The sequence below is a fragment of the Microcebus murinus genome, chromosome 11, assembly GCF_040939455.1.
Source record: "Microcebus murinus isolate Inina chromosome 11, M.murinus_Inina_mat1.0, whole genome shotgun sequence".
NCBI lineage: Eukaryota > Metazoa > Chordata > Mammalia > Primates > Cheirogaleidae > Microcebus > Microcebus murinus.
In genome coordinates this window covers 98,807,698-98,879,786 of record NC_134114.1, presented here as the reverse complement: position 1 = coordinate 98,879,786, position 72,089 = coordinate 98,807,698, and the positions used below count along the sequence as shown (strand labels likewise).

The following is a 72,089-nucleotide window of genomic DNA, read 5'->3' as shown; positions in this document are numbered from 1 at the left end:
TGTCGCAGCAGGGGAGGCAAAAGGAAGGGCAAAGAGAGAGAGCTTGGCTATGGTCTGCATCTTATTTTATAGGGCCTGGAAAGGGACCTCCCTCGTGGTTCAGAGGTCATCATGAAGCCACTTTGATTGGACAATTAGGAGACACATGACCTGAGCCTTAACTACGTACGCATGTGGGTTCTAGGTCACTTTCCGGACTTTATGGTGCCCATGCGGCTTGGCCGGTGGGCTAGAGAGTCCTCTGCATTCTTTTGCAGCTGGAGCACCAAGTTCTGATTGGCAGATTCATAGGGTGTTCCCTCCTCCCCCAGGTATGGAGAATCAGGGTTGGGCAGGACCAAGATGGGGGCAACAGCACCCACTTTTGTCCCTAGGAGGCCTGGAATCCCTTACTATCTACCTAACGAAATCACCTCTTAAAGGGCCCACTATTCAACACTGGTGCATTAGGGATGAAGTTTACAGCATAGGAACTTCGCAGTGTACATTTAAAGTATAGTCACCATCATCTCACTGACACTTGATTTAGGCTATTTTGACTTCCAAGACTCCAAGACTCCCTTAGACTAGCTTTTTTTTATTTTTCCGTTTCCTCCCCTGAAGTCCCATTGGCTTCAGAAGGCTAGCTTTTGTAATGGAGGTTTGCTGTAAGAATATGTGTGACAATCAAAGAGAGAGAATTTTGGCAGGAATCTCAGCTCAGTCTCATTGATACCGAATCCGAACAGTCCTGTGGGCCCCAGACAGCTCCGGTTCCCTCAGCAGCATTATCACCTCACAGCTATTCTGAGTAGGTTTGCTTCTCTTTGTGTCCATCTACTTCCATTCTTGTTGCCATCCACTTGATCCTTTTCATATTCCCAGGTCAAATTTCGGAGAGAAAGAGCATCTGATAGGTCTATATAACTACTGCCCTCCGAATTTGGACAGGCTTTTAACACAGCAAAGTGCTAGGCCCATCTGTGGATGGGCAGCACCTGTCAGTGCCCCTCCATGGTCCAGCTGGTCGTGGCCGCCGGGGAAGGGCGCCACGGTCCAGACTGCGCCTGGTCACAGCTGTGCTGTCAGCAAGGCTGTGGGCAAGACGCTCCCTGTGATTGTCAAGCCTGATACCGAAATTGCTTTCCACTAAGTCTCCTCTTTGTATTATTTCTAATCATATAAAGTATTTAAGTAAATGACATGAAGACTTTTAAAATCTGTTCTGCGGTTCACAGAGTTTTCTTTCCTTACATCTTTTTGTTCATTAATTCTTTGATGAGATTTTTCCTGTAGTATCACATGTAATAGTATATCCTCAAGGGAGCATTATAATAGAGCTATAAAGAATGAGAAATAACAGTGGAAAACTATTAATCCGTTATCCCAGAATGTGAGAATAGCATCTTAATCCCATATCTCATAGGGTGAGAAAAGATATGGGAGGGAAGTTCGGTTTTAGGTAAAACAACACTGACAGTCTCATAAATTCAACTGTCTGCTTCTATTTGCTCTCCTGGCAGAGCCAGAATATAATAATTGAAACCTTTTATTCTTCAAACATAACCTATATTTTCAGAAAAACTTGGATGGAGATTTGTTTTACCTTGGATCGTTTATGCATTCTTTCAATTTTTTTCTTCTTTTTTTCCTGCAAATAGAATACTATATATTAAGTTTCCATGGTCAGCTAGCCAAACACAAAATTTAAACAAACCTTACATTTATAAAAGATTCATATCTTAAGAATTGCTACCATTTATTAACTAAAAAAAAAATCCAGATTTTTTTTTAAGCAAAGGTTCCAGCTGTGCTTTTATTTGCTAGTTGCTGCCCTGAAATTCACGATGACCTATCTGGAATTTCAGAATTTCAGTCATCCATAAAACAGGGGTTCAGGATGTCTTGTCTCCTGAAACCAGTCACTAAACTATTATACTTTATTGACTTTCCTGCTCAAATTCTTCTTGTAATAAAGGAGTGTCCTGCTTTGGGGATTACCTTTCTATGCCACCCTTTTTATTTTCTGGGACTCTATAAAGCTTGCTCATTCTTTTCTGTCTATTGGTCTTGAATTTCTACAGGTTAGAGTCTGGGTGCTTTCCCTTTGAAACCTGTGATAACAATTTTATTTTTTAAAACTTCCTGTGTTTTCATTTAATATATGTCTTTTAACTTGCTGACGTGGGGTAAGATCCACTTGTTCATTCGATTGTTTCCCAGTGCGGAGGGGCCACGTGAAGAAGCAGTTCATGGTGCTAGAGAACTAGAAAACATATATGGGTTAAATTAATGTTCTTTTGATTGCCACAAGCCTATTTTGCAAATAAATTGTAGAACTGCATGTTTTAAAATTGAAAAATGCTAGAAAAAAGTGGCCTATTTTGACTCAGAGACATAATTGTCTGAAATTAGCCAGGAAAAAATTTTCAGAGTTGCATTAAATCCTACCAAAATGAAACTTCATCTCATCATGATCGTCTGAAGCCGGTGGCCATCTTGGTGCCTTCCTTCCTGTAAGAGGCCAGTAGAACAGAGACCGAGAACAGAACAGAGCCATGTGTCCATGAGACCAGCCAGAATCACAGACATGTAAACTTGAACAGAAATGAATGATCTTGGATATGTCTTTCTTAAATGACATCATATTGAGATTGTGCACCTATGAGAACATGCAGAATCTAGTCACTAGTGGTAACAAACCAGCTCTGGACGATATCTTTTCATCTGCTATTTGAAACATAAGGTGGAAACTTAATTTAATATTACCTGTAAAGCTGCAGAAAGAAACTCTCTCTTAGGAGGCATATTATGACCAGCAGCAAATTCCATGAAACTCTTTATAGGAGGTGCGGGCAGGGTGAACATCTGGCTTCCCTCTGTATCATCAAAAGGCCCTGGAATTGGACCCTTCGGGATTTATTTATTCATTTTTCCAGTCAACCATGAGATTAGAAATAGGGAGGTGAAAAAAGGGTGATAAAAATAATTTCAATATAATTAAAATTTATTTTTGGTGAGCATGAATATATTATGATGAAGTAAAAATAAGAAAAGAGAACAAGGAAGCAATACTGAATGCATAGAATGACAGTTAACAAGCTTTGTTTGTGCTGTCATACGATGAAGTGACCTCGTGGCCTTGATTTCTTTGGGCACATACATGAATAAGAACAGAATACAGAGGATCATTTTATTTACAAAGAATCGTGTTCTCCCCTCACATACACACCCTCCATGGCTGCGCCTGTTCCTAGCTACTCCTCGTTGGACCTGGAACTACTGGAACTCAAGAAAAGCTGAGCTTTTTAAATTGTAGAGAATTAATTGTATTGTTACCTTACATATGACATAGCTAAACTTTATTCCGTTCTGTGAATTCTCAAAGTTGGCATGTGGAATATACGTTATAGAGCAAGAGTGGGAGGCATTTCCTAGGCATCTCCTGTCTAAGTTGGCACTGTATAATTTAGCTTCAATTAACTTTAGGGGCTAACGGAATAGAAGAGGCAAGCTCTATAATTTCCCGTGCAGTTTCAAAATCCAGATCATGTACAGAAAACCTTTTGTCTCATAGTTTTGCTTCCTCCCAAACCTGACACGCTAGTCATTTTTTGTTGTTTTCTCCTCAACAATATTACGAATACCCAAGGCTTAAGAAAGAATCACCCTTGCTTTCCTGATGCTGCCAAAAGAGATAGCAGACAGGAATAACTTAGGCGAAGGGAACTCAGAATTGTGGGCCAGTGCAGAGTGGAAGGCGGTGAAAAACTTTTATCAGTTTAACTCTCTTTATTCTACAGAGGAGTGTGCGTTAAACATCTGCCATTTTAGGTTCATGGAAATATGTTTTTACCTTTTCAACAAAGTGTCTTTAGGACCTATAATTCAGACCTGAACACTAGAAAAATATAATAACAGCAGCACTAGCGCTCCTGTATTGAGTGTCCCCTCTGTCCATTAGGCTCTCCTCAGGACACTCATAACCCCGCCGTCTCTGCACTTGCCTCTTCACAGACGGGAAACGGACCCTGAGGAATCAAGGAACTTTCCCAGGATCACCAGCTTGTAACAGAGCTGAGGCCCATGTCTGCTCCACTACAAAGCTGAACTGGTCGTCTGTTTTTGCTTCAAAAAGCATTAGCATATGACATCAATAACCAAATAAGAGTAATTTACATTGGCGGTTAAGCCAATCTTGATGGAGCTAGGGGTAGAATTTCCATTCACTTTCAAACCATGAGGAATAATACTACCTTTATTTTCCTAATACAGACCTTGCAGGAGATTAGATTATATCCTTATTACTAGAGGTTAAACCTACTTTTAGGAAAGATGCAATTGACTCTTGAAAAACTCTAAAACATAGCAGGGAAACTTAAGCTTTGCTTCCAAAGACCCATTAAACTCTGCTTATACAATGTAGGTTTCAGTATTTGACATCCTTCTCTTTCCAATCTATCCCCAAAACTCTCCTTGACCCCAACCCTTCACCCTACCTCACCATATTTTACAAACAGTTTAGGCTTTTAGGCAAATTAAATTCCATTTAGATTCTGCAAAACTTTCATTATTTTATTGAGACCATTTTCTGTCCATAACAAGAATAAAACACCAGGAATTTAATTTCTGTTCAGTTTGGCTTACATGCAGGTTGGTGATAATTTCCTCCCCTCTTTTCATTGCTACTGAATGCAATGGGCTCTTACAGAGCCAGACTGGTGGGGCAGCATCAATTCCAATCTGAAACAGCTGCAGAACTGTTAGGAAAATTCTATTTCTAATGATTAATAGCAAATTTCCAAACGGACAGAAATCCCTGGGATTTCTTTGGATCCCCAAATTCTGCAATATTAGAATTTCATATTTTCTGCTCATAGTCTTCTATACATGTGTGTTGCATAACAATAAACCATGTTATCTTTTAACCTATGTTAAATCTTTCTATGACTTATAATTTATAAAGCTTTAGATGATAGGACTTTGACTTTTATTGGTAAAACTACACCTAAAATTATTGAGTAAAATTCTCAATGGCTAGAACCTTAATAGTCTATCATCCTCCAAATGAGCCTCTTGTTTCAGCCTGTCATTATACTAAAGAATCAAAAGGATTCTAGTAATATTAACTCTTCAAGAAAGGTAAGAATACCCTCTGTTTCTATTTTGATTTAATACATTTATAAAGAACCCTCTCCAATGACGTACCTATACTTGATTACCTTGATTACTAATACATGGGGATATTAAATAAAAAATTAACATTTAGATATATTGTGATACTGTCTGAGAGATAATTAAAATAAACCAAGCTATTTTTAACTCTATTTATCACAGGAATTTTATTGAACAGATTGTGCAAGAATGTTGTGCCTCTAAATTAACACATGAAGAATTTGAGACTTAGACAGTTTAAGTAATTTACCCAAGGACACAGAGCTACTAAATAACAGGCCCTGGACTTGAACTCTGGTCTGACTCTAAATCCATGAGTCAAGGCATGTACATACCTCATTATAACAGAAAGCAAAAAGCAAACCTAAGTGAAGCACACAAATCAGAGGTCACATTAGATTGGAGGGTCTACGGGACATAGTAGGTCGTGAGCTGGACCATGAAGAATGGAGAGGATTTTGAAGTTACAGGAGGAGTCTGTCTGGGACAATTCAAAGGAATGTTATAAAAATTGCACAAGATTTGGGAGATCATTGGGAACCACCAGTTCTTGCTCCTTGTTATACTCTGCCAGTAGAGGGTGCTAGAGGGAGACGGTGAGGCTGGAAGAAAGAGATGCAGTTTTTTCCTCGTTTGCTCTCTGTTCACCTCAGCAGAACCTCAGCAATGTTTCTTCAACATGGTCGCAGCAGTTGTTCCCAGAGGAACATCAAAATAATTTCAGTTTGTTGTTTTGCCACATTACCAGAACCAACCTCATCACACTCATTCAGAAGCACTAGCGGCAGCAGCCAGAATCCACTCTTCAGCGTCCGGCCCCAGCTCACAGAGCACCTCCTCTGCATTTCTAAGATAACAGCTTCTTCCTGTAGTTATTTCCTGCAGGATACCTTAATATTACTTTTTTTTCCTTTCCAGGTCTCCAGCATCTCCTTAATAAGTATATTGTATCCCTCTGTTAAAATAACTGATATGGTTTCTGTCTGCTGAATATACCCTGACTGCTACATGTCGTTCACGGACTAATGCCAAGCCAGTCACTGGTGAGAAGTATGGATTCACCGTAATGGGCTTGTCATTAATAAACATTCGACCCTGTACACAGAGAAAGGTCATGAAGTACGTATGTGGCCAGCATCTGATAGACATTGTGGGGGATGGCTCCGTTAGCAAAGAGGAAGAGGCAGGGGCGATTAGGAAGACAAGTAAGAGTGACAGGCACAGACACAGACAGCGAATGGGAAGTGGCAAGGTGAAGAAAGAAGCAAGAACATTCTAGGAAAGAAAAGGAGTTGGGTGTGGGTGGAGCTAGAATTGGAGAGTTTGAGATTTAGTCAAGAAACCGAGGGAGCATAGTGTGGCTGCAGTAAAAATGGGGCAGGGGAGACGAGATGAGACTAAAGAATCTAAAGAATTAGGGAGGAATGAGCTTAGGTGGTCTGCGGATTAGTCTCCAGAGCTTAGAAAACTGGTTGTGAAATTTATAGAAAAGGGATGCTGGAGGAAGAGGCAGTAACAGTAAGATTCACATGATGTTGCACATAATGGGTTTGGGCCACCTTCCTGCATGTAATTTTCAACTTCATATGAGAAATCTTGACTTAGGTCATCAATTTCAAGTCAATGAGGAAGGCACTAGAATAGAAATAATAAAGAGAAAAATGAAGGATGAACTTTGGAGAATACCTGTATTTTAAGTGTGTGAGAAAGGAAGTTGCACAGATAGCTAAATTGGAGATGAGACTGAATACTCCCAGGAATCACTGAGTCAAAGACAGACATCACCAGTGAACAGCTAAAGAGAAATGGAGGCAAATTAAATAGAATCAAGGAGGTTGGAAAATCATGACACTAGAGTGACAGACAGGTCACGAATCTGGATCCTGAGGTCCCTGATGATAACAACCATGGAAGGGATGAAGAAGAAGATTTAGAAGCAGTTATTTAAGTCATGGAGAAAGTGAGGAGAGCTCCACTGAGAATTAGAGATGACCACGATGAGAACATAAAGCAGACCGTATGAGGTCTGAAGGCTCTTTATTTGTACAATGATGGCCAATCAAAGAGCAACAAGGGATATGCAGTTTATCTCTCCTCCCCAAACACCTAGGGTGAACTGACCAACAGTTTAAAAGATCCCAGAGTTCACTGTGACACCCAAGCCTAAAGAGTAGGGAAGACTTCAGAATAGAAAGAATGGATGTTCAGGTGGGCACTGCTGCTGGGGATTTTACTGAGGGTTTTATACTTAGCTCGGTAGCACTTGCTTTAGTGTTTCTTCTTTTAGTATTCTTCTGGTTATTTATTGTGTGTGACAAAATGTCCCCCAAAAGTTGTGGTATAGCAACCTCCTTTTGATTTTATTTCATGGTTTGATGTGATAGAAATCTAAGCAGGTCTCCACTGCTGACTCTTGTGCTCCATGGGGCATCAGCTAACAGCAGGGCAGATCTGGAGAGTCTAAGATGACATTTCGGTGCAGATGGCTGGAAGTCTGGGCTCAGCCAGGCACCCCTTCTTCTCCTTTCCATCTCAGGCTCTCTCCATATGGTCTCTCCAGAGTAGTCGGTCTTCTAACATGATGGCCCAGGCATCCAAGATTGCATGTACCAAAAGTCAAGCAGAAACTGCAAGCCTTCCTATGACCTTGCCTTAGAATGGGGCTTCCACTTATTCTACTGGTTAAGTTGCTAAAGCCAGCCCAGAAATATAGGCAGTAGAACAATATACTCTAATTCTCAATGGAAGGAATAGCAAAAAAATCTGTGGCTGTCTTTAATCTGCCACACACAGGATAGATTTTTAATGCCTCACTCCTTTTAACCATGTAGCAAACCCTCACTGTGCAAGCAGATATTCTTATGGTTTGTGTGATTTATTTGGAAAGAAAGCAAGATAGTGTGAAACTAATATTAAGAGATCAAATTGGTATTGTTGGCTCTGTTATGAGCTGTATCACTTTGAGCAAATCACTTAACTTTCCTATGTCTTTCCCCTCATTTTTCAAAGACGTTTAATATATTGCCTCAGAATTTTTATAAGGATCATATGATCATCCACATAAGATGCCTTGAAGATGATGAACTCACATAAATACAAACTAAAATCATTATTTGCTGGTGTCATTGAAATCATAGGAATCCAGATGATTTAGTTTTGCAAAGATCTGGTTTCCTAAATCTGAATTAGGATGAGTCCTGGGACAACGGAGGGGCTGTCATCAAGGGTCCCAGATCTCTTAATGTTTTGCAGACACTTAGGGAGAGTTTTCTGGAGTCTGCAGACAAAACTTGCATACACAAAACCTTTGCTTCTCTGAAATTGCACATGAAATGAAAGAATTACATGTGGAAAGTATCTATATTTCATCTTTTCTCAAAAGAAGCCTAATGTATCTCTCCACGTGGATCAACTTTCTGAGAATTACAGAATGAAAACTTAGGCCCAAGCTCCATGTCAAGAAGAAATTTTATCAGTAGAAGTATTGAATCAATCAGTAACTCCCATTTAACAGAAAAATTAGCTTAAAATTGAATCACTTTAACAATAAAGATATTTGTGGTGATTACTCAAACATATGAAGTATCTAAAACAGGCAAACTCATACAAGCAAAGAATGGAATAGTAATTGCCAGGGCCTGGGGTCGGGGCACATGGGAGCTGCGAGAGAGAACTAAATTAAGTTAGTTCTGGAGATCTTATGTACAACCTCTTTCCTACAGATAACAATACTATATTGTATGTTTAAGAATTTGTTACCTCTCATATTATCCTGGATGGAGTTGGAGCCTATTCTTCGAAGTGAAGTATCACAAGAGCGGAAAAACAAGCACCACATGTGTGCACCACCAAATTGGCACTGATTGATCAACAGCTATTTGCACACATGGAAGTAACATTCACCATCTGTCAGGCAGGTGGGAGAGGGGCGGAGGAGAGGGTTAAATTCACACCTAAGGGGTGCGGCGCGCAGTTTCTGGGGGATGGGCACACTTGTCGTCTGACTCAGGTGGCGCAAAGGCAATAAATGTAGCCAAAGTGTTTGTGCCCCTGCAAAATAATAATAATAATAACAATAAGGAATTTGTTAAGAGAGTAGATCTCATATTAAGTGTTCTTAACTAAATAAGACAACAATAAATAAAGTGATAAGACATTATATAACACTTCTATTGAAGCTGATTTTCATTAATGGCTTAGATCTTGTCCTAGAAAGTTTAATTTCTGACACTTCAAAGAGCCTTATTTTATGAGTGTTTTGCTGACAAGGTACTCTCTTGGCATAGTGTAGATTCTGGATTATCATGTAGGAAGCTTGTGAAAGAGTCATAGGATGCAACCCTTGAGAGCCAGAATCGGAAGATCTTGGGAGGATCCCAGATACTGGCCTTTTCTACTGGACTGCCAGGTGACATTGATGCAGGGGTTCTCCCTGTAAAAATATTGACTGAATATGGGTGAGTGGAATGGCTCAGCCTTGGGTAAAAAGAAGACGCTAAAAATATAAAGTGATAATATCACAATGATCTTTTATATTTCTGCAAATATTAACTCCAGGCTAAGGGGTGTGACTCCCCCCTCCCCCAGTTATAAAGCATATCATGGGTTACTAGCAGGGACCTCTGAGTTCATTTAGTGCACACTTTCATTTTGCAGAGAGAACACCTGTCTCAATTCACACCCTTCCTCATGTTTCCAAAGTGCCCACCACCCTCCTCTGTCCCAGGACCTTGTGAACTGTGCAGTCGCCACTCAGAGCTGTTTGTCCCACTGTGCTGCAGTCGCCTCAGCAGGTGGACACTTCCTCCTTCACTGTCATTTTCCTAAGATCAGTTGTTGCCCCAGGTATTCAAAAGGTGTTTAACAGAAGATGGATGGACGGATGGGAAGAATTAAGACTGAAGACCGGAGAACTTAGGAAGCATCAGTGAGGATGGGAAGAGGCACTTTTGCCACATTCAGGCCAGCAGTGAAAGGCAAGAGGGACAGAGAACAGTCCCCGCTGAGGCGCGGGCCAGGCTCAGCATCGACGTGGAGGGAGAGGGCACGTTCAGAGGACAGGTCTGAGCACGGAAGGAGTTCATTGATGGCTAAAGCTTGTTTATATTCAGGAGGCCTGGATAAGAAATTTCGGGAGTTAGAAATGAATGGAAAATAAAGTTAGAAAAGGGGCTACGTGGGCTAGATGGATACATGGTCCCCGGATGTGCATTTCAGAGTTTCATGAAGTTTGACTTTTACGTTTTTGACAACTGTAACGTCTGTGAGAAACCAAAGTAAAGAAATCAATTCTCTAATTTGTTATCTTAATTTTTTTCCAATTCAATAATATGAAGGGTCAAAGTGATTAATTATTTATAAAACTGAATATATTGTCCGGTAGAAGGCTGGAATGTTCCAGGCGCCTCCTCCCTGTGCTCTCCTGCGCTGGCCGGGCACTGGCGAGTTTCCGCCAATTCTCCTTTCTCTGAGTGGCTAGTTTTTGTGGTTGTCAATAGTCAAATTATTCAAGTTCATAAAAGCAAAGTTTACAAGCTCTGTTCACATTTATTTCCATGTGCTTTGGGAATCCTCCCTGGCTAAGTAATAATGAAAACTAGAATTTATCTTAAGTCACAAACTTTCATATCATTTTGACCACACTAAAAGTTAGTAGTTTTCCTGTGTTGTAATCATAGGTTAATTGCCTCCTGATGATCTGCAAAACATTTTTTTTGGGGAGATTCAGTACCTATCTGAAGATGTTGGTATCTAGATCTGCCATTCCATTGCTAGCCAGGACGACCCTTGGACACATCTGCATCATCCGTGCACTTTAAACTGGTTCCTACTCGACCTGTAGTTGTATCTTATCAACCGACCAATGGAACGCTTTGAGTTACGGTTAAAACAGACAAATACGACTGCTTTAAATGATCAATTTGTTCAGAGTACTTTGTTCCTACAAAATATTTCACTTTAATCTCTGGAAAAATAGTGATTTAGTCCAGAAAGTTTTTTTTTTTTTTTTTTTTGGTTTTCAGTACATAACTGCCTTAAACGATGTGCTTGTGTTTTAAGCTATATTTATTGTAAGTGCTTAGTAACCCAAGCCACAAAATTGCAAAGACTTTATTCTTTTATTTTCCCAGTTTCTTTTTCCTCTTTTAGTGGTGCCAGCAACAAAAGGACATGTAACTTTATCCTTTCTGTTTGCTAATACTTTACCTTGTAGATCCTGGAATGACGAGTTCTCTTAATTGTTGTTATTTTTCACCAATCTGTTCCTTTTTGTGCTAACAAATGGCTAGTATGTGTTTCCAAATTATATTTTTAAATAAAGTTCCCTTCAGTTGTCAGAGGTTAAAAAAATACCCATGCCAAAATGTTTTAGCCTTTCATTTTTGCAAACAGGATTTGGTTTTGCAACTCCAGTAATGAGCCACCTCAAACTTTCCAGATTTTCTTTCCTATGATCTTTGTATGGAATATAAATCCTTTTATCCTATGAAAAATATTTAGGTCTTAATTACTTGATAGAAACAAAGAATAAGTCAATTAAAATTATATTTAACAATCTGAGTATACACAAAACCTTAAGATTAACAATAAAATAATAGTATAAAAAATAAATTGGAAATTACCAATACTGTGGAGAAAAAGACAGAAATCACTGACTCATAGAATTTGATGAGTTCTTAATAATTCAACATGAAACTGAACATTTGGATTTCTCCACTACTTTGTAATATAGATGGATCCGTGCTTTCTCTCTCTGTTCTTCTATACTTGTTTTTAGGGAAGCAAAGAATATTTTATCCAACTCATTAGAGCTACATTCCTTGGTCCATGATGAATAAGAAGAATGCTATTGTTCTACTAGCATTGACGAAAATTCCAGAAAATTTGCATGGTAATTCAACATAAGACAGCTACCACATATCAGAGAATTCAGAAGATGGAATATCCACATTTTTACATACAGAATATTTTCATGATATAAACCACCAAGTTTTTCCACTGCTTCTGCCCCTGTCCTCAGACCCGTTGCAGCTTGTGTGTGTTCTGATTAAGATGTAGCAGTGTGTCTTGTACACTCCACACTGCATTGTTAGACACGCACAGAGCAGAGCAGGCCTGTCACCATGCTTACTCTGCCGGGCGTGCTTTTACCCATAAAGCTTTCTCATGCATGTTGCTCCTACATCATCTCTAACTCATCTTAAATTTGTGCAATGAGATTTGTAGGTCTAAGTTACCCTGTTAACTATAAGCCTGACGTTATGGAATGCCAGCCAATCAATTTTGAACATTGATTCTATCATTTGATACACAACCCTGCTGTTTCACATCATCTACAACTTTATCAAGGTTATAATTGAACGTACTGAACACAGCAGGGCAAAACAAGTTAATTTCAATCAGCAATCTTTGCACGTCGCTCTCCAGCAAGTTATAAGTCCATCTAACTGCACTATTTTTCAGCTCAAATTTCTCCAATACTTAGAGAGTGCTTTGCTGAAATTAGGTAGCACTCTGTCTATACCATGGCCCTGCTCCACAATTCAAAAAAGAATGAATCCAAAACTGGTTTTGCTTTTTTGTTTTCATTAACCCAGAAATGACCACCTGTTTTTTGACCTTATACAAGCAATCTTTTAATAATCTGTTCTGGAATATTTTCCAAGACCAGTAACAAGTTTACAAAATTTACTTTCTTATGAATTTCGAAAACATTCTGTTCTTCAGGCATCTACAAGTTTCTTCATAACACTTTACAGATTAGCAAGCAGAGGCTCAACAATGACAAATACACAATCTCAGTGTTTCATGCTTTAATTTTTTTCCAACCTAGGAGACTGAAATGTACATAGATGATTCAAAGCAAACTGTTCTAAAAAAAAGAAGTATTATATTTACCAAATGAAAGAAAGAGACCTACACTTGAATCTAACTAAAATGAATTTGCTTTTAGGTGAACAAGTGAAAACAGTTTTCATTATAAAACTCTGCTAACAACATATTTTCTTCTACCTTCTTTTCTTCTCCCCCTGCCTGGACAACAAAACCTGCTTTGAGTCCAGGATCTGGTATCACCAGATATTTTAGTGTAACTTTAAGTCAATGTGCTCTCTTTCAAAGGAAGTATTTGTGTTTTAATCCTCATCTCTCTTATCTTCAAGTGTGGAATTTAAATCTAGGTCCTTTACTAAGGAAATTTCAAGTACCAGAGAACAGGCGGAGGGAATTTGGGTAAACGGGGAGGGGAGCGGGGCTCCTGGTTACACCTGAGGTCACAGCGCTTGAGCGCTACCTCTTCCTCAGACTCGTAACTGGAAACCAACCGGACCAAAAAAGAGCCAACAGTTCAGGAAAGACAATATTAATAGATTTGCCTTAAGCGTCAACCAAGTTTTGACCTCTTCATATCTGAAATATGTTTGAAAATAAATGCCTATATTTATCTTCAAAAACATAAATCTTAAATTTCTGTCCGTAATTCAGCACTTGGTGCTAAAAGGTTGAAAGGGAGACCCTAGAGATGAAAACTGAAAGTCACTGAAAGTTCAGTTTAGAACATTTCAGAGGCTGGGCTTCAGTTCTTGGATTGCTCCTCCTCACAAGGGTCTCCATGAATGGTGCCTTATTGGAGGCTTAACAAAAATTTTCAGGGACAACTTGAACATAATTCATATATAATAATAAATGTAATCAGCATAATATCCCCAAATAAATTGGACTTTTACTCCATCAAATAATTATCCATGGTAGTAAGTCTCCTGGAAGTTCTATTGTCTAATAGCTTGCTAATGCTATTCTTAAGTCAATTTTTATGCATAATTTTAGATGAAATCATTTCATTCTCAGGTCATTTCACTAGTAAAATGGGCCACGTGATATATTTTATTAACTGCTAGCTCAATGCCATTTATGTTTTAGGTCACACATGGATGGAAAAAGCCCTCCAAACTATCCAGGAGAATTATTTAATGCCCTGAGCAATGAACTATTCTGAGAGAGAATTGTGATAAAGAAAAGATAGGGTTAAATAGCATTAGTCATGGATCCAAAATTCATCCTCAAATTTTGGTGATTTCATTTGCAATTCCAGGAAGTTCGTTTAGTGTAAATCTTTTTTTCTTTTATTGCATCAGATACTTTTGAAAGCAAAAACACCACTGAGACATGACATAGAAAATTAATGACATCTCAACACACTCTTGACAAGTAAGAAAACAGATTTGAATAATCATCAGCTATTCCAATGCTGAATTTATTGTAAAAATTTTGATGCAACCATTTTTAGGTTAAAAAAATAAAGTTGACTTAATCTATTGGAATGTTGTCTTTGAACTTATAGTAGAAAGTATGTAGGCAGAATCACAAAATTCTGTATCTGCCTCTATCCTTTGTTTCTTTTCTTTTCTTTTTTTTTTTGAGACAGAGTCTCACTCTGTTGCCCACTCTGTTACTCACTCTAGAGTGCCGTGGTGTCAGCCTAGCTCACAGCAACCTCAAACTCCTGGGCTCAAGCAATCCTTCTGCCTCAGCCTCCCGAGTAGCTGGGACTAGAGGCATGTGCCACCATGCCCGGCTAATTTTTTCTGTATATTTTTAGTTGGCCAATTAATTTCTTTCTATTTTTAGTAGAGACAGGGTCTCGCTCTTGCTCAGGCTGGTCTCAAACTCCTGACCTTGACCAATCTGCCTGCCTCTGCCTCCCAGAGTGCTAGGATTACAGAAGTGAGCCACCGCCCTGCCTATCCCTTAGTTTTGAAGATAAAATAACTAAATAGATAATAATTATACCATATAGATTTGTAACATGATATGAATAAGAAATAAGTTTTTGTTTGTTTTTATGACAGCTTCAAAGTAAAATAAGTACTTGTTAATTCCAATACTATGGATGTCAAACATCCCAGATTGATTTTGAAAACAAGAACATTTGAAAGAACAGTTTTCCTAACTGAGCTCAGTTTAAAATTGGTAACCTAGAATCTTAGTAAAATATAACAAGTCCAGTCCAATTATTCCCTTAAAGTCCTATCAGACATGTCTTCTATTTAAGAAAACTATTTCAGCAAAAATTGCAGTGGGAAGGAGGTGAAAGAAAATTATTTTGGGGTGAGGTGGAGGGAAGTATTTCAGCAAATACTTCATTGGACCTTGCCAGCACAATTTTTAAAAAATCCTGGCAGATAAAAATAATTATTTCCATTGTATAAATAAGAAAATTAAACCTGAAAGTTGTTAAACAGGCTGTCCAATTACTACTCAACCAGTATGCAAATCAATTCTATTAATTCTAAAATTCATGCACTTTCTGCTGCACATAATGTTCAACAAGGGGAAAGATTAAGGTAAATTATCAATTATCAACTTTTATAAGTATTATACAGCATTACAATTATACTTTTGAAATCTACCATCATAGGAAACCTTTATGATAACCGTTCCAAAGAATAAGAAGAATTCTAATTGTAGCCATCTATGACTATTATTATATAAAAATGAAAAAAAGTTGATTTCATAAGGTGGTAGTAGAATTATAAAGAATTCTAAATATAGCTCTTATCATTGTTCTAAGGTATTTGTGAAAATATATAGTGAGAAAGGGGAGAATATCTGTTTCTTGAATATAGTCAAAATGAATGTTTTCAGATACATTTTTAAGTTAAGAATGCATTTTTACATAATGGATTCAAATATCTTATGTAATCCCCACAAATATATGAAGTGAGATTATTATTATCCACATTTTATAGCTGAGGAAACTGAAGAAGTATTAGAGTAAGTAAACTTGCCTCCAGTTAGCCAGTCACCCAGCTAATTACTGCTAATGGAGACTGGTATTAAATCCACAGCTCACATTTTTAGCCATAGGACCTATGCTGCTAGTATTTAGGAAAGACAAGATACATCAACAATGCTTACTTTATGGAAATGAAAACTGAGTAGTGACAGATTACATAAGTGACAAAATGGCAGGCTAATATAAAATACCAAGAAGTGGCTGGGCATGGTGGCTCATGCCTGTAATTCTTGCACTCTGGAGAGGTTGAGGTGGGAGGATAGCTTGAGGTCAGGAGTTTGAGACCAGCCTCAGCAAGAGAGAGACTCTATCTCTATTAAAAATAGAAATAAATTAGCCAGACAACTAAAAATAGAAAAAATTAGTCGAACATGGTGGTGCAGGACTGTAGTCCCAACTACTCGGGAGGCTGAAGCAGGAAGATCGCTTGAGCCCAGGAGTTTGACATTGCTGTGAGCTAGGCTGACACCATGGCACTCTAGCCCAGGCAAAAGAGCAAGATTCTGTCTCAAGAAAAAAAAATATCAAGAAGTAACAAAGACAGACCTAAAATAATAGACTAAATAAATAAATAAAGTCTTTGGGATAACTCCAAAAGGGTCACCAACACTAACATGGTACCACATCAAAGGATGAGTAGAAATCAACTTAAATATATCTTATTGAGGCTAATGAAAATAAATAAATTATAAATATATTGAGATTTACATATGTATATATATTTTATTTTTGTTTTTTACATAGGGTCTTACTCTGCTGCTTAGGCTGAAGTACTGTGATGTAATTATAGCTCACTGCAGCCTCAAACTCCTGGGTTCAGGTGATCCTGCTGCCTAAGTCTCCCAAGTTGTTGGGACTGCAGGCATGTGCCACCTCATCCAGTCAATTTTTTTTTGTTGTTTTAGAGACAGGGTCTTGTTATGCTGTCCAGGCTGGACTTGAGTGATCCTCCTGCCTTGGTCTTCCAAAATGCTGGGATTATAGATGTGAGTCACCACACCTGGCAAGATTTATAATTAAAGAATCAATTGAACAGTTATAGAAGCCAAGGAGAAAATATGGAATGGAATGAAAATTTTGTACATAGGAACAAGTGTAAGAGATGGTCTGATTAGACCAAAGAGAGGAGATACAATGTGTAAATAAGACAAAAGAATGGAGGAAAATTATGAACTTCCTATTTATATGTATTTTATAACTAAGTTGCATTGAATTGATTTTTGTCTTAGTAGGAATTTCTATATGCTTTGGTAACATCCTGTGGTAGAGGCCAGGAACTCACCTTCCAGTCATGCTTCGCCACCATCTAGGTAAACTCAGGCAATGACTCCGCCTCCCTGTCCTCAGCTTCCTAAATCTGTGGAGGAGGGCGTAGGGTCAGGAGACTGTCTAAACTCACCCTACGGTATAAGCGATTTCTAGACTGTATTGCACTAGTTCTGCTATTTGAGCATAGTGACAGAAGAAATATAAAAAAGAGATGAGCTATAATAACATTTATGGCAGTGGTCTAAATGAAATAACTATTTATAGCTAAATATAACTCTTTAAGTCTTTGTTCCTCCTAAGTATTTTTCAATTTTTTTTATTTATGGAAAATTGTTTTAATACACCCAACTTTAACTACACATCATAAATTTCAAGAACTGTACAGAGATAGAAAAGGCTTCAGAGGCAGGCAGAGTATCTTTGAATGTTTTGCCCTGACCCTTGTTAAGGGATTTACTTCATTTCAATGAGCCCTAGTGTCCTCGTCTGTGAGCTAGTATTATCTACTTCGAGGATTGTGATAAGAATTAATGAAATAAACAATGTCAATTAGTTAGTCCAGTGACTGCCACCTCATAGAGATTTTAATAAATGGTAGTTTTACCAGGGAGCTACACCACAGTGGGGTTAATGAGTAATGCTAGGCAGCCTTATCAGCTGAGTAGAAATCCGTGCAGATTTAAGACTTAGAGAAATAAACCAGGCAAAGTGTCCATTTTCCTGGCTTTATGGAGACAGACTACAAAGTGGAAGTATGCCAAAAACAGAAAAATCTAGAGAGAAGTAGATGACAGAATCACAAAGAAATCAACACAGGAGAATAAAGCTAAGAGGAAAACTATTTTGATTCTGATTCAAGTATGTGACTGACAAAGCTATGACCCTTCCCAGGCAAGGGAGACAGTGGTCTCTGAGTTTAAATGTGATCCCCAAAACATACTGACCTAGATTTTGGTTTTAGTGACTCTATTTATAGAGTCAATCGCAATTTTAAAACATGAAATATTTAGCAAAAACAGGAAAACTGTTGCAAATAATTTGTTCATTTTAACACATTAACTGCCATGTGAGTTGTATTTAACCCATGCAAGTTTTGAGCCCAGGGCCTCATGAAACGTATGTAACTCACACGTCTGTTTACTTTGGGAGTCGCATGAACTATTTTTTAAGTTGCATGTAACTCATGCAAAGAGAACAATAAAAAATAACAAATTTTTCCTTAAGTTAGAAAGGATCATTTTGTTTTTGAAGTTTTTATTATATTTTCAAAATAAAACACCAGTGGCCCCAGGGAAAAAAATTTTTTTCTAGTGTGGCAGTCAGTGTGTTAAATAAGAAATTTGCCTACACGCTCTTGCCACTGAGTAAAAGCAGACACCGAGGAGAAGGAAAGCCACTGGCTCCCCCGAAGTCTTTACCCATATCCCAGAGTGGCTGCTCTGTAGTGTCATCAGGGACACCTATAAAAACATCACTTTGTTCCTTAGGGACTAAAGCACTTAAGAATCAATGACCAACTCTACACAGGAAAGGCTCAATGTTGCGAAATATGCCCGTGTCAATGTTCACAGATCAATTGATATGGACCGTACTTTTCTCATCTCCCTGATTTGTTCTTGCTCTACTCTGCCTGAAGACCTCTGCTTTTCATAGTTTATAGAGTTTCCAACTTTCAGCTCCAATGACAACATCTTTATGAAGAGTTTTTCCTCTAAAACCATAATCCCCATGATTATTTTCCACCACTGGGGCCTCCCATGCCGTCGCTCACACTGCCCTTCCGACATATTTTGTTTTATATTACAGATTAGTTTTCAGCCTCTCTTTCTCTATCAGATTATAAACTCTTGGATCATCACCATCACTAAGTACACATTTTCCCATGTTGTAGGCATTAAGTATTAGTTGAGCAAATGCTATATTATATTACGAAATTTGTCAGTGGTGTCCTACTGTTTTAAATGCTAAAGAATGTGACCAAAGTTCATTAGCAGGACTTAATCCTGCTGTACCTCTCCCGAACAGTCTTGGGGATCAGTAATCAGTCCAGACATAGTAGCTACTAGGCCAGAAGACTGAGTCTCCAACATGAAGTTAGTTCCACAAGCTTCTTCCAGGCTGCGCAGCCTGTCTCCTCTCTGTGTGATCTTTACCACCTTCTCACCTGCTCAGTTTTAACAAGCTCGCCCATAATCAGGGTCACAAAAGCCAATACATTTAAGGAATGTCTGTTCATTAATTTCTTTATTTATTAACAATAAATACATTGGGTGTTTCCCAGAAGCCACTTATCAAGAATGGAGGACTAATAAACAGAACCCTCCCTTCAAGGGCCTCCTGGTGTGGGAGAAGGAACGTTGTTCCCGAGGTCAGGGACACGCCCATCTTTCTCCCTGCTGCGTCCTCACTGCTTGACACAGCTCCTGGCACGTGTGGGCACTCAGCAGCGTGTATTAAGCTAAAGCATTAATTACAAGGGGTATGTTATGCAGAGGCACGGGGACATTGGTTGGTAGCACACAGAAAGCAGGATTTGTTCTGCAGGAGGGAAGAGTGATAGGGGAGGACGACTTCGGAGAGGAGAGAGTATCATGGCCAAGTCTCCCACAGTGACTAGAAATGTATTAAACCACAAAAGGATAAAGCTGCCCAGGCTGAGGCAGGGCCCAAAAGGACCTGTGTGAGGACTTGCAAGTAGCTGGAGCCAAACACGGGAAAAGAAGATGGGAAGACAATGTGCCAAAGGAGGTGGCAATCCATGAATGCCAGGCACTAACGGAGTTTCATGAGTCTTCTGTTCTGTATGAAAGAATATGCCCCAGAAAATATTTGACAGGCACATGGTATGATAAGATTTGTGCTTCAAGAAGTACAACTGAGGCTGGACTCAGGGCTGTAATTTTAGCACTCTGGGAGGCGGAGACAGGAGGATTGCTTTAAGCCAGGAGTTCGACACCAGTCTGAGCAAGAGTGAGACCCTGTCTCTATCAAAAATAGAAAAATTACCCAAGTGTGGTGGCACATCTATAGTCTCTGCTACACAGGAGGCTGAGGCAGGTGGATTGCTTGAGCCCAGGAGTTTGAGGTTGCGGAGAGCTATGATGATGCCACTGCCTCCAACCTGGGCAACAGTGAGCCAAAAAGAAGTATAACTTGTTATTAATGTATAAAAAAGAATTGAAGAGAGAGGCCTGAAGCTAAGATGGGTTGGTACCATATGCTCACACAAAGTGGACCACTTTTTAACACCCACTTCCTCCTTATGACCAACTTATTTTCAGTAATAACCATAAAATGAGATAATAAGGATAATGGCCAGAAAATAAATGAAGCAATTAAGATTTTCTTTCCTAAAACTTTACAGTATAATTATGCCACTAAATATATTAAAATCAAAATCAATAAAACAGATATATAGATAGATAGATAGATAGATAGATAGATAGATAGATAGGTATAAACTTTTTTATATCTTTAATGTATTTTTGAAAAAAAGTAAAATCTTATATGTCCATGCTGGTCTGCCACAGTAATGAGTATTAACATTACAGTTTCTATTAACAGCCTTGATTTCTGCAACTTTATCAAAATCAATACTTTTTCAATACTTTTTTCATATCTGTCTTCATTCAGAGTTGATTGAGGAACCTGTTTTATTAATTTTATGTTTAAAATTTTCTTTCACATGAAGCAACTAGTATACTCCAGGTAGTTTCAAATAGTCTTAAACGTAAGGATAAGTTTGGTAGAGATACACAAAAGTCCTATTTCACAATATTTTCAGAAAACTCAAACACAAATAACTCCAAGTGGTCACAAATGGGACTAATTCAAATTCTGCTTTTTTATGTTTGTAGACCCTGAGTTATCATTCTTTCAAATCTACTATTTAATTGCAAGCTTATGTAATAGCACGGGATTGGGATACCTGAATCCAACCAGAACATGCTTGAATACTTGCAAGCTGTTTTGTACGTACTCTGGGAACAAAGTTTGAATCTGCATGTGTGTGGGGTGTGTGCTGCATAACTGGAAGTTCTCTGGCTTAATGACTATGTACAATACGGTGTTTATTAAAAGGTAAGTAACACAAACGTGCTAACTGGAAGCTACTATAAGTTGATGTAGCTGTTGAAACTCACCAGCAACAGCAGCTATTCTTTGGACCTTATCCCAATAAGGCCTTTATTTAGAAGAGAAGCATTTTATCACTGACATTGTTTAGGGCTATAACTGCTGAATATAATAACAAGCAAATTATCTTTTATTTATTTACCTTATTGATTTTAAATTCCATGTAATTTAAAATGCACTCTTTTATACCACTAAGGAGTTGATTTCTACTAGCCTGCCCTTGAATCCTACACTGAGAAGAGCGGGGAAAATGGCAACTGGCATTTCTTAAGCATTAACACTGCGCCAAACAGAATGTTAGATTCTCATGCAAGAATAACCTTTTGAAGAGACTATTATTTCTCTATTTTAAGATGAGTATTAGTATCAATTGCCAACTATTATTTCTCTATTTTAAGATGAGTATTAGTATCAATTGCCAACGATTACACAGCAAAGTAAGTGGTAAAATTGGAATTCAAACTGAGTTTTTTCTGTCTCCAAAGCGTATACTAATCTCCAGTCTACCACACTGGTTCTTACTGGAGAGGGTGGGAATTTAGATGAGGTGTAATTGAGCCTGAGTTTTGGCAGCATCAGGGAAATGGAGATAAAAACATGGTGGGAGGTGATATTACAAGACCAGATGGACTAAATCTGGCAACATATGGGATGTGGGAAAAAGACAGATGGTAAAAACCAAGTTTAACAGCCTGGGAAAGCACAGCCAGCCCGCCAACATCTAAGACACCAGTAACTAGCAGTGGCCAAAGTCTGACTGAAATTACAATGAGATGAAGAAAAATCTGTCTACTAGGACTCCTATTAGAGAAATACAAATGCAGAGTGAATAAGTTGATAAGCTGCTTAGGATTGATAAGTAACATTCTTTTGAAACAACAGATGATTACAAATTGACTTCTAAGAATGGGGAGTCCACTTAACCACAGAACTTTGCTAAGTAGGAAATGCAAGTTTGGAGGCAGAGTTGAATTGCTCAGGAGGGTGGAGAAGAGGCTAAAGGACTGTGATTTTCAGTGCCATGCATCATGCATGCCCTCTGTAGGCTCAGTCTCTCTTCTAAATAAAGAATAAAAAAATGCTTTTTCAAATATAATGGCTTGAAATATCACAAAATTACTAGCTTTCTAAGTGCACCCACATTGGGGTACTACTATAAAGGTAGTATTACTTGAAAAATAACTTAGATGATTGCTAGATAGATGGAACAAAGGAACAGGTTTGCAAGGGCCAATCTGCACAGTCACACATGTAGACTCACAAGCAATTTAGGGCCACTCTGTTCATGCTGTTTGTATTAATGGCATTTTCTCTGGTGACATCCTCCTCAGGATGGTTCCTTCTGATATTTATGTATCTTTTCTTATATGGATGAGATTCCATTTCCTTTCTTCTCATCTATTATTTCCACTGGCCTTTACTGATAAGCATAGAATAGGTTGTGTTTACCTGCCTATCAATCTTCTGGTTGTGTTCCCACGAACCCCCTGACCACCTGCAGGGAGGAAACTGCGCTGACAACAACTGCCACTAGGGGGCAGCAGGGAGCCATTTCCCAGCATACCTCAGAGCATCATTGATTTCATGGTCCCAGAACCGAACACTTTCATTGGCAACTATTATATTTATATCTTTTTTAAAAAACTACTTTTATATAGTCAATTCTTATATGATAGGTCTATTTGCCTGACTCTGAACTCTATATAAAGAAAAAAACAAATTTCGGAGCTGGAGAAAGATGGCGGACGAATAACACCGCCAGACAGAGTGTCTCTGCAGAAAAGACACATTCTAGCAGAAATTAGAGGAAAGAAGACGAGCATACAGCGGACGAGGGCCGGAAGGAGGGGTACCTGAGACCCCGGGAGACTCCACGGGAGGAGGCTGCGGAGGAGAACTGGAGGCTGAGACCACCGGAGCAGCCCAGAGACCAGTGGCAAGGGTAGGTGGATTTGCTGTTTCCCCTCCCCTGCATTTGGGACTGCTGGTGGGCTCCCCAGCGGGTGGAGAGACCTGTGGACATCAGCCCAGAGACCGCCGCCGCCAGCCAGCAGTGAGCCTGTAGCAGACGTGGCACCAGGTTCCCAACTTCATCCGGGCACCTACGTGTGCACAGACCCGAGCCGCGCGGCAGGCGCCATATTGCCTCCTCCTCCCCTCCGCCGACAATACCGGAGGCTGCCCAGAGAGACAATACAGCCACCAGCCAGAGGCACCTCCAGGGAACGGGACCTTCTCTTTTGGGACCCTACAGCTGACTCAGGGGAACTCAGACTGTGAGCTCCCTACCCGCCCGCCCTCCCAGGTGCTGCTGGCACGGTGTTCCTAGGAGAAAGGTGCCGACTCAGAGGCTGAGAGACATAGACGCAGCTTGGGCTCCCTGTGGGTGAATTGGGACCGGAAATCCTCTCCCTGGTGGGGATACAGTTTGAACTCTGGGACCCAGAGGTCGGACCTGCAGACCAGATCCCCTGCACCGAGGGCTAGCATTGCCCGGGGCACAGAAGGGTTATACGTGAACAGCCTACTGAGATGTGTGTGCCTCGAGGGGCAGACCGGCGTCCTAGAGGGCAACCCTCCTCCCAGGAGGAGGCCGTGCGCCCAACCCAGGTGGCATTCCTGTGCAGGGAACTTCCCCGCCAGCATCACAGTCCGGGGAGGCCTGGTGGCTTCTGATCTGGCCTGCTGGCAGAGGCCCAGGAATAGCTGCGGAGTTGGGGAGGGTGGAAAGAAGTAGGCCCGCTCCAGACTGCAGGTCTCAGACAGCCCCACCCCCACACCCAGACTTTCTGGCTGAGCGGGACCATTCCAGCCCCACCCTGACAGCTTTTCCTGGAAGCAGAGACCAGAACTTTGACCCCTGCTAACGGCCTGAGGGCAGGCTTACCCAACCCAGCTCCACCCAGAACAAGATCTGATAACAATACACAAAATCAACAGCACAGCCTGTTCCTCCAAGCAAACGCCACCTATTGACAGAGACGGCATCTTGCACAGCCTTTCCACGGCACCCACTGACTCAATATACAGGGAGTGGTCCAATTTCACCCACAGAAACCACCTAACACCTCAGAAACTAAACAAGGTGTGTGAATACCCAAACAATAACTTAAGGAAAGAAACAACAACTGATCAACATGGGAAGAAATCAGCGAAAGAACTCAGGAAATATGAAGAACCAAACGGAAAACACACCCCCAAAGAGGAGCACCAGCCCCCTAGAAACGGACACCAACCAAAATCAGGCAACCAATATGACAGAAGAGGAATTTCGTATGTGGATCATAAGAACACTCACCCAGTTGCAACAACAACTCAATAACCAACACAAAGAAACCACAAAAAGCCTCCAGGATATGGAAAAAGAAATAGACACAATGAAGAAAAGTTTAACCGAACTCCTGGAAATGAAGAATCAATTCAAGGAACTACAAAATACAGTGGAAAGTCTCAAGAACAGGGTAGATCAAACAGAAGAAAGAATCTCAGAGCTTGAAGATAACATCCTCCAATTAAATAAATCAGTCACAGAAATAGAGCAGAGAAACAAGAGAAAAGAGAAAAGCCTACAAGAGCCATGGGATTATGTGAAGAAACCTAATGTGAGGGTCATAGGGTTACCAGAAGGGGAAGAAGACAACACTCAAGGGTTGGAAAAGCTGTTTGAAGATATAATAGAGGAAAATTTCCCAGGCCTTGCTCAAAATCTTGATGTACAAGTTCAAGAAGCTCAGAGGACCCCTGAGAGATTCAATGCAAACAGGAAGACGTCACGACATGCAGTCATCAGACTGACCAAAGTATCAACTAAAGAGGCCCTTCTAAGAGCTGTAAGACAAAAGAAGCAAGTAACATACAAGTGAAAGACAATTCGAATAACACCAGACTTCTCTAATGAGACTTTACAAGCAAGGAGAGACTAGGGCCCCATTCTCACTCTTTTGAAACAAAACAATGCCCAGCCTAGAATCTTATTCTCTACAAAACTAAGCTTCATATATGAAGGAGAAATAAAAACATTCTGAGACAAGCAAAGGCTCAGAGAATTCACCAAGACAAGACCAGCCCTACAAGAAGTACTTAAAACAGCGTTACGCACGGAACATCATAATAATGACCCACGAATATAAAAACAACCAAAACCCAAAGACATTAAAGGCCAGATATTACAATGGCTCAAGACAGAAATCATAGCAACAACATCCAACCCAACAGAATGATCAGTAATCTATCTTACCTATCAGTTCTCTAAATAAATATGAATGGCTTAAACTCTCCACTCAAGAGACATAGGCTGGCTGAATGGATAAGAAAATACAGCCCAAGTCTATGCTGGCTTCAGGAAACACATCTAACCTGCATATAGACTAAAAATAAAAGGGTGGAGATCAATATTCCAAGCAAATAGAAGCCAAAAGAAGGCTGGTATGGCAGTTCTAACTTCAGACGATTTAGTTTTTAAACCAACAAAAGTAGTGAAAGACAAAGAGGGTCATTATATAATGGTGAAGGGCACAGTTCAACAAGAAGAGATAATAATTTCAAATATATATGCACCCAACTTAGGTGCACCCAGATTCATAAAGCAAACCTTACTGGAGCTAAGGAAATGGATTAATAGCAACTCCATAATCACCGGAGATTTCAACACCCCACTGACGGCACTAGAAAGATCCTCCAAACAGAAAATTAATAAAGAAATAATGGACTTAAACAAAACTCTAGAACAATTGGGTCTGACTGACATTTACAGAACATTCTACCCAAAATCCACTGAATATACGTTCTTCTCATCAGCTCATGAGACATTCTCTAAGATTGACCATATCCTAGGACACAAAGTAAATCTCAAGAAATTAAAAAAAATAGAAATCATACCATGTACGTTCTCAGATCACAGTGGAATAAAAGTAGAAATCAACCCTAACAGAAACTCACATTTCTACACAAAAACGTGGAAATTAAACAACCTCCTACTAAATGATTACTTCATAAATGAAGAAATCAACACAGAAATAAAAAAATTCTATGAAGAAAACGACAATGGAGAGACAAGTTTTCAACTCCTCTGGGACACAACTAAAGGAGTTCTGAGAGGAAAGTTTATCTCCATAAATGCCTATAACCAAAAGACAAGAAGATCACAAATAGACAATCTAATGAAACGACTCAAAGAGCTGGAAAAAGAAGAACAGACCAACCCCAAACCCAGCAGAAGAAGTGAAATCAACAAGATCAAATCAGAACTAAACGAAATTGAAAACAGGGAAGCTATTCAGGAGATTAACGAAACAAAAAGTTGGTTCCTTGAAAAAATAAAATTGACACACCATTGGCTAAGCTAACGAAAAGCAGAAAAGAGAAATCTCTAATAAGCTCCATCAGGAACAAAAAAGGAGATATCACAACTGATCCCAAAGAGATACAAGATACAATTTATGAATACTACAAAAATCTTTATGCACACAAACTGGAAAATATGGAGGAAATGGATAAAATTCTAGAAACACACAGTCTCCCCAGGCTCAAGCAGGAAGAAATAGATTCCCTGAACAGACCAATCTCAACAGCTGAAATATAAACAACAATTAAAAATCTCCCTAAAAAGAAAAGTCCCGGTCCAGATGGCTTCACACCTGAATTTTATCACACTTACAAAGAAGAACTAGTACCTATCTTGCAGAAACTATTCCACAACATCGAGAAGAACGGAAACCTCCCCGACACCTTTTATGAAGCGAATATTACTCTGATACCAAAACCAGGAAAGGATGCAACAAAAAAAGAACACTACAGACCAATATCCCTAATGAATATAGATGCAAAAATTTTCAACAAAATCTTAGCTAACCGAATCCAGATACTTATCAAAAAAATAATCCACCACGACCAAGTGGGCTTCATCCTAGGGATGCAGGGATGGTTCAACATACGTAAATCTATAAATGCAATTCACCACATAAACAGAAGCAAAAACAAAGACCACATGATTCTTTCAATAGATGCAGAAAAAGCTTTTGACAAAATTCAACACCCTTTCATGATACGAACACTTAAGAAAATAGGCATAGAAGGGACATACCTAAAAATGATACAAGCCATATATGACAGACCCATAGCCAACATCATACTGAATGGGGAAAAATTGAAATCATTCCCACTTAGAAGTGGAAGCAGACAAGGCTGCCCACTATCTCTACTTCTGTTCAACATAGTGCTGGAAGTCTTGGCTACAGCAATCAGACAGGAAAATTGAATAAAAGGTATCCAAATAGGGGCAGAAGAGATCAAACTTTCACTGTTTGCTGATGATATGATATTGTATCTAGAAAACCCCAAAGATTCAACCAAGAAACTCCTGGAACTGATCAATGAATTTAGTAAAGTCTTAGGATACAAAATCAATACACAGAAATCAGAGGCATTCATATACGCCCACAACAATCTAATTGAGAACCAAATCAAAGACTCAATTCCCTTCACAATAGCAACAAAGGAATTAAAGTACCTAGGAATATACTTAACCAAGGACATAAAAGACCTCTACAGGGAGAACTATGAAACACTGAGGAAGGAAATAGCAGAGGATGTAAACAGATGGAAATCCATACCATGCTCGTGGATCGGCAGACTCAATATCATCAAAATGTCTATACTACCCAAACTGATCTACAGATTCAATGCAATACCTATTAAAATCCCATCAGCATTCTTCACAGATATAGAAAAAATAATTTTACACTTCATATGGAACCAAAGAAGACCCCAAACATCAAGAGCAATTCCAGGCAACAAAAACAAAATGGGAGGCATTCATATGCCAGATATCAAACTATACTACAAAGCTGTAGTAATTAAATCAATATGATATTGGCACAAAAATAGGAATATTGACCAATGGAACAGATGTGAGAATCCTGATATAAAACCATCCTCATATAGCCATCTAATCTTTGACAAAGCAGACAAAAACATACACTGGGGAAAAGAATCCCTTTTTAAGAAATGGTGCTGGGAAAACTGGATAACCACCTGTAGAAGGCTAAAACAGGACCCACACCTTTCACCTCTCACAAAAACCAACTCACGCTGGATAACATACTTAAACCTAAGGTATGAAACTATTAGAACTCTAGAGGAAAAAGTTGGAAACACTCTCCTAGACATTGGCCTGGGCAAAGAGTTTATGAAGAAGTCCCCAAAGGCAATCACAGCAGCAACAAAAATAAATAAATGGGACATGATCAAACTACAAAGCTTCTGCACAGCCAAAGAAATAGTCATGAAAGTAAACAGACAACCTACAGAATGGGAGAAAATTTTTGCATCTTATGCATCCGATAAGGGACTGATAACTAGAATATACTTAGAACTCACGAAAATCAGGAATAAAAAATCAAATAACCCCATTAAAAAGTGGGCAAAGGACTTGAACAAAAACTTCTCTAAAGAAGACAGAAGAATGGCCAACAAACATATGAAAAAATGCTCAACATCTCTAATCATCAGGGAAATGCAAATCAAAACCACAATGAGATATCACCTAACTCCAGTGAGAATGGCCTTTATCAAAAAATCTCCAAACAATAAATGCTGGTGTGGTTGCGGAGAGAGAGGAAGACTCCTACACTGCTGGTGGGACTGCAAACTAGTTCAACCTCTGTGGAAAGCAATACGGAGATACCTTAAAGCGATACAAGTGAATCTGCCATTTGATCCAGCAATCCCATTACTGGGCATCTACCCAAAAGATCCAATGACACTCTACAAAAATGACACCTGCACTCGAATGTTTATAGCAGCACAATTCATAATTGCAAGGCTGCAGAAACAGCCCAAGTGCCCATCAATCCAAGAATGGATTAATAAAATGTGGTATATGTATACCATGGAGTACTATTCAGCTCTAAGAAACAATGGTAATATAGCACATCTTATATTTTCCTGGTTAGAGCTGGAACCCATACTACTAAGTGAAGTATCCCAAGAATGGAAAAACAAGCACCAGATATATTCTCCAGCAAACTGGTATTAACTGAGTAGCACCTAAGTGGACACATAGGTACTACAGTAATAGGGTATTGGGCAGGTGGGAGGGGGGAGGGGGGCGGGTATATACATATATAATGAGTGAGGTGTGCACCATCTGGGGGATGGTCATGATGGAGACTCAGACTTTTGGGGGGAGGGGGGATAGGGCATTTATTGAAACCTTAAAATCTGTACCCCCATAATATGCCGAAATAAAAAAAAAAGATAAAAAAATTTCTATTTCTACTCTACATATAAACTTAAACACTTTGTATCTTAGTCTTTAATAACATACCAAGGTGACTAGCTAGTTTATATCAATCATTTATAGGATTCGGAAAATCACTTAAATTGTGAAAGGTTTACGCTGTCCCATATCTTAAGTATCACATTCTACTTTTAGTGACTAATAGCTAACATTTACTGAGCTCTTATGTGCCACACACAGTTCTAGGCACTTTAAACACATTGATTCATTTAATCTTCAGAACTCTCTGAGGTAGCTTTGCTTTCGAACCCCTTTTCAGATGTGAAAACTAATTAAAGGACAAAATATTCCAAAAATCATACTATAACTAATAAGAGATGGTTGGATTTGAACTCAGGAAGTTTTGTTTGGCCCCAGATCCCATACCCTGAACTAACTCTCTTTTTACTTATAAAATATGAAGCAGGCCCTAAAAACAATTTAAAAATATAATTTAATAATTAAAATGTAATAAACTCCACTATCGCACCATAAAAGCTATGAATGTTAGGGTATGTGACAGGTCTGCCAAAATTACAAATTCTGAGATGATTCAGCAAGACTTATCCCTGAAATACAGAGCAAACTAGGACAGGAAGGAAAAAAAAAACAACTACTTTGAAAGGGTAAAGGGTTCCAGAAGGCTGTAATCGCAGGTTTGCAATCTGAGGCCACCATAAAGGAACAGCAGGTGGGAGGCCACCTTGCTCCTGCTGTGAGTGCACAAGTCTTTAGTTCAGAATTGTGTCAAACCACCCAGAAAGCTGTGTTTAAATTTTGTTACATTTCAGAATGGACATAGTATTTTTTTCTTTTTCCTGAAGCCAGAAACTAAAGATCAACTTAGAGCACTTGATTCAATAGCATCTATTTGAAAAGTTGGACGAGTTTTTGCTAAGAGGATTCAGTTGAGGTGTTTATTTTTTCATTATAAAATAAAAATTATCCATACCATTTAGCAGTAAAAAGCTTTGAACCCACCTCCCAAGTAAAACCACAACATTCTTCAATTCTGTTTTCTGGTAGGTAAATCACTCTGGCCTTAAGAAAAGAAAAAAAAAAAAAAGGAAAAAAGTATGTGTTTAATGTTGCCTCAATGTCCCAGCGCCAAATGCCCGCACTCACTTGAGAGAGATCGTTCAGTCCATCGTGTTCTTTGTTCATGTCTGTGAGTGTGACTTGTTTTTCGGAGGTGTAGAACAAAGTCTCCGGAGAGTATATAGTTTGTGCAATTATATGTTTCCAAGCAGGAAAGCGAACTTGAGGTTTGGAAGAACTAAATGAAAATGGTGTTGGCAATAATTTCCATGGCAAGTTGCTCCAATCTGAAAATGAGTATTCCATTTTTGCATATGCTATGTCCTTTAACCACCCTTTCTGAATCTGATTAATTCATGAAATTAAAAAGCTTCTGCACAGCCAAAGAAACAGTCAAGAGACCAAACAGACCACCCACAGAATGGGAGAAAATTTTTGCAAGCTACACATCTGATAAAGGGCTGATAACTAGAATCTATTTAGAACTCAGGAAAATCAGCAAGAAAAAATCAAACAACCCTATCAAAAAATGGGCAAAGGACATGAACAGAAACTTCTCAAAAGAAGACAGAATACTGGCCAACAAACATGAAAAAATGTTCAACATCTCTAATCATCAGGGAAATGCAAATCAAAACCACAATGATATATCACTTAACTCCAGTGAGAATGGTCTTTATCAAAAAGTCCCAAACAACAAATGCTGGCGTGGATGCGGAGAGAGAGGAACACTCCTACACTGCTGGTGGGACTGCAAACTAGTTCAACCTCTGTGGAAAGCCATATGGAGATACCTCAAAGCGATACAAGTAGATCTACCATTTGATCCAGCAATTCCACTATTGGGCATCTACCCAAAAGATCAAAAGTCACTTTATGAAAAAGACACCTGCACTCGAATGTTTATAGCAGCACAATTCACAATTGCAAAGTTGTGGAAACAACCCAAGTGCCCATCAATTCGTGAGTGGATTAATAAAATGTGGTATATGTATAGCATGGAATGCTACTCAGTTTTTAGAAACAATGGTGATATAGCACCTCTTGTATATTCCTGGATAGAGCTGGAACCCATTCTACTAAGTGAAGTATCTCAAGAATGGAAAAACCAGGGGGCCGGGTGTGGTGGCTCACGCCTGTAATCCTAGCTCTCTGGGAGGCTGAGGCGGGCGGATTGCTCGAGGTCAGGAGTTCGAAACCAGCCTGAGCAAGAGCGAGACCCCGTCTCTACTATAAATAGAAAGAAATTAATTGGCCAACTAATATATACAAAAAAAAAATTAGCCGGGCATGGTGGCGAATGCCTGTAGTCCCAGCTACTTGGGAGGCTGAGTCAGGAGGATTGCTTGAGCCAGGAGTTTGAGGTTGCTGTGAGCTAGGCTGACACCACGGCACTCACTCTAGCCTGGGCAACAAAGCGAGACTCTGTCTCAAAAAAAAAAAAAAAAAAAAAAAGAATGGAAAAACCAGCACCACATGTACTCACCAGCAAATTGGTATTAACGGATCAACACCTAAGTAGACATATAGGAGTAACACTTATTGGGTGTTGGGAGGGTGAGAGGGGGAAGGAGGGGATGGCTGTATACAACCAAACGAGTAAGATATGCAAGGTTTGGGGGATGGACACGCTTGAAGTTCTTACTTGAGGGAGAGGGGCATGGGCAATATAAGTAACCTTAACACTTGTACCCCCATAATATGCTAAAAAAAATTCATGCAAATCAATGAAAAACCAGGTTTTTCAGGATGTAGAATCAGAAATACTACTCAATATTTAACCTGCTGGAAAGAACACTGATTTTTGATAATTCTGCTCTTATGCAGCATCATTTCTATTAAATAGGAAAAACCTGAAAAAGGATAAAATGTTGAGGTCTCCCTATTTCTTCAAGAAATAACCTTCCTCCTGAAAGCCGACATTCTGTGCCCACTGGTTTCCACTGGGGACCGACTGAGCAGCAATACTGCACTTGCCTCCGCCATGGGCTGCTATAGGGTAGAGATGCCATGCCTCTCAATGGGATCAATTTTTTGTTTGTTTTTAAAAAGTGTTTATTTTGATAATAGCAAATAATGGCCTTCTTTCTACTTAATATTATTATTTCTGTTTAATACAAAGATAATATTTAGGTAACTTTAGGAGAAATTAACTTTAAAAGTACACTTTCTGATTAGCTTTTCCTTTAATAATGATCGGGACCCTTTTTATAGATTTGGTCCCATCATCTCCACTTTATATCTGTTTGTGAAATCATGAATTCTCTTGCTCATTCTGAATACTAAATCGATCCAATAGTTTCCTAGCTTCTCTCTAGCAAACCTAGTTTCTTATAATCCACAATATCAAGAATGCTCCTTTCTCCCATTTCTTGCCCCTGAGCATTTCTGACTGGCTTCACAAAGGGGATCACAGCACACTGTCCTTTCTGCCCCGGCTTGCCCAGAGCCCTAAATTTCAGTGAAAGACATTTGTTTTATAAGTGGAATTTTAAAGAATCCAAATCCTTATTCTTTCTGATTAAACATATTTCTACTCATATGCATTAAATATCTGCAAATGTCTGTGTGATTTTGTTAGAATAAAAACCATGGAAATTATCAATGTTATTAACATGAGACTCCCAGATATACTGTGAGATGAAAACAAAACTGAAAGCCCAAATTCCTTGAAAGAAAAGAATAGCTCCTTTGTATGTGTTAATTGTCAACTCACAAGAAAGGTCATAAATGAATCAACAGGCAATGTTTCAACTACGCAGAAACAAAGACTAGACAGAAAAAAACATAAGAATGTAATGATTCCTGTTAAAACATCTTATGTGAAAATACTGCCACCCACCATCATTTTTTTTCTTTTCTTTTCTTTTCTTTTGCTAACTACAGCATACTTTTTCAAAGAATTTTTGGCAACTCTACATGAAAATTATGTGAATTATTGTTGGATCAAAATTCCTTTGAAATAACTGCAGGTGTTCAAGATCCTGTCAGAGCAAATAAATTTTAAGTTCCCTGAAGACGCTGACACCAAGCCATTTCTCAGGCTCCTTTGAGGTGAAGCTCCTGTTGGGAGTGGCGTGGTTTAAATTGGAGACATACGGAGCTCTATCCACTGAAGGCAGGAGGAAGCCTGTCCTACTGGCACAGAATTAGAACCTGACTCCTGATTTAATTCAGTATTTGTGAGTCTTTTTTCTGCTATGTATTCTCTCCTTCATTTCTTCTTAATTCATAGTGAAATGCTTCAAAAGGGCATTTCATTGCTAGGTTGGGAACTATAGCTTCTTAGGAATGTAATTTAGTGTATGTGATGATGTTAATTATAATGTGATCTGCATTGGATAAATCATCTGTATTCACATTTATTTTCTTCAATGGTCCTCTTCAGGAAAAAGGTTTAAAGATATTATTTTTTAAATTAGTATAAGAAGTAAAATCTAGCAGATGCTTCTGCTTATTTAATGAATAAATGAATGTTATCTTGTATTTTAAGAAAAAAGGAAGGGAACTAAATATGTGTAGCAAATTACGAGTCACATGTTATAAGCATTTTACATGTCTCATTAAATTCTTACACAATAGAAAACAAATATTATTGTTCACATTTATTGATTAAGAAAATTGAGGGTCAAAAAACTTAAGTTATTCAATATCACACAAACAGTGACAAGAAAAGATTTTTCCAGCTCTACTCCTAATCATGACGATTTTCTTTCAATTTTATTCAGATTTCCAAAGGTTCTTTTTTAGGCTTTGATAATTGTCTCTACGGTATCTAGGTTGAATCATAATTACTAGTATGCAACTATTTTTGACTAATAAATATGTTATTCAAAGTAATGCTTATTTTCTATGTCATTTCCTATCTCATTATTTCTTTCCCTATTTTTTCATTTACTCTGATGTACTTCCAACTTTTTAAGTTTAAACATATAGTTTCTTGGTTTTTTTTTAGTTCTTTTTCTATTTTGCACATGAAGTTTATAAATTATAAGTATCTTGGCAATATACCAATAATTTTCACAAATGGTATTTCCATTATCATTTAGCTCCAAATATTTTCTGTTTTTAATTCCTTAACTCACGGGTTATTAAAAACTATGTTTTGAATTAACCAAATGTATTTAGGCATTTTTGTGGATTTCTGAAGTTGGGCTGTGGTCGAAAAGTGGTCTTTATGATACTAGTTTCTAAACATCATAAAATTTTCCTTATGAAACTAACATACAGTCAATTTTTATAAACATATAATATTTACTTAGGAGTAAAGTATATATACAGATTGTTAGCTACAAATTCCTGTTGTTAATTGTGTTGTTCTAATAGTCTATAACTTGGGTCTGCTTGATATTTAAAATATTGACAGACAAGTGTATTAAAAGGTCCCATTCTGATGGTGGAGTTGTGAATTTCTACTTGTAGTTAGTTAAGTCAATTTATCTTTCAATGTTTGGCACTATGTATATTAGACAGGGTTCTTTAGAAAAATAGAATCAATAAGATACATATATACATAAAATATACATATTTATATACAGAGAGAGAGAGAAATTTATTTTTAAAAATTGGCCCACACAATTTTGGGGTCTAATACGTCTAATTAGGGCAGCAGGTCAGCAGCCTACACATTTGAGTAAGAGTTGGCATGGCAGTCTTGAGTCCGCATTCCCCAGGATAGCTGGCTGGGAAGTTTAGCAAGGGTGTCCATGTTGCAGGCTTGAGAATTTCTTTTTCTTTAAGAAACCTCTGTGTTTGCTCTTAAGGCCTTCCTTCCACTGGTTGTTAGAGGTGTACCCACATTATGGAGGGTAATCTGCTTTATTTAGTCTACTGATTTAAATATTAATCACATCTTTAAAAACAGCTTCATGGCAATATCTAGACTGGTGTTTCATCCGACACTGGGCACCAGAGCCTAGCCAAGTTGACACATAAAATTAACCACCACACAATGCTGCTAAGCGACTACAATTTTTGAATTCATGGGGTTCCTATGAATTAATTTTTTAAGTATTAAGTGATGATTTTTATTGCTAATAATATACCCTTAATAAAATCTAAAGGTAATCAATATAATATTAGAAATTTAAAACACTTCCACCGAAATCAACTCACTCCTAACTTATTTTTGTCCATAATCTTATTTTTACCATTATCAGATAATCTCAAAATAGATATAATTATGGTTATTTTGTATAGTCATTTTTTAAAGTTTTTATCCACATATTTTTAGTTTATTTGTTCACTATAAATTTTTGAGTTTTGGACCTTCCTTCTGGGATTATTTCCCTTCTTTCCAAATTCACCGTTAGCAGTTATTTTAGTAAGTGCCCATGGGTTATGAGTCATTTCTTTTGTTTGTCTATTAATGGCTTTTTTCCAACATTCTTCTTTAATGATAATTTAGAGTAATATGAAGTCCTAGCTTGACAGTTGATCTCTAGTGTTTTCTATTCTCTATTGATAATTCTGCTATCACTGTAATTATGTGCAGATAATCTATTTCTTACTTTGGGTGCTTTTAAAACCTTTATTGTTTTCTATTTTACTATAATTTCACTATGCTGCATCTAAATATATATTATTTTTTATACCTGGAAATTCATTGTGCTTCTGGTGCTTCTTTATTTTACCAGTTTTGAAAAAGTCTCAGCTATTTTCTCTTCAAAATTGATTCTACTGTATTCTATTTTCTATAACTTCACATAAACAAATACTAAAACTTCTAATTCTCTTCTGCATATTGTACCACTCAGGCCGCGACGCCCGCCCGCCCGGCACGCACGGCGGGACGCCCCGCCCTCCCGGCACGCACGGGGGACGCCCCGCCCACCCGGCACGCACGGCGCGACGCCCGCCCACCCGGCACGCACGGCGGGACGCCCCGCCCTCCCGGCACGCACGGGGGACGCCCCGCCCACCCGGCACGCACGGCGCGCTCGGAGTCTGCGCTGCGCACGGCCCGCGGCGTTTGCTCTCGTGTGACGAGGACAGCTGGAAGCACTGAGAGCTCGCTTCACTTCACAGGCAGCTTTCCTTGTAACGTAAATCAGAACAGGTAACACACACATATATGTTTTCATTACGTTACTTTTAAATGTTCACAATTTTATTTTGATAAATGAAAAATTAGAAAAGTCACATCACGGCTGCCGGCTACGGTCGCTGTGCGCGCCCCTCTGTGGCCGTAGGCTGCGGTCGACGCTCGTGCGGAAGTGGTTAACTAACCTTTTATGTTTTTCATCTTTTTTCCTTCCACATAGCATTCTAGGTAATATCTTAAGCAGTAAGTTGCAGTTGAACAATTCTTTCTTCAGCTACGTCTACTCTATTTTACCTCTCCAAGAGTTCTGTTCTTATTTTTTTAATTTCATAGTTTTATTTTTATTGGTAGGAGTTCTATTTAGTTATTTTGCAAACCTGTACTTGGTGGGGGTTTTTCTGGTAATAATGCTAAGATTTTTATGCATTTTTCATATATTTAAACAATATAACTATTTTATATGAAATAATGTTGACATTCAATGTCCTTGTGGAACTAATTCTCCTATTTGTTGTTATTTTTGTTTTGTCTTAGTCTGTTCTAATTTTACTTTTCTTTATTGTGTTTTATAATTTTGCACTGTGAGCTCATGTTTGAACGTCTGGCCTTTTCCTGTGAAGACCATGCCAAGTCTGAGTCAAAGATTTTTGTTCGTTTCTGTCAGGTGTCCGTAGGAACTTGCTTTCCACTCTGGCCTCACTGAATAAATTTCTTGGCTTAGGATTTCTTTGACTATAAAATGGAATTATTTCAAATGCAATATCTGCTTAAGGCCATGTCTAGCTTTTTAAAAAAACTTTGTGGGACATTTTATTGATTTGTGCCCAGAGCCCAGGCTGAGATGGATTTTTCTTACCGTCTCCTTTTGCTGCCATGGATTTTCTTCCTAGTCCTCCATTTTACAGAGTGTGGACTTCTAACGGTCCTGACTTACACAGGAGTATTAATTCAAATTTCTCACTCTTCACAGGCTCAAGGCCATATCTCCTTTCTCCCATGTGACTAATGGGATCCAGAATCAGCAGAATTGCATTGCAAAATGAAAATGTGAAGCCTCTGGTTCAAAAAGCAGGAAAAAGTTGTCATGAAGTGACTAAAATATCAATTTTTTTTCCTTTCTTCCATAATCTCTCTCATGTCCTATGGTGTTTTTCTACTTAATCATGGATAGACTCACTGGGTGAATACAGACCCTCACAGTCACCCAAGAAGCCTGCCCTAAAGTGTGGTATACACAGTTCACCTGCTGCTAAGCTTTCCCTTCTGCCAGTCACCACACCAGTGTGCCATACGTGGCCAGGGTTGAGAAAGCTAATATCCTCTTCCCACCAACCCACCCACCCGACCCATAGCAGATGAGCAACCCCCAAGAGAACACAACTTGCAGGCTGAGACACTCTCAGTACCTAGATTAGGGGTGGGTTAGTGGGTGGGTTAGGGATAGGTTAGTGGTTTGTCCTTGTGTGAACCCATTGAACTCACTATCATGCTGCCAGTCCAGAGTAAGGACAGCCAGAACCCGCCCCCCACACACAGCCCAGGCCTCCCCCATGTCCATGCCTAGGCCCCCATTGTTGGCAGAGGGGAGCAGTGGTAGATGGAGTAGGTAGGGAAGAGAAGGCCTGGGTGCCTTGTAGTGGGCACTAGGTAGGAGTAGGAGGGCAAGGTTGAGTGAGGTCAAGGTGCAAGAGGTGGGGAAACTGGGCAGCTGAGAACTGCACAGTGTTTTCAGGCAGGTGGCAAGACATAGGACCAAGCCTGAGGTGAGAGTCCAAGTCCCCATCTCTTGCTATGTGGTCCCATTGAACTTCACTTATAAGCCACAAATGCTACGACACAATTATTAAGAATTCAAAAAGGCAACTATGCAGCATTAAACTCCAAGGCCCTTCTGACTATGACAGTACTGGTTGCCCTTATTCTCAGCTACTGTAAGATTAATTTTAGTTTTCAATTTGACTGGATTATGGGATATCTAGAGAGCTGATAAAGCATTACCTCTGGGTTTGTCTGTGAGGGTATCTCCAGAGGATGTTGGTGGCAAGTCCGGGTGCTGAGTGAGAAGATCTACCCCCATGTAGGCAGGCACCTTCTAGTCAGCTGGGTCCAGGATGTAACAAAAAAAGAAAAGGAAAGGCAATTTCTCTCTCTCTCTCCCTCTCTCCCTCTCTCTCCCTCTCTCTCCCTCTCTCTCCCTCTCTCTCCCTCTCTCTCCCTCTCTCTCCCTCTCTCTGTTTTAGAGCTTGGATACCCTTCTTCTCTTGCCCCTCAACATCAGAACTCCAGGTTCTCTGGTTTCTGACTGTGGGGCTTGTACCAGTGCCACCCGTCCCACACTAACTCCTACAACTTCTCAGACTGAAAGTTATGCTTTCACTTCTCCTGGTTCTGAGGCCTTTGGACTTGCTCTGAGCCACATGTGTGACAACCTCCCTGGATCTACAGCTTACAGAGGGCTTGCTATGGGACTTGTTAGCCTCCATAATCACATGAGCCAATTCCCCTAATAATCCTCCTCTTTTCTATCTATCAATATATGGTATTGGTTCTGTCTATCCGGGGAACCCTAACTAATACAGATTTTGGTAAGGAATGGTTCTAGAGGAACAGAATTTTAAAGAATGAGTTTTCCTGATTGGTTTGTGGGGTTTTGAAATTGGCTCCTTAATGTGATGAGAATTAAAAATACTAAGCTCTCTACACCCAGTAATATAGAGATCATGATAATCTGAGGCGTGACCTGTTTGTAGAGATATGAAAAATATCTGCATTGGATACTCCTGACCAACCACTTACAAGAGGCGAGGAACTTGGTGACTGGGTGTATGATATTTTCAAACATTTGTGGAAAACTAAGGACTATAATGACTTTGGTTGATTGCTCCTAATGTTGTCACAAGGCAGAGTGAAAAAAGAATGAATGTAAGGATTTGAAATCCTGCCTCCAGCTCCAGAGAGATAGCCTAAGAGCCTGCCTGTGTGTCCTGGAGAAGTTTCTTCCCTATGGGCCCTGAACTGAAATTGCTGAAAATTGAACACAAGCCTTCATCATGTACTTGGCTAAATTAAAAGGAAAGTTGAACTCTCAGGCTCACAGGGTGTCTACTGCCAAAGTGAGGGCATTGGTGGAAAAGAATGGGATCCTGTAAGCTGGGATGGGAACCTGTGGGAAAACTCTGATGAGGCTGGGAACATTGAGCTCCTGAATTCTGATAAATCTGTTTTTTTGCCAGGGATGTGGCCTCCTCACTCCTGCCAGTATCAGCCCTTCCACCTCTGTTGGAGGAGATCAGCACTGCATTGCTGAGGAAATGGCAGCGACCTCTCCTGAGGCAGTCGCCAGGCAAGACAATAGTGATTCTCCTCAGGACCCGCTCCACAGCCTTCTTGGCTTCTACACCTGGAACTTGGCTCCAGCCCCCCAGGGCTCTAGCAGTGAGCTACTAAGTGTGACCCAGGAGGAGGTACGCTTCACTCCAAAAAAACGACTTGAGTTTTCTAGTTCATACAAACAGAAATGTAGGGGACACATATTAAAGGTGTGAGATAATGGTAGAAAGAACATAAAGTTAGATCAGGCCAAATTTATTCACGTGGGCCCACTAAGCAGAGACTTTGCATTCATTATGGTAGCTAAGGGAGTTAGAAAAGGCACTAACTGTTTAAGATGGTCCACTGTGAGTGAGTCAAAGATGCTTCATCTCTCTTGGTTAAACATAGAGAAAATAATTCAAAGACTTAGGGAGGTTGGAATGCCAGAGTGGATTTGTCACTTCAAACCTACTCATGCACACTGAGAGGGTCTGGAAGAGGTACCATTCACCAGTACTTTCAGAAATAGACTAATGAGGGGAGTCCCAGCATCCTTGAAGAGCTCTGTGTTTGCCCTTCTCTGCAGGCCGGACCTTATAGCTGGAAGCACAGTCACTCAATTAAAAAACTTAAATGCAATGGGAATAATTAGATTCTAGGGTGGCAGGGGCCAAGTGGTGGCACATATCCACCAAAGGCAAGGTGGGCATAGGTACTGTAATAGACAGCAGAGGTAAAGCAATAATCACAATATTCTGACTCCTGTGGATCGGTGGTATTGCCTAATTAATCATGGTATTCCTAGAAGCGAAATTGATAAGAAGCCTACCAAATTCTTACTTGATGTGCATAAGCAAAAATCTTGCAGTTCAAGTAAACAACAGTATAAATAAATCAAATAATAAAAACAGAGAATCATAAGGGATATTAGTCTGTAGTTTTCTTTTTTTGTTGCATCCTTTCCTGGTTTTGGTACCAGGGTAATGTTCATTTCATAAAATGTGTTGGGGATGAGGCCATCCTTCTCAATGTTGTTTAATAATTTCTGCAGGATAGGCACCCGTTCTTCTTTGTAGGTGAGGTAAAATTCGGGTGTGAAACAATCTGGTCCAGGACTTCTCTTTTTAGGAAGGTTTTTTATTGCTGTTTCAATTTCAGTACTTGATATTGGTCTGTTCAGGACTTATATTTCTTCCTGGTTGACCCTATGGAGGCTGTGTGTTTCTACGAAATTATCCATCTCTTGCACATTTTCCAGTTTGTGTGCATAGAGGTTTTTGTAGTATTCATAAATTATATCTTGTATCTCCATGGCATCAGTTGTGATTTCTCCTTTATTGTTCCTGATGGAGCTTATTAGAGATTTTTCTTTTCTGCGTTTTGTTGGTCTAGCCAATGGTGTGTCAATTTTGTTTATTTTTTCACAGAACCAACTTTTTGTTTTATTAATCTTCCATGTAGTTTCCCTGTTGTCAATTTCATTTAGCTCTGATTTGATCTTAATGATTACACTTCTTCTGCTGGGTTTGGGGTTGGTCTGTTCTTCTGTTTCCAGCTCTTTGAGATGATTCATTAGGTTGTCTATGTGTATTCTTTTCGACTTTTGGATATAGGCATTTATGAAAATAAACTTTCCTCTCAGGACTGCTTTAGCTGTGTCCCACAGGTTTTGGTAACCTGTGTCACCTTTGTCATTTAGTTCAAAGAATCTTTTGATTTCCATCTTGATTTCCTCGTTTGTGAAGTGATCATTCAGCAGAAGGTTGTTTAGTTTCCATGACTTTGTATAAAAATGATAACTCATGTTAAGATTGATTTCTACATTTATTCCATTGTGGTCTGAAAAGATACATGGTATAGATGCAGAAATTCTAAACAAAATCCTAGCCAATCAAATCCAGGTGCTAGTCAAGAAAATAATTCATCACAACCAAGTGGGCTTCATCCCAGGGATGCAGGATGTATGTTCAACATACAAAAATCTATAAATGTAATTCACCATATAAACAGAAGCAAAAACAAAGACCAGATGATCCTCTCAATAGATGCAGAGAAAGCATTTGACAAAATTCAACACCCTTTTATAATAAGAACGCTCAACAAAATAGGCATGGATGGGGCTTACCTAAAAATGATACAAGCCATATATGACAAACTCACAGCCAATATCATACTGAATGGGGAAAAATTGAAAGCATTCCCACTTAGAACTGGAACCAGGCAAGGTTGCCCACTATCTTCACTTCTGTTCAACACAGTGCTGGAAGTCCTCACTACAGCAATCAGACAAGAGAGCGGAATTAAGGGCGTCCAAATGGGAGCAGAAGAGATCAAACTCTCACTCTTTGATGATGACATGATATTATACCTAGAAAACCCAAAGTATTCAACCAAGAGACTCCTTGATCTGATAAATGAATTAGGTAAAGTCTCAGGATACAAAATCAATACACAGAAATCAGAGGCATTCATATACGCCAACAACAGTAAAAGTGAGAACCAAATCAAAGACTCAATTCCCTTCAAAATAGCAACAAAGAAAATAAAGTACCTTGAAATGTATTTAACTAAGGAGGTAACAGACCTCTACAAGGAGGACAATGAAATACTGAAGAAGGAAATTGCAGAGGACGTAAACAGATGGAAGAATATACCATGCTCATGGGTCAGCAGAATCAACATTGTTAAAATGTCTGTACTACCCAAAGTGACCTACAGAGTCAATGCAATCCCTATGAAAATACCATCATCATTTTCACACATACAGAAAAAATAGTTTTACCCTTCCTGTGGAACCAGAAAAGACCTCGTATAGCAAAATCAATCCTAGGCAATAAAAACAAAATAGGAGGCATCAATTTACCAGATTTTAAACTATACTACTAGGCTATAGTAATTAAAACATCTTTTTACTGGCACAAGAACAGGGTCATTGACCAGTGGAACAGAACAGAGGACACGAAATAAAACCATCCTCATATAGTCAACTAATCTTCAACAAAGCAGACAAAAACATACACTGGGGAAAAGAATCCTTATTCAATAAATGGTACTGGGAAAACTGGATAGCCACATGTAGAAGACCTAAACAGGACCTACACCTTTCACCTCTCACAAAAATCAACTCATGCTGGGTAACAGACTTGAACCTTAGTTGTGAAACTATTAGAATTCTAGAGGAAAATGTTGGAAATACCCTTCTAGACATTGGCCTAGGCAAGGAATTTCTGAAGAAGACCCCAAAGGCAATCACAACAGCAACAAAAATAAACAAATGGGACCTGATCAAATTAAAAAGCTTCTGCACAGCCAAAGAAACTGTCAAGATAGCAAACAGACCACCCACAGAATGGGAGAAAATTTTTGCAAGCTACACATCTGATAAAGGGCTGATAACTAGAATCTATTTAGAACTCAGAAAAATCAGCAAGAAAAAATCAAACAACCCTATCAAAATGTGGGCATAGGACACGAACATAAACTTCTCAAAAGAAGATAGAATAATGGCCAACAAACATATGAAAAAATGCTCAACATCTCTAATCATCAGGGAAATGCAAATCAAAACCACAATGATATATCACTTAACTTCAGTGAGAATGGCCTTTATCAAAAAGTCCCAAAACAATAAACGTTGTCGTGGATACGGAGAGATAGGAACACTCCTACACTGCTGGTGGGACTGCAAACTAGTTCAACCTCTGTGGAAAGCCATATGGAGATACCTCAAAGCGATACAAGTAGATCTACCATTTGATCCAGCAATTCCACTATTGGGCATCTACCCAAAAGAATAAAAGTCACTTTATGAAAAAGACACCTGCACTCGAATGTTTATAGCAGCACAATTCACAATTGCAAAGTTGTGGAAACAACCCAAGTGCCCATCAATTCATGAGTGGATTAATAAAATGTGGTATATGTATAGCATGGAATGCTACTCAGTTTTTAGAAACAATGGTGATATAGCACCTCTTATATATTCCTGGATAGAGCTGGAACCCATTCTACTAAGTGAAGTATCTCAAGAATGGAAAAACCAGCACCACATGTACTCACCAGCAAATTGGTATTAACGGATCAACACCTAAGTAGACATATAGGAGTAACATTTATTGGATGTCGGGAGGGTAGGAGGGGGGAGGAGGGGATGGCTGTATACAACCAAATGAGTAAGATATGCAACGTTTGTGGGATGGACACACTTGAAGCTCTTACTTGAGGGGGAAGGGGGGCATAGGCAATATATGTCATCTTAACACTTGTACCCCCATAAAATGCTAAAATTAAAATAATAAATAAAAATAAAAAACAGAGAATCATGACTTCTCAATCAATTCCTAGTCTTAATGCAGTTTACAGACCCAGAAGTTCTAGAATGAAATGGAGGACATGTCCCCTTGAGGAAGGACCCTGGTATACTACCTAAAATTTTTACTATTACTCTTTCTCCCAACCTTTCCCAAGGGGCCCTACAACCTTTACCAGGGTAACTGTGCATTGTAGAAAATGAAATAATCAGACCTTTTGTGGACTGCTGGATACTGGCTCTGAACTGACGCTGATTCCAGAAGACCCAAAGCATCGCTGTAGCCCATCAGTCAGAGTAGGGGCTTATAGATATCAGGTTGTAAATGGAGGTGTAGCTCAGGTCCACTTACAGTGGGTCCCTGAACCATTCTCTGGTTTTTCCCCACTTCTAGGCATACTTAGCAGTTGGCAGAATCCCCACATTGATTCCCTATTATTATGGTGGAAAAGGCCAAATGGGAACCATTAGAGCTATATTTACTTAGGAAAATAGTAAATCAAAATCAGTTCCACATTCATGGAATGATTGCAGAGATTAATGCCACCATCAAGGACTTGAAAGATACAGGGGTAGTGATTCCCGCCTCAACCCCATTCAAGTCCTTATTTGGCCTCTGCAAAAGACATATGGGTTCAAGAGAATGATAGTGGATTATTGAAATCATAACTAAGTGGTGACAGTTGTAAGTACTGTACCAAATATGGTTTCATTGCTTGAGCAAATTAACTCACCTCCTGGTACTTGGTATGCAGTTGTTGATTTAGCAAATGCTGCCCGCCCCCCTCCCCATACCTATCCATAAGGCCCACCAGAAGCAGTTTGCTTTCAGCTGGCAAGGCCAACAATACACTTTCACTGTCCTACCTCAATCAGCTCTCCAGCACCATGTCATGATTTAGTTTGCAGAGATCTTGATCACTTTTCCCTTTCACAAGATATCATGCTGGTTCTTTACATTGATGACATTATACTGAAAAATTACAACAACCCAGTCCAGGCAGGACTACAAATGGCTCAGACCCTCAGGGAATGAAGGTTTGGGTTATCACTCCAGGTAAAGAAGTATGACCAGCTGAGGTAATTGCTGAAGGCAAAGAAAATACAGCTTGGGTAGTAGGAAAAGATAGTTATAAATACTAGCTATGACTACATGACCAGATACAGAAATGAGGATTGTAATTGTCACAAGTATTTCCTCCTTATTTTGTTAAAAATATTCTTACATGAATATATATGTATAGCAAGCAAATAATCATTGTTTTCATTCCTCTCTCATTCATTTATCACGTAACATAAGATTTATGGACTTAATATCGGCATTTAAGTATCGTCAATTTTACATCCAGTATTTAGTATTTAAGTTGGGAGCTATCAGAAGAGCAAAGATCACTGGAGGACTTTACCTCCTCTTCCAGGGAAGAGATTAATGGATTTTCAGTTGTATGCAAAATAATTGTATCACATTAGAATGATAGGTGGAATTATTACCTTATCATTGTCTTTATTTGGAGATTGAGTATTGTTTAAGGAGATGAATATGGGTGTCAAGGGGACAGGGGATGGATTTATGATGGTTAATTTTAGGAGTCAACTTAACTGGATTAAGGGATATCTAGAGAGTTGGCAAAGCATTATTTCTGGGTGCATCTCTGAGGGTGTATCCTAGAAGATTGGCATGTGAGTCAGTGGGGTGAGTGAGAAGATCTGCCCCAGTACGGGCAGACACCATCCAGTTGGCTGGGGCCAGGATAGAACAAAAAGGCAGAGGAAAGGCAAATTCTCTCTCTCTTTTCTGAATCTGGGTCATCCTTCTTCTCCTGCTTTTGGACTTGAGAACACCAGATTCTTTGGCCTTTGAAGTCTGGGGCTTGCACCAGCATTCCTCTGGAATTTCAGGCCTTCGGCCTTGGGCTGAGAGTTACACCATCACTTTCCCTGGTTCTGAGACCTTTGGATTTGGACTGAGCCATGCTACTGGCCTCCCTGGTCTCTAGCTTGTAGACAGCCTATCATGAGACTTCTCACCTTCTATAATCAATTCTCCCAATAAATTCCCCCTCATTTATCTACCTATCTATCTTATTGGTCTGTCTCTCTGGAGAACCCTGACTAATATGGTGACCAAGCCTGGAAAAGGGCTTTCAGAATAGCCAGAGGAAGTTGTTTCTGGAGCCCAGAGAGGCATGTAGAGAGCATTGCCCAGCAGAAGCTTTGGGCTTTAGTATAAGAACATAGCCAGTATATGCAGGTAAAAGGGAGACCAGGAGAGTAAATACCTTGACCTCACTTTCTTCCCCTCAATCTAATTGGCTGTTTGTCCCTCCTATTTGCCAAAGTGGAGGATCTCATAGATACAGTATGTACAGGGCAACATTTTGAGGCACAGGACACAAATAGAGAAGCATGGATGGTGCCTTTGGAGGAACACCATTGTCAGCTTAGAGCGCATGAGCTTTCTTACGTGTGTATGCATGAGTGTGGAGGGGAGGGAATTTTCTCATAAAAATAATGAACTGGCAAACTTATGCCCATTGTCCTTCATGGTAATGATCAACGAGGTCAATCAGCAACTGCTGTATTTAGATAAGACCTAAACTTTCCTGTTTGCCACAGTCTTTACTTTCTCAATTATTTATTTTATTACGTTATTTATGTTAGCATCCTGGCCTTGTAGACTTTTGTTTCTGTGACTTGTGAACTTTCAAATTGTGGTGTTATAATGGGGGTATGTCCAAGCTAAAATGCTCCCTCCTGCTTGGAGAAATACAGGAAGGATTTCTGGAAGCTTTGATACTTGAACAGAGTCTTAAAATATAGATTTTCTGAGGTGGGTAGGTATCGTGGAGAGGGCAAGCCAGGCAGAGGAAACAATATCGATGGAGACAAAAGTGCTTTCATATACAGTTAAGGAAACTTAAAAGTCACTTCGACGTGGCTGGGGCACCAGGTTCTTGGGATTAAGGTGGAGGGAGGAGGGAAAGACAATCCGGAGCTGCCTAGTGAAAGGCCTGGGGCACCAGCCGAGGAACTTACTCTATTTCATGGATCACTCTTTCCTACATCAGGGACAGAGAGTGACCCCCAAATCACCTGGGAAATTATTGATTATTATCATGCAAGAAATGGTTAAAAATGCAGATTTCTAGGCCCCAATCCAGACTTCATAAATCTATGCTATTTATTAATTTCTCTTATGATTCTGATGGCTACCTAAGTTCGGGGATCGTGGATATAGGTTGTCAAGTGCTATTGCACGACATGTTATAGGTTAAGTGCCATATCAGATTTGCCTTTAAGAAAGATCATTCTAGATGCAGTAAAATATCAGAGACTGGGAAAATCATATATTGGAAATTTATTCAGAAAGTTGTTATTATAATTCAGAAGAAAACAGGGGGGCTTGATAGAGAGGAAGAAATGAATGAATTTTGTTCATTTTATCTCTGAAATCAGTCTCATATGAGGTTTTTGTGTACTATCAAGCTAGAAACAGTATGCATAATTCTTTTGATCTGAGACTCTCTTTTTGAAGATTCTGGTTTTGTAAAGATTTATTCTGCAAATTATTCATCTTAAAAGACTTCTTAACTGAGCATAGCTGCTGCTTTTCTCCAGTATTTCTAAAACCAGATAAAATTACTAATTTTGTGGAAACAGTCATTTATAATTTTCATCTTGGTAGAAGAGATCATCTCTATCCCAGAAAAGTAAAACATTGTTACATATAATAACAATGAACAACATAAAATGCCTAACTGCATACTAATGAAAAGTAAACTTAAGCAGTCCTTCCTAATTGTATGTAATAAAAATATAATTCGAAATGCCATTAGACTAACCTGTCAGCAGTTACAATGCACATATGACATTTTAGAATTTAGACACTTAAGAACTACTTTTTATGTATACACAGCCATTTCTTCTCAGTAATGAATAAAAATGCAAGGTAAACAGTAACTGAGGCGTAAAACATTTGGAATTAATTTGACTTTTTTGCCTTTTATAAGAGTTTCTCACAAATCTCTGCAGAAATTCTGGTCCATGAACTATGTAAAATTGCTTCTTTAAGTGAGGTTTACAGTAGAAGGATATACTCAAGAGATTGGGCTGTTGTAAGGGGTAGAAACCATATTCCAGACCATTTTATTGAAAAGGAATATAAAATTTTTATTATAATAATATGTAGATATTCTCTGGAGAAAATAAAATACTACTCTCATTCATCCTTACCAATTCCTTGTAAATATTAATAATAAAGAGAATGCCTTCATCTACATTTTAGAAAGCTGCATTATAAAGAGTTGATTCTATTGGTGCATTTATTATATATATAGTATATTATGGTGAAATTTTTATTTATACATATCCAGGAATATCCCTATAAGCATGTGAAGTTACATATGTGATGTAAATTAAAATTTTGTAAAAGTCCCTGCACATAAAAATGTACTTTCTTTAATATCTAGAAAATATGTTAAGATAATGTTGAGTCACTGATGTTAAAAAAAAGAAGTAGTGACTGTCTTGGTTGATTAAAAGGAAAATACTCCAAGAAAGGTGACACATTTAGAACTTTGTTGTCATTTATATTTAGTCTAAAATGTATCATGTCATCTTCCTCCTTAACAGCTACATGAGATGAGGCCACTAAGGAAAGAAGACTGGAGAAAGATGAGAGAGTGATAACTTTATAATATGTAATTTTAAGTGTTCTCAAATAGAAAGTTTTTGAGAATCTGCTTCCAATAGCAGCCTGGATTCCCTGGCACCTGAACAGTTTAGAGACACTGAATATGCAAAATAAAGAAACTGTGTAAAGTAAGGCAAAGGGAAATTTCACAATTTTGTCAATGATAATCCCTGGACACAGTTTATACCTTTATTATATCCTTGCCTTCTCTATATTGCCTGTCCACTATCACTATTTAATGGCTTACAGAATGATCTGCTGGCATGTAATGCCACAAAGCATAGCATGGGACCGTGAGGACATCTGTCCACTGTACAGTAAAGAAAGTGCAGGAATAAGCCCATGACCATGGGCTCCTCTGGGTGTATCTTTTTAGAAAGGAAAAGAATCGTAAATCTAATTAAAATTGTTGATTAACTAAGGTGTTAAGAATAGAATTTAGAATGCATCATCTTATATGGCTGTCTGAAAAACAACTAGTACAAATACTTGTATGGGTGTGTGATTTACTTTCCTTTGGATAAATACCTACAAATGGAATTGTTGAATCTTTTGGTAAGTGTTATATAAAAACGATATAAAAAACAGCAAACTCTTTCCCAAATGGATTGCACAACTATTAATATATTAAAAACTCCCAGATTGTTTTCCAAAGGGGTCACACAATTTTACATTCCCACTAAAAATGTAAAGTTCCAGGTATTCCATATACTAGCAAACTTTTGGTAATGTCAGCCTAGTTAATTTTAACCATTGCAGTGCATGTATACTGTCATCTCACTAATGTTTAAATATGCATTTTCCTAATGACCAATTAGTGACATTGAACATCTTTTTATATGCTTGTTGTGCTTTATATATCTCCTTTCATAAAATGTGCAAATCTTTTGCCTATATTTAAATACATATTTAATTTCATATTATTAAGATATAGGAGCTCATTATATGTTCTGTATACCAATACTTGGTCAAATATATGTATTACAAAGTGCCTTTTTATTTTCTTTCCAGAGTCTTTAGAAGAACAGAAATTCTTTAATTTTGCTGATGGCTAATTGACCAGTATTTCTTTTTTATAAATTACGCTTTTGATGTTCCTTTAAGAAATCTTTGTCTAACTTTAACTATAAATAATTTTCCTATATTTTATTTTAAAAGTTTTATGAGTTAGCTTTTGTATTGTTCTAGTTGTCTATTGCTGCATAACAAAGTATACCACAATTTAGTGGCTTAAAACAACAACCACGTTTATTTGGCTTATGAATTTGCAATTTTAGCTGGGCTTGGAGAACACTGCTTGTCTCTGCTCCTCTCAGTGTCAGCTGGGGCAGCTGGGAGGCTGGGAGCTGACACCACCTGAAGGTGGGTTCACCCACATGTCTAGTGGTTGATATTGTCTATCAGCTGGGGTCTTAGCTGGGTTTTGGGCAGAACACTTATATGTGGCCCGCCCTTGTAGCCTGGGCTTTCCTGCAATATGGTGACTGAGTTCAAACATCTTGAGAGAAAGATCCAGAAAGTAGATGTCATATATTTTATGACCCAGCCTTAAAAGTAATGGCTTCACCTATAGTCTCTTCTAAGACCAGCTAAGGTTGATCATACTCAAGACTGGCCCATATTCAGAAAGGCTTTGCATTTTGAAATGAGGTTTAAAAAAAGAAAAGAAGTTAAATCTGCAGATTATACATTTAGATATATTATCCATTTTTTAGTAACTTTTGAGTATGGTATGAGGTAAGAACTACAATTAATTATTTTTCCAAAAGGTATGTTCAGTTTCAGCATCATTAGTTGAAAGGATTATTATTTTCCTCTTTGAATTACATTAGAATATTTTATAAAAATAAGCATATGTTGGAAGGTCTCTTTTTAAAATTACTCTTCTCTTCTATTGATCTACATAACTATCCTAAAACTAATACTACTCTTTTTTAATAAGTATAATTTTATAAGTCTTGAAATCAAACAGTGTGTCTCCCAACTTTGTCCTTCATTTTCAAAATTGTTTTGTCTATTCTAGTTCTTTTATATTTCCACATAAATGTTAGAATCATACTGTCAATTTACATTTTTAAAATTCTACTGGAATTTTGATCAGATTTGCATAAAATCAATTTTGAAGATCAATTTGAAGAGAACTAACATTTTAACAATGTTGAGCCTTCCGATTCATGGGCATGGTATATTGCAATATATATTTAGGTATTTCTCTTAGAATTTTTTGGTATATAATTTTGGTATACAGTTCTTACACATATGCTGTTGTATTTATCCATAAGTATGTTATATTTTATATGCTTAAGTGGTAATTTTAAAATTTCATTTTCCATTTGTCCATTACTAACATATAAAAATATACTGTTTGGATTTTTGGAATTTCAGCTTTATATTGTGCCACTCTGCTAAATGTGTTTAACAGTTTTAGTAGCTTTTTTGTAGATTCCTTTGGGTTAGCTATGTCATCATCCTTTCCAAGTTGTATGTCTTTTCCTTTTCTTTAGCCTGCTTTATTACAGGCCATGGTGCAATGTTTAATAAAAGTCTTGAGAGCAAACCTACATGCCACTTTCTGATCTTAAGGAAAAACATTCAGTCTTTGATTAAGTATGATGCTAGTTTTAAGTTTTTCATAGACACCTTTTTATTTTTTTAGGCTGAGAAAGTTCCTTTATATCCTTAATTTGCTGAAAATTGTTAAATAAATGGGTGTTGAATTTTGTCAATTCCAAGTAGTATTGATTGATATGGTCATATGACTTTCTCCTCAATGCTCATAATATAGTGAATTTATTGATTGATTTTCAAAGGCTAATGAACCTTAGATTCTTGAAATAAGACCCCACATGATCATGATGTATTGTCCTCTTGTTATGTTACCAGGTATGATTTTATTTTATTAATAATATTTACATCAAAGCTTAGAAGGGTATTTGCCTGAAGTTTTCTGTACTTTCAATATCTAGTTTTGGACCCAGAGTGATGCTGAACTCATAAAATGAGTTAGGGAGTGTTCCTGATTCCTCCATTTCCTAAAACAGTATATGTACAGTTGGTACAATTTCTTCCTAAATATATGGTAGTATTGATCAGTGAAGCCCTGAAGTTTATGTGGGGGGAGAACTTTTGAATTATGAATTCAATTTTTTACATAGATATAGATTTATAAATGTTTCATAAATGACAATGTCAAGATCCACCTGGTTGAAGTTTTCTATATACCATGTTTCCCCAAAAATAAGACAGAGTCTTATATTTATTTTTCCTCAAGAAGACACCCTACGGCTTATTTTCAGGGGATGTGTTATTTTTTTAAGTATGGTGCAACAATCTACATTGATTCAAATATAGTTAAGTCGTCTTCTTCTGGAACATCATCATAACTCTCCAAACCCCAAATTCCATCCTGAATGTCTTTCGACTCTATTTCCTTTAGAACCATTGGCCCCAATCTCTCCTGTCGAGCCATAGAGCTCTCATGGGGCGGATGAGAAGGGCTGCTCCTCGTCTTTACTGCTCTGCCACAAAAGGCACAGGTTGTGCAGATGCGCTGTGTAGCCATGCCCGTCACTAGGTCTTATTTTCAGGTTAGGGCTTATATCGCGCACATGCTTAGAAATCCTGCTAGGGCTTATTTTATGGGTAGGTCTTATTTTTGAAGAAACACAGTACTAATATTCTGCCTACTTCTTCAAGCAATTACTGAGAAAGAGGTAAGAAAATCGGCAACTGAAATTGTATATTTGTCTATTTCTGCTTGCAGTTCTATCAGTTTTTCCTTCATGTTATTAGGTACATAAATATTTGATACTTTCATATTCTGTTGGTGAATTTTCCCCTTTATCTTTATGAAATGATCCCCTATATAAATATTTTCATGATTTAGGTGGTAGTTGAAACCAAGGTTCAGAATAATATGTGAGGGCAGGAGAGGGGGATATAGAATGAGAAAAGACAAACAAAGGTTAACTACAGAGCCCTGGGGACCACCAGCATTTAAAGAGTTGGAAAAGAAAAGGAACCCATGACAGAGACTAAGATGTAGCCACGAGAAAACTTGAAGCAGTGCTACAGAAACAAAATAGAGAATTTTAAGAGCATATTTAATAGTATCATGTGTCTCAGTCACTATTTAAGTTGATGTCTGAAAATTGACAATAGAAGGTAGTATTGGGGAGTGTCTACAACCCTAGCAAGAACATTGAAGTAATGAGTTAGACTTATATTGGATATGAAAGGAAGGAAAGAGAGGTCAATACATTGAAAATGCATTGAGAAGACGGTTATAAGATGAGAAAGATTTGATCATGTTAATATACTGAGATGAAAAGAGAATTTTAAGGTATAGGAGAGAGACAGGATTATGATCTCAGTGAAAAAGAATAAATCTTGTACTTACAAGTTGATTAGAACAAGAAATATAAAGCCAGCTATAGATTGACCTAATTCTTAAAAACATTTTATTACTCTTAATAAACATCAATTAGGATCATTGCTACATATCTTATGACATTAATTTTATTTCCTCCCTAATTTTTGTTACAGAAAAATACTAACTACTTTTGACACATCTGGCTTATCACAGGGGCAGTCACGATTTAACAATTATTTTCCTTTGGTTTCATCAGTTTCCTCTTTGTGCATTGTTATGCCTCACCCCACAAGAATGTCATGTTTTCTCGTTATGTTAGTGTATACAAGAGGAAGAAAATATGTTTTCTGAGTAACATTCCAAACATAAAGTACATATTTTCAATCACTTATAATTTGGAACACAGCAGTTCTTTCTGGTTTCTAAGGTGACATAAACTAAATCTAAAATTTGAAGAACACCATAATTGCAACAATTTATGGAATGTTATTGGTAAAAATATAAGTAACCACAAACCATACATTTTTCTTATGCACAGATCAACATGTAGTTTTCATATACATTACATATTCTTAAAAGGTCTAATGACGTATCCAATTATTCAGAGCAGTGGAGTCATTCTTCACTACTTACTAAAATACTGCTCTCTCAAGGTTCTTAACCATTTTCAGTCACAGATAAGCTTGAAAACCTTATGGAACTTATTTCTAGAAGAAATATATAAACCTGTGTCTATATGCACATATAATTTTTCATACCCTTTTAGAGATTTTTAAAAAACACCTGATTTAAAGGAATATAAGCTTTTTGGACATTGGGGTTAATATCAAAGGAAAAATAAAAAGCATAAAAGCAGCATAAAACCATGATTTAAAAACATGAGTTCTGGAGTCAGAGTTGAGTATTTAAGTCTTGACCCAGCATTTTGTAGCTGAGTGTTCTTGGCCACGTTACTTAATAACTCGTACCTTAGTATACTCATATGTAAAATGGGGCTGGAGTAAGGACTAAACTGGAAAAACAGTAAAGCACATGATGAGTACTTTACTTTTTATATAATATAGCATACAATGATCAATGTTTATTTTAAATATCAGGGAAACAACTTCTATTGAATGGTTCTCAAAGACATGAAAATTTTTCATTTAGATTTTGCTGTTCATGTTAAAATCTGTAGGGCTTGGATTAAGAATCTCACAGAAGCTGCTGTGCTGCTTAGCCTTGGTTTCCCCACCTGTGAAATGGGGCTGAGAATTCCCACATAAGATGTTTATGAAGATTGCAACGTTTGGGGCTCTAACTCAAGGGGTGGGGCATGAGCAAGATACGTAACCTTAACACTTGTACCCCCATAATACGCTAAAATAAAAAAAAATCATTAAAAATGAAAGATAATGTATAGCACTGCCTGGCACCTAATAACTGTTTAATAGTCACTACTTGTATTAAAGCAGGTAAATATACAATAAATAATTCAATCCCTAAAAAAAAAAAAAAAATGAAAGAAAAACCATGTGTTGGATATACCCACTCAGGTAGAGCCCATCTCTGGTGCGGGTGACCTTCTAAGTGTTTCTCAAACAGTTACCAAATGACAGGACACCATGTATCAGCGGGCACAATTCTCTTTAGTATTTGAAATATCCCATAAAGTGACACATTTTATAAGGTTGTTCTCAATATTAGTCAATCAAATAATAGCTAGACTAAAAAGATGTTTAACATTGCCAGAAGAAATATATACATATATTTCACACACAAGAATAATTGTGATGATTTTCTCAAATGACTCAAGTCATCATATGTTTCATTCATCAAAGGTAATGTTCTTGGCATATAATAATACACATAATAATTCTAGAATTTAAAATGCATTATAAGGATGCAAGGATAATATTGGCACTGAAGACAGTTCCTTTGGCTGATATTGACATATTTGCCTCTTAAAACAGTGCTCTCCCCAAAAGCCCTGCAGCCTCAGGCACAGCCTCACTAAGAAGAGTGAGGCTTTAATTTGAATTTCCTTGTCTCCTCTCTTATTTCAACCAACAAGCAGCCTCCTAAGGCTGTATGCTGACCTCAGAACATAAGTCTAGACAGAACACTAAAAACTGCCTTTAAAATGTGCCATGAGCAGTATCCAAAATATCATCCCTTGAATGGGTTGGACAAGTTACTATGCCAAAATCCTTCTATGTGTGGTTGCACCCAAAGCAGGTGCCTCTATGGAAAATATAATCCAAGACCATTTCTGTCTTTTTACTTTAAGCAAAGCCAGTTTTTAATTTAAAAAATGCATGCCTCTGAGATGTTTTCCTGACATAATAACCCAAGTAACTTCTGACTGAGGGTAAAGGAAGGTATGTTTCCTGGAGAAGCTTTATCATTGAGTAAGAGCTTTTAAAGTGTTTTGGGAAAGCTCTCTTCTTCGGAAACGGAATTTTGTTCAGGATATTGAGATTTTCAGGGCATTTTGCCTCCATGCCAATTTTATTATACCACTATATTTTATTTAAATTACAGACTTTTTTTTTGTCTCTTTCTCTGTGAGAGACTGGCACCAGATCACCTCCTGAGTAGAGCAGACCTTCCAAAGGACGCCCTGCCAACAACGATGGACAGCTGGAGACGATCAAGTGTGTAGAAGGCACCTGAGATGCTTAGGAAACTCTGCAGTTGCACGCTGCACACCAGGGCAGAGCCCAGCGACTGCAGTCACGAGCTCTGCACGAAAGGTGTGCGTGGGGTGTGTGTGCACACTTTCAATGCATGGTGCTTTTTTCCTGCTTATGAATCTCTAGACATCATCTTTTAAAATGTCTTGTTTATAGAGTCAACAATTTCTGTCTAATGAGATGGACTAAAAGGACCTTTTAAATCACTCACAGACTTACAAGGAAAATGACAACGTGTCCCAAATAAAAAATTGAGCAGCAATTATTTCTAAAATCTTTTAAATGTTCTCCAATAACTTTTGCCAAACATACTGACTGAGCTTTTCTTCCCCTTAGGAGCTCTATACTCCTTTGAAATAAACAGTGTATCACTGATGGCTTTCTGAAGTCTCAAAGTGTTAAGCTTACGTCTGAAAAATTCTGAATTGTTTAGAAAAATATTAAGACCCTATCTCCTTAATTTAAACAAGTGACATCATACATTTATGAAGCACTCAACCACCATAGGTAACTTTGGGAATACTGAGAACACATGATTCAAGAGATGAAGCAAAATCCTACTTTCCCAGGAAACCTATGTTTCACAAGGGAAGACAACTAACCTTTCTGAAAGCCTTGGTTATTACAACTTGATAGGTGATTCTTTTATTCAACCTTGACCTAAATCACAGGACTATAGTGAAGGATGACTTTAAAAATAAAAATCAAATATTAAAAATGTACACTACTAAAGATTTGAAGACAAACATATTTATGAAATTTTATAAGAAAAGGAGAGTTCATATGGATTTGGTATACCAAAAAATTTTTTTGTAAAGAAACAAGAATGTGAATTGATACTGCACTTTATGGAAGCCATCCTTCTTAAATGAGACTTTGAATTGGGGACAAAGACCCCGACACTAAAGGACCCACTATAGTGTAGCTGATTTAAAGCAACAGGGTTTCAAACGGTCACAATATGTTATTTTCGGTAAGTACACTTTTGGAATGTTTCAGTTTGGATTAAGCATCCTGAAACATGGATTTAATTAAAGGAGCCTTTCACATAATTATGGGACTGATTTTCAAAGGCATGCTAGATGATTCAGATTCCTAGCAACATTCTGGGCTGCATCATTTAAAGCCTGGTCTGGAAGGGCTGTCTCCTGAGAATTTACCATTTTCCAAGAACGAAAGAAATTTCCTGGCTAAACATCTAGAAGTAAAAAATTGAGATCTGGAGCATCTTTATCTTAAATACTGTCAACTTTGAGTGACATTTAGGGGCCTCTTAGGAAGGTCTATTTATAAGCATAAGACAAGATATTATTGTCCAAACCCAGCTAAGAATTCTGGGGCCCCTCCCAAAATTCTGATTAGTGAAGAGACCCCTATGGACACCCAAGACACCACCACTTCTCTGCTCAAGGATAAATAAAAACAGCAATCTTCAAAATGGAAATTTATACACCCACAGGAAAAGGCAAAGCATGTCATTCAGGTGTGGAAAGAAAATATTACTATCTATATTTACTTATTAACTCATTTTTAAAAACTTTTATGTGTACATTTAGAATGTAATGTGTTAGAATAGTAGGATATACTGTACAATGGATAAATAGGTTTACAGGCATTCATACTTACGACTGTGCTCCCAAGCCTCCCCATATAGATAATTTATAATTAAGTACTTTAATAATTCAAGAACTAGTTCCTTCTGTGCATGTGAACAGACTTGCATGGCGTAAGCGATTCCTTTCCCGCGGCATCTCTGCGCTGGGGCTGGTCTCCCAGACAGATGGAGAAGCAGCCGACGGAAACGCGAGGGCGCGAGGCCTCGGAAGACCCAGAGCCAAGGGAGTTCACGCAAAAGAACGAGCTGCAGAATTTCATCTCACTGAAGCTGGATTGGCCAAGTTCAAGTGGCAAGGCCCTGACATTGAGCGGTCTACCCAGGTTCACCGTGCCGTGAGGACATGGGCGCTCCAAGGCCATTTGTGCCGAAAAGAAGGAACGGACTATGCCGGCAACCCTAGACACCCGTTTTTTTTTTGGGGGGGGGGGTATGTCATATGTGTCTTGTATCAGTTTTAGGTATGTCCCTGCTATGCCTATTTTCTTAAGTGTTCGTATCATGAAAGGGTGTTGAATTTTGTCAAAAGCTTTTTCTGCATCTATTGAGAGAATCATGTGGTCTTTGTTTTTGCTTCTGTTTATGTGGTGAATTGCATTTATAGATTTACGTATGTTGAACCATCCCTGCATCCCTAGGATGAAGCCCACTTGGTCGTGATGGATTATTTTTTTGATAAGCATCTGGATTCGGTTAGCTAAGATTTTGTTGAAAATTTTTGCATCTATATTCATTAGGGATATTGGTCTGTAGTGTTCTTTTTTTGTTGCATCCTTTCCTGGTTTTGGTATCAGAGTAATATTCGCTTCATAAAAGGTGTCGGGGAGGTTTCCGTTCTTCTCGATGTTGTGGAATAGTTTCTGCAAGATAGGTACTAGTTCTTCTTTGTAAGTGTGGTAAAATTCGGGTGTGAAGCCATCAGGACCGGGACTTTTCTTTTTAGGGAGATTTTTAATTGCTGTTTCTATTTCAGCTCTTGAGATTGGTCTGTTCAGGGAATCTATTTCTTCCTGGTTGGGCCTAGGGAGGCTGTGTGTTTCTAGAAATTTGTCCATTTCCTCCAGATTTTCCAGTTTGTGTGCATAAAGATTTTTGTAGTACTCATAAATTGTATCTTGTATCTCTTTGGGATCAGTTGTGACATCTCCTTTTTTGTTCCTGATGGAGCTTATTAGAGATTTCTCTTTTCTGCTTTTCGCTAGCTTAGCCAGTGGTGTGTCAATTTTGTTTATTTTTTCAAAGAACCAACTTTTTGTTTTATTAATCTCCTGAATAGCTTCCCTGTTTTCAATTTCGTTTAGTTCTGATTTGAACTTGTTTATTTCACTTCTTCTGCTGGGTTTGGGGCTAGTCTGTTCTTTTTCCAGCTCCTTGAGTCGTTTCGTTAGATTGTCTATTTGTGATCTTTTTGACTTTTGGTTATAGGCATTTACGGAGATCAACTTTCCTCTCAGAACTGCTTTAGTTGTGTCCCAGAGGAGTTGATAACTTGCCTAGAAACCCTTTTCAAGAAACCGCCTTCAGCAGCGAGGTCCCGGCTGCCCCGACAGAATCTAACGCAGAGGCGCCACTCCACCGCCTCCGGCGCCGCCGCCTGCCCTCACCTCGCAGGGCCGGGACACAAGGCGTCGCGGCCACGCCAGGCGAGTGTTGGCCTTTGATATTCCTTCCGGAAATGTCTCCTGTCTCAACTTTTTATACGAGTTTGTTCTGTTTGAATGAAAAGAAAGAGCACAGTCGTCCCTGTGACTTACTGCGGCTCGGGAGCGCCGCAGTCCTCGCCGTCGCGTGGCTCCACGCCGCACGGGAGCCGCTCTGGCGCGCCGCCGTCACCACGAGCCTGCGCTGTCTCCGTACCCAGCCGCACACAGCCCCAGAGGCGCGCGGGGCGGGACTCGCCGGCGTCCGGCCGCGGGGCCCGTGTGCGGACGGTCAGCAGTGTGGGTTCCCCGGTGCCCTGCTCTGAGGGGGGCGCGTCCGGCCGCGGGGGCCCGTGTGCGGACGGTCAGCAGTGTGGGTTCCCCGGTGCCCTGCTCTGAGGGGGGCGCGTCCGGCCGCGGGGGCCCGTGTGCGGACGGTCAGCAGTGTGGGTTCCCCGGTACCCCGCTCTGAGGGGCCGCGTCCGGCCGCCGGGGCCCGTGTGCGGATGGTCAGCAGGGTGGGTTCCCCGGTGCCCTGCTCTGAGGGGGGCGCGTCCGGCCGCCGGGGCCCAAGTGCGGACAGTCAACAGGGTGGGTTCCGCGGTGCCCCGCTCTGACGGGCCGCGTCAGGCCGCCTCTCCGCCGCCGTGGGGTTCCGCTGTTCCACGCTGTTCAAGGCACGCAACGGATCCTCACGAAGCGGCTGGGAAATTTGGGGAAGAATGAGTGAACATGGAGACACAGAGATATGTCCATGGAATTTATGTTCTGACAGGAGAAAGAAAATAAACAAGCAAGAAAATGAGGAGAAGGTAAATACAGCTAGGCAACATCACGTGTCCCTGACGGGAAAAGAAGACGTTACTTAGGTGATATTCCTGCCAAAAATGTTTGAGTGGACTCTAATCATGAGGAAATAATGAAGTACATTGGAATTAAAAGACATTCTACAAAGTTTTAATAACATGAAAGACAAAAGAAGTCCAGGGAACTGTGCTAGGTCAAAGGTAACCACAGGGACATAATAGAATTCAATGTCTGATCCTTGATAGGATCTTGGATTGGAAATTAAAAAGCTATAAATAATGTTACTGGAACGACGGAGTCATTTAAATATTAGATAATAGAATTGAATCAACATAATTTTTCCTGATGCGGTAATTTTATTGTGATACTTTAAAAGAATGATCTCGTTCTTGGGAAATACGCACTTAAGCAGATAAAACCATGTGAATGGTTAGGGTGTCCATTACCTGTTCACACTGCTTTTCCATCATAAGCTTGAACATTTATAAGCGAAACTTACAGAACAGTAAACAAAAGCTGCGCGCGCTCGGCAGCGTGAGGGGCAAAGAGCAAGGAGGTAGCGCGGTGTGTTGTCCCCTGTCGGTGACGAGCCTTCGCAGTCCGCTGGCACTGGCGGGGCCGGCGGGCGCGGGGAGGAGCAGCCCGCGGCTGTCCGTCTGGCGGCAGGGTTCGAGCGGCGCCCGCGTACTTGAAAAACGGAAAAGATCAAGTGAGACAGAAGCAGAGTGAACAGGAGAGACAAGGGAAGGCCGTGAGGGCAGGTAAGCGGCTTGGAGTAAGAGCGTTGTTGAGCCTTATAGGACATGATGCGAACATTGGAATTGTCCTCTAAACAAGAAGGAAAATCATTGGAGGTTTTTGAACCAAAATATCATGTGGTGTATGTTGATCTTACTATAAATAAAATTATTTTCTTAATTTTATTTTAGGGTTATTCATTGCTAGTATATAGAAATACAATTGATTTTGGGGTATTGATCTTGTATCCTGCAAGCTCATTTCCTTTAAAACACTGAATAATATTTCATTGCATGGATATATTACAGTTAATCCATTCAACTACTGAAGGACATCTTAGTTGCTTCCAAGTTTGGGCAATTATGAATAAAGCTGCTACAAAACTTTATGTATAGGTTTGTGGTATGGACATAGTTTTCAACTCATTTGGGTAAATATCAAAGAGCATCATTGCAGGATTGCATGGTAAGAGTATATTTAATTTACTTTCAGATTGTCTTCCCAAGTGGCTGTACCATTTTGCATTCTACCAGCAAGGAGTGACAGTTCCTGTTGCTCTGCACTCTCGCAGCATTTGGCTTTACATTACATCACTCACCGGGTTTTACCCGCTTCAGCATGCGGGGTTGTCAGTGTTTTCAATTTCAGCTCTTCTAATAGGTGTGTAATAGAAATTACTTTTTTTCCTTTCTTTTTTATTTTTTATTTCAGCATATTATGGGGGTACAAATGTTTAGGTTACATAAATAGAAATTACATTTTATTCTCTATAAACACACACACATGAATTTAAAGTTGGGGATGGCGTATCAAGTCATCGCTTTTTGTACTTAATGTGAAATTTTTTCGATAGAGGAATTTATGCTAAGCTTGAATCCCACCACATTGCACAAGACAGGAGCACTGTGAGATGCTCCATTTTCATGAATATAAGTGACAGTTTATGCCAGAGTTGCAGGTCTGCGCAACATTCTCATCTGATGAGAGCAGAAAACACAAACAACATATGTGGTCTGAATACAGTGCCATTGTGCACGTGCTCTTTACACAGGTTCCTTATACTTTTAAGATTCTAAGAAAAGATCTTATAAATGTATGATATCTTCAATAAAGATTTTCAAGATTTTCTTACAAAACTACAAAAGGCATTTTTATTGAATTTTAAATATTATTGAATTTTAAAGATTATTTATACCAAATCTGTCACTTTCCACCAAGTGCAGCTGAAGCTCAGAAAGGTTAAGTAATTTGCCCAGCTCGTGTTTTAGATCATTGATGTTAGAACAGCCACAAGAACCCTGCTCCATACCCCTTCCATTATCCCATTGCGCCCCTCGAAACCGGCAGTGGATAGTGTCCTTCAGCTACAGATCCTGCTGCCTGCCTTACCTAGGCAATTGCAGCAAACCTGTAGTCTCCCGTTCTGCCCTGTGAAAGCTCTATCTCCTTTTGAAATGATGAATCTTCTGCCTATAACATTAAAATTGACGACAGTGATGATGATTCTAAAATCATGACTATTCATAGAATATTTTCACAAGCTTAAATTAGTTTCCCTTAAATTTTAAAACCAATAATCTGTATATCTAAATCACTTAAGATCTCCATGTGTGGAACGAGAGTATTTAAGGCAGGTCAGCAAGGAGATTAGCTACTTCTCACAGAGTCAAGTCCCTAAGATAGGGGTCGCCACAGAGGATAAGGAAATTCATAGGCAACAGAGAAAAATAAAAGAATTGACACAGAGAAAGATCAGATATAACACAGCAGGGAGTACCTAGGAGACTGGAGTATCTCTATAACACCAGCAATATGGTTAGATTCATACAGGTTTTTATAATCACAGACATCAATTACCAGTTGTCAGGGTAATATATTTGCATATCAGGGAATGCAGTTGCTAGGGGATATAAGTAGTGGGTTGGGGTCAAAAGTCCTCTCAAGGGGCTTCTAATCTATCTAGGTGAATAAACAGGTACAAAGTCTTTCGGGGGGCTAACTCCTAAGTTTTAAGAGGTAGTTGTCAATTAACAAAGATACAACAAAAGAGGTATAGTGACTCTATATATCTTTGATTAGTTATCGTGGACTTAGAGGCAGACAGACAGGAGAGAGCAGGAAGCCCATCTCTAATAAACAGGTTGTTTATAACCACTGGGGCGCATCTCTGGGCAAAGGGCACTCATTGTCTCCCGCTCCCATCCTGTGGGCCATATTTGCCTTGTCTTTCAAGACACAGGAAAGCTCACAGATTTTGAGATACTGAGAAGCCTTCCTGGAAAACATCCCCACCAGAGATTTGAGAACTCTCCCATGATAGTAGCCTCTTATAAGTGAACCATTGAGTCCACACATTCCTTCAGGGCAAAACCCTACAAACTCCTGTTTCTGTCTTTAATATAGTAATATTGGGTTATACAATAAAATAATGATCTTATGAGCCACATTTCATTAATTCTTCAATAATATTTTTCCAACATCCATGTCCTTCTTTTTCTGTCATCTTCTTAAAAAGCTGTAATCTGCCCTGCACTAGAGTGAGCCCTGGTTTTCTTTCTATGCTTCCTCTGCACTTTGGTAGTCTCTTCCTTCCTAAGAGGACTTTCTTTTAGGTTGATAAAATCTCATATTCTGTTGGTCTCTTGGATATCTACCTTTTATTTTATGTTTCTTTTGGGGACTTGTATACTTCACTTTCTCAGTGCAAATCCTGATTCTAATCTGCTAAGAGATAATGGCTCATAGTAGATTCTTCCCCTAATAATATAAAGAAGTTCTTCCATGCCAGTTAAAAAATAATAAGAAATTATATCAGCAAGAATAGCAGAAGTACTTTGTTTTCTGTTCCTAAATTAAGAAAATGTCAACTGAACAAACATAAGAAACATAATATGATAAAAACATCCATTAATCAAAGATGTAATTAATGTGCTCAAATATGAGGTTGCTGAAATATTAGGACTTATCACTAGAAAAATACACTGAAACTGCCATGAATATCATCTGGGAAAGTTAAAAATGCTAAATAAATAAGGAGCATGCGAGTAACTGTGACTGAGAAGATGCAGATGTTTCATAAAAATAAAACATTGCCTTAATCTTGCTATCAGTGTATTTATATTAATATATATATAAAGTGTACACAGTGGCAGATTATCCCAAGACACTAATGGAAAAGAGGTTATCATTATGAGATACTTATACTAACTAAGTTCTACCTCAATATCTAATTGAAATATTAGACATAATACATGTTCAGCAGATGTAATTATACTATAATCATATCAAGAAGGGGGCAAACATAAAAAGTATGATGTTACTGGAGATAGAGGGTGGTATCTATGAAGATATGGAGGGAAGTTTGATTAGAAATAGAAAATTAACAAGTTCTCTTGGACATTACTGGTTCATATATTTAATTCAATTGTATTTTACTAATTTAGTCTATTTCGACTAGTCACATTATTATTTTCTTTATATAACTCTTACTGAGTTCAATATTTAAACTTTTGAGAAAGTACCATGGCAATTAAAATTTGAAGCTCTAAATAGATAGTGTAAGTTTGTTCCTATGATACACTTCAAAGTATATATCACTTTTCTAAACAATTTAATATACTTGATTATTCAATGCCAGCATTTAATGCTCCATATTTACAGAGCAGTATTGGACAAACAGAACTCATTCTTGGGAATAAAATCTTAAAACAACCTTTTTTGTTCCCCACTGTCTGTTTTATTAGGTAGTGCTAGATTTTCCCTATCTTTGGAAGTAACAGTCTCAATACAGATAGCAAAATGTCCAGAGCCATGTAATAGTTCACATTCTGAATTTATTTTAAAATTAAAGTATCTCCTGTCCCAGAGCATAGCTCATTCCTCTCCTGGGGTCCCCTCATCCTTCAGTCTAGGCTGCCCTCTTAACAGGACCTTTCCCTCTTATCTCTCATCCGCACCTGATTCACAGATAATCTGTGTGCATTCCCTAACCCCAGTCAGACCTGAACATGCAGCCCAGCCAGGGAGCCACCCTGATCCTGCTAATGTCTAACATGCAGCTTGCCATTCGCATCCTAGAGATTTCACACATGAGAGTGAGACCACACTCCTGCACTCTTGGAGTGAGCTCATGAAAACTTCCTTTTGGCAGTGAGACTGAGAGATGATGCAGCCCTATCCTACACTTCTGAGGGGAGGGATGGCTGTTTACAGCACCCAGCACTCTGGTAAGTAATTCTCATTGCATCCTCTCATGAAAGACTCTTTCCCGAGCTTGTTATTAAATTGGCACCTTCCCTCCAACAAATCTGTCTAAAGAAATTCTCCCCAGATCCCCTCTGAATCCTACACATACTGATTCTTTTATTCTGTAGATGTGGATGAAGGGTCAAGGAGCCCTATGTAGTTTCTGCTCTCTCCTTTAAGTTTTTACACTTTTACTAACACTTCACTTTGCAATGGCATATTCATCGTTCTAAGCACCTCAGTTTAAACTGCCAACTCTTTTGTTGGTAGTTTGCCAATTACCAATAATTCCACACACCAGTATTAAATAGTAAAAACCTAAGTAATGATGGTGAAAATAGTTCAAGAAATGTATACAATTCTTAAAATGGACTTACCTGTCACCTGAGTCATTTTATGCTTACAAATTGAAAGGCCTAAATTTCATGTAGCCACTGGATGATTGCATAGCCATTTTGGTATCAAAACTAGATCCAACAGAATTTTGGGAAAACGTATCCAAGTCTTTAATAAATACGTGCAAAACGACCTGCTGAACAGTCTCCATCTGGGCCCCTTTGCCCCTTGCACGTGCCAGGATGAAATCAGCAGGAGTCTGTCACATTTGTATCCAAATGACCAGCATATTCAGATAATCAGTCTGTCCATGGCAGTCTGGGATTACAGCACAAATTATTATTCTTTTTTTCCTTTTATTTCATCATATTATAGGAGTACAAATATAGTTAGGGTTGCATATACTGCCCTTGCTACACCCCCCACCCCACCACCCAGCCAAGTCAGAGCTTCAAGCGTGTCCAACCCCCAGGTGGTGCGCACCGCACCCATTACGTAAGTACACACCCTTCCCCTCCCCCCCTCCCACCTGCCCACCTCCCAGTAAACGTTTTTGTTGGTTGTTTTTCTCTTTTGACATTTTTGGTTACATTGTATACCTTTGCCTCTAAGTAGGGTTAGAGGTATGCCCTTCCCACCCACAATGCTCACCACATTCCTAAAATGTAGCTTCCCCACCCCCCCACCGAGTCGCTGGTGAAAATTACCACCCTTTGAGCACCATAATTTTAATCAGTCAGTACCAAATTGCTGGCGAGTAGATGTGGAGCCCATTTTCCATATCTTGTGTCGCCTCACTTTGGATAATGGTTTTAAGCTTAATCCAGGATAGCAAAAACGGTGCTAGCTCACTGTCATTCCTTAGGATTGAGTAGTATTCCATTGTGAGCATATACCACATTTTAATTATCCACTCATGAATTAACAGACACTTGGGTTGTTTCCGTGACTGTGCAATAGTGAATTGTGCTGCTATAAACATTCGGGTGCAGATGTCTTTATAATAGAATGTCTTATGCTCTTTTGAGTAGATACCCAACAATGCTATTGCTGGGTTGAATAGTATTTCTGTTTCTAACTGAGGTATCTCCAAATTCTTTTCCACAAAGGTTGCACTAATTTGCAGTCCCACCAGCAGTGTAAGAGTGTTCCTGTCTCTCCACATCCTCACCAGCATTTGTTGTTTTGGGATTTCTTAATATAGGCCAATCTCACTGGGGTTAGGTGGTATCTCATTGTGGTTTTGATTTGCATTTCTCTGATGATTAAAGATGTTGAGCATTTTTTATATGTTTGCAGGCCATTATTCTGTCTTCTTTGGAAAAGTTTCTGTCCATTTCCATTGCCCATTTCTTTTTTTTTATTTCTTTCTTTTTATTTCAGCATATTATGAGGGTACAAATGTTAAGGTTACATATATTGCCCATGCTCCCCTCCACCCTCAAGTCAGAATTTCAAGCATGACCATCCCCCAAACGTTCCACATCTCACTCATTATGTTTGTATGTATCCATCCCCTCCTCCCCCCTCCCACCTGCCAGACACCTGATAAATGTTTTTACTATATGTCCATGTAGGTGTTTATCCATTAACATCAATTTGTTGGTGAGTACATGTAGTACTTGTTTTTCCATTCTTGAGATACTTCACTTAGTAGAATGGGTTCCAGCTCTATCCAGGAAAATGCAAGAGGTGCTATATCACCATTGTTCCCTAAAGCTGAAGAGTACTCCATGGTATACATATACCACATTTTATTAATCTACTCATGAATTGGTGGGCACTTGGGTTGTTTCCACGACTTTGCAATTGTGAATTATGCTGCTATAAACATTCGAGTACAAGTGTCTTTTTCATAAAGTGACTTTTATTCTTTTGGGTAGATGCCCAATAGTGGAATTGCTGGATCAAAGGGTAGATCTACTTGTATCGCTTTGAGGTATCTCCATATTATTTTCCAGAGAGGTTGAACTAGTTTGCAGTCCCACCAGCAGTGTAGGTGTGTTCCTATCTCTCCACATCCATGCCAACATTTATTGTTTGGGGACTTTTTGATAAAGGCCATTCTCACTGAAGTTAAGTGATATATCATTGTGGTTTTGATTTGCATTTCCATGATGATTAGAGATGTTGAGCATTTTTTCATATGTTTGTTGGCCATTATTCTATCTTCTTTTGAGAAGTTTATGTTCATGTCCTATGCCCACATTTCGATAGAGTTGTTTGATTTTTTCTTGCTGATTTTCCTGAGTTCTAAATGGATTCTAGTTATCAGCCCTTTATCAGATGTGTAGCTTGCAAAAATTTTCTCCCATTCTGTGGGTGGTCTGTTTGCTATCTTGACAGTTTCTTTGGCTGTGCAGAAGCTTTTTAATTTGATCAGATCCCATTTGTTTATTTTTGTTGCTGTTGTGATTGCCTTTGGGGTCTTCTTCAGAAATTCCTTGCCTAGGCCAATGTCTAGAAGGGTATTTCCAACATTTTCCTCTAGAATTCTAATAGTTTCACAACTAAGGTTCAAGTCTGTTACCCAGCATGAGTTGATTTTTGTGAGAGGTGAAAGGTGTAGGTCCTGTTTAGGTCTTCTACATGTGGCTATCCAGTTTTCCCAGTACCATTTATTGAATAAGGATTCTTTTCCCCAGTGTATGTTTTTGTCTGCTTTGTTGAAGATTAGTTGACTATATGAGGATGGTTTTATTTCGTGTCCTCTGTTCTGTTCCACTGGTCAATGACCCTGTTCTTGTGCCAGTAAAAAGATGTTTTAATTACTATAGCCTAGTAGTATAGTTTAAAATCTGGTAACTTGATGCTTCCTATTTTGTTTTTATTGCCTAGGACTGATTTTGCTATACGGGATCTTCTATGGTTCCATACGAAGAGTAAAACTCTTCTTTCTGTATGTGTGAAAATGATGATGGTATTTTCATAGGGATTGCATTGACTCTGTAGGTCACTTTGGGTAGTATAGACATTTTAACAATGTTGATTCTGCTGACCCATGAGCATAGTATATTCTTCCATCTGTTTACATCCTCTGCAATTTCCTTCTTCGGTGTTTCATAGTTCTCCCTGTAGAGGTCTGTTACCTCCTTAGTTAAATATATTTCAAGGTACTTTACTTTTTTTGGTTGCTATTTTGAAGGGAATTGAGTCTTTGATTTGGTTCTCACTTTTACTGTTGTTGGCGTATATGAATGCCTCTGATTTCTGTGTATTGATTTTGTATCCTGAGACTTTACCAAATTCATTTATCAGATCAAGGAATCTCTTGGTTGAATACCTTGGGTTTTCTAGATATAATATCATGTCATCATCAAACAGTGAGAGTTTGATCCCTTCTGCTCCTATTTGGACACTCTTAAATCTGCTCTCTTATCTGATTGCTGTAATGAGGACTTCTAGCACTATGTTGAACAGAAGTGGAGATAGTGAACAACCTTGTCTTGTTCCAGTTCTAAGTGGGAATGCTTTCAATTTTTCCCCATTCAGTATGGTATTGGCTGTGAGTTTGTCATATATGGCTTGTATCATTTTTAGGTAAGCCCCATCCATGCCTATTTTGTTGAGTGTTCTTATTATAAAAGGGTGTTGAATTTTGACAAATGCTTTCTCTGCGTCTATTGAGAGGATCATCTGGTCTTTGTTTTTGCTTCTGTTTATATGGTGAATTACATTTATAGATTTATGTATGTTGAACCATCCCTGAATCCCTGGGATGAAGCCCACTTGGTTGTGATGAATTATTTTCTTGACTAGTACCTGGATTCGATTGACTAGGATTTTGTTGAGAATTTTTGCATCTATGTTCATAAGAGTTATTGGTCTGCAGTTTTCTTTTTTGTTGCATCGTTTTCTGGCTTTGGTATCAGGGTTATGTTCACTTCCTAAAATGTGTTGGGGAGGCTTCCATCCTTCTTGATGTTGTGGAATAATTTTGGTAGGATAGGCACCAGTTCTTCCTTGTAGGTGTGGTAAAATTTGGGTTTGAAGCCATCTGGTCCAGGACTTCTCTTTTTGGGAAGGTTTTTTATTGCTGTTTCAATTTCAGTACTTGATATTGGTCTGTTCTAGAATTCTATTTTTTCCTGGTAGAGCCTAGAGAGCCTGTGTGTTTCTAAGAAATTGTCCATCTCCTGCACATCTTCCAGTTTGTGTGCATAGAGGATTTTGTAGTATTCATAAATTATACCTTGTTTCTCTGGGGCATCAGTTGTGATTTCTCCTTTATTGTTCCTGATGGAGCTTATTAGAGATTTTTCTTTTCTCCGTTTTGTTAGTCTAGCCAAAGGTGTATCAATTTTGTTTATTTTCTCAAAGAACCAACTTTTTGTTTTATTAATCTTCCTTATAGTTTCCCTGTTGTCAATTTCATTTAGTTCTGATTTGATCTTAATGATTTCACTTCTTCTGCTTGGTTTAGGGTTGGTCTATTCTTCTGTTTCCAGCTTTTTGAGATGATTCATTAGGTTGTCTATTTGTGATCTTTTCGACTTTTGTATATAGGCATTTATGAAAATAAACTTTCCTCTCAGGACTCCTTTATCTGTGTCCCACAGGTTTTGGTAACTTGTGTCTCCTTTGTCATTTAGTTCAAAAAATCTTTTGATTTCCATCTTGATTTCCTCGTTTATGAAGTGATCATTCAGCAGAAGGTTGTTTAGTTTCCATGACTTTGTGTAGAAATGAGAACTCCTGTTAGTATTGATTTCTACATTTATTCTATTGTGGTCTGAAAAAATACATGGTATGATTTTTATTTTTTTAAATTTTTTGAGACATGCTTTGTGTCCTAGGATGTGGTCAATCTTAGAGAATGACCCATGAGTTGATGAGAAGAATGTATATTCATTGGTTTTGTGGTAGAATGTCCTATAAATATCAGTCAGGCCTATTTGTTCTAGAGTTCTGTTTTAAGTCCATTATTTCTTTGTTGATTTTCTGTTTGGAGGATCTGTCCTGTGCTCTCAGTGAGGTGTTAACGTCTCTGACTATTATGGTGTTGTTTTTTAATCCATTTGTTTAGATCAGTTAGAGTTTGTTTTATGAATCCTGGTGCACCAAGGTTGGGTGCATATGTATTTAGAATTGTTATGTCTTCTTGTTGAACTGTACCCTTCACCCTTATATAGTAACCATCTTTGTCTTTTACTACTTTTGTTGATTTAAAAACCTAAGGTATCTGTAATCAGCACTGCCACACCAACTTTCTTTTGACTTCTGTTTGCTTGAAATATTGTTCTACACCCCTTTACCTTTAGTCTAACTGCATCCTTGCAGGTTAGATGTGTTTACTGATGGCAGAAGATACCTGGCTTGTGTTTTCTTATCCATTTGGCCAGCTATGTCTCTTGAGTGGGGAGTTTAAGCCATTCACATTTATTTAGATAACTAATAGGTGGGTCAGATTTCTGTTCATTATGTTGGGTTGAACTTTGTTGCTTTGTTTTCTCTCTTCAGCCATTGTGGTATCTTGTCTTTGATCTTTAGATCAAAGAGGAATTTCGATTCCTCTAAGACGAAAGAAGCAAGTAACATACAAAGGAAAGCCCTTGTGAATGTTCTTCCCTTTCCAGAATCCCAATCAATCTGAGATTCGGCTTTTTAACATAATCCCACACTTCCTGTAAACTTTGGTCTTGTCTCTTGTTTCTGTGCTTCCTTTCTTCCTCTGATTTGTTTAGAGCCTAGGCATAATCTTCAAGTTCTGAGATTCTTTCCTCTGCATGGTCAATCCTGTTCTTTAGGTTTTCCACTATAGTATGGAGATCCTTGATTGTTTCCTTCATTGCCAGAATTTCTATTTGGTTTGTATGGATAATCTCAATTTCTTTGGAGAGTCTTTCATTCATTTTCTATATTTTTCTTGTGGTTTCTCTATGTTGTGATTCTATTTTCTCTTTAATTCTATTTAGTTTTGTAGCAATCCATATTCGGAAATGTTCCTCCTTCAGTTTACTCATATCATATAAGTTGGTGTCAGATGATAGAGAATGAGTATTTTGCTTTGGAAGTGACTTTTCTCTCTGCTCCTTCATGTTTCCTGTGAACTTTCACTGGTTCTTTCTCATCTGGGTGCTTTATGGAGAATTGGAGGTGCAGGGACTGGATTATGAGCTAAAATCTGGAATTCTCGAGGGACGATCTTTGGCAGATCTGGAGATATGTGCTCTGGACCTGTAATGTCTTAAAGGAGTTTGAGCCTGTTGGGTTGTCTTTGACCTGTTGTCTTCACCATCTTTTAATAGAGATTAGTGAGATTGGAACCCTTGCTTAGACTCCCTGGCAATATATCCCTCTTGTGAGTGTGGTTCCCCTATCAACTATTAGTATGAATAGGGAGACACTCTGATGAGCTATGAAGTTACTCTCTCTTTTTGTTGCTTGTGGTTTTTAAGGGGAGGTAAGTTATAAAGTTTTTCCAATACCTCTGTAATGAGCTCTAAACCCTTAAATGTGGTAAACAGGACTCTCAGCCTTTGGGGAGTGTTGTGCCTCTCCCAGGGGAACCTTGGGCCTTGTTACCTATTTAGTTGAGGAGAGATAAGCAACAGGTATTTGCAAGCTTAAGAGATTATATTTCAGAGGTTGCTTGATCTGTGGCTAGAGGGGAGCTGCTAAAGAGTTATTCAGAGA

At 38.7% G+C, this 72,089-nt stretch overlaps 1 long non-coding RNA gene across 1 annotated transcript; it reads left to right on the top strand.

Moving 5' to 3' along the window:
- Positions 1 to 36,586: 36,586 nt before the first annotated feature.
- LOC105857759 (uncharacterized) lies at positions 36,587 to 66,711 on the top strand. Its single transcript, XR_012921655.1, has 5 exons — positions 36,587 to 36,726; positions 39,945 to 40,175; positions 65,023 to 65,098; positions 65,829 to 65,948; positions 66,563 to 66,711. It is a non-coding gene; the product is annotated as an uncharacterized LOC105857759 (long non-coding RNA).
- The last annotated feature ends 5,378 nt before the right edge of the window (positions 66,712 to 72,089 follow it).